At 46.8% G+C, this 71,307-nt stretch overlaps 2 protein-coding genes and 1 pseudogene across 6 annotated transcripts; 1 reads left to right on the forward strand and 2 right to left on the reverse strand.

Moving 5' to 3' along the window:
* Window positions 1-785: 785 nt before the first annotated feature.
* Window positions 786-13,369, reverse strand: MAVS (mitochondrial antiviral signaling protein). 3 transcript variants are annotated; one of them, XM_036885088.2, is made up of 8 exons: window positions 12,825-13,366; window positions 10,696-10,865; window positions 9,392-9,566; window positions 7,994-8,166; window positions 7,113-7,242; window positions 6,588-6,719; window positions 4,745-5,232; window positions 786-3,804 (listed from the first exon to the last, which is right to left on the reverse strand). In XM_036885088.2, the coding sequence occupies exons 1-8, from the start codon at window positions 12,925-12,927 to the stop codon at window positions 3,376-3,378; spliced, it is 1,800 nt and encodes a 599-aa protein (XP_036740983.2). In that variant the 5' UTR covers window positions 12,928-13,366; the 3' UTR covers window positions 786-3,375. The 3 variants fall into 3 exon arrangements, with proteins under 3 accessions (XP_036740983.2, XP_036740985.2, XP_036740984.2); XM_036885090.2 differs by lacking the exon at window positions 12,825-13,366 and adding an exon at window positions 12,606-12,818; XM_036885089.2 differs by lacking the exon at window positions 6,588-6,719 and having other exon boundaries at window positions 12,825-13,369.
* Window positions 13,370-14,466: 1,097 nt separating this feature from the next.
* Window positions 14,467-42,280, reverse strand: LOC118912251 (chitobiosyldiphosphodolichol beta-mannosyltransferase-like; annotated as a pseudogene).
* A 2,527-nt stretch (window positions 42,281-44,807) lies between these two features.
* LOC118912267 (UPF0764 protein C16orf89-like) lies at window positions 44,808-56,125 on the forward strand. Of its 3 annotated transcripts, none has more exons than XM_057502780.1 (4): window positions 44,808-45,143; window positions 51,374-51,508; window positions 52,145-52,249; window positions 55,785-56,125. In XM_057502780.1, exons 1-4 carry the CDS (start codon window positions 44,936-44,938, stop codon window positions 55,880-55,882), a joined length of 546 nt encoding a protein of 181 aa, XP_057358763.1. In that variant the 5' UTR covers window positions 44,808-44,935; the 3' UTR covers window positions 55,883-56,125. The 3 variants fall into 3 exon arrangements, with proteins under 3 accessions (XP_057358763.1, XP_057358764.1, XP_057358762.1); XM_057502781.1 differs by lacking the exon at window positions 55,785-56,125 and adding an exon at window positions 52,687-52,853; XM_057502779.1 differs by lacking the exon at window positions 55,785-56,125 and having other exon boundaries at window positions 51,374-52,488.
* The last annotated feature ends 15,182 nt before the right edge of the window (window positions 56,126-71,307 follow it).

Here is a 71,307-nt window from a genome sequence, read left to right on the forward strand (position 1 = left end):
ACAGCCTCTTCAACAGCTGGTGTTGGCAAAACTGGACAGCTACGTGCAAGAGAATGAAACTGGATTATTGTCTATCCCTATACACAAAAGTAAACTCGAAATGGATCAAAGACCTGAATGCAAGTCATGAAAACATAAAACTCTTAGAAGACAACATAGGCAAAAATCTCCTGAATATAAGCATGAGCAACTTCTTCCTGAACGCATCTCCTTGAGCAAGGGAAACACAAGCAAAAATTACCTCATGGGACTACATCAAACTAAAAAGTTTCTGTACAGTAAAGGACACCATCAACAGAACAAAAAGGTATCCTACAGTATGGGAGAATATATTTGTAAATGACATATCCGACAAGAGGTTAACATCCAAAATATATAAAGAACTCACATGCCTCAACACCCAAAAAGCAAATAACCTGATCAGAATATGGGCAGAGGATATGAAGAGACAGTTCTCCAAAGAAGAAATTCAGATGGCCAACAGACACATGACAAGATGCTCCACATCACTTATCATCAGGGAAATGCAAATTAAAACCACAGTGAGATATCACTTCACACCAGTAAGGATGGCCAGCATCGAAAAGACTAAGAACAACAAATGCTAGTGAGGATGTGGAGAAAGGGGAACCCTCCTACGCTGCTGGTGGGAATGTAAGGTAGTTCAGCCATTATGGAAAGCAATATGGAGGTTCCCCAAAAAACTAAAAATAGAAATACCATTTGACCTGGGAATCCCACTCCTTGGAATTTACCCAAAGAATACAACTTCTCAGACTCAAAAAGACATATGCACCCCTATGTTTATTGCAGCACTATGTACAATAGCCAAGATATGGAAGCAACCTAAGTGTCCATCAGTAGCTGAATGGATAAAGATGTGGTACATATACACAATGGAATACTATTCAGCCACCATTTGCAACACCATGGATGGAGCTGGAGGATATTATGCTCAGTGAAATAAGCCAGGTGGAGAAAGACAAGTGCCAAATGATTTCCCTCACTTGTGGAGTATAACAATGAACAAAACTGAAGGAACAAAATAGCAGCAGACTCAGAGACTCCAAGAAGGGACTAGTGGTTACCAAAGGGGAGGGGTGTGGGAGGGCAGGTGGAGGGAGGGAGGGAGAAGGGGATGGAGGGGTATTATGTTTAGTACACATGGTTGGGGGGGTCACGGGGAAAACAGTGTAGCACAGAGAAGGCAAATAGTGAATCTGTGGCGTCTTGCTGCACTGATGGACAGTGACTGCATTGGGGTATGGGTGGGAGGACTTGATAATATGGATAAATGTAGTAACCACAATGTTTTTTCATGTGAAACCTTTGTAAGAGTATATATCAATACCCTAATAAAAATTTTAAATAAAAAAAGAAGACTTCAGGCTAGCAAGAGCCAAAACAGGCATGCTGTTCAATACAGGCCAGGTCAGGCTTGTAGCCAGCATAAGTGCCAGATAGGTCCCTGAATGCTTCCTACATACCTTACCCAAAGGTGTGTCCCCATGGCTGGTCACTGTACTTGAAATTCTACCATTTAAGTAGCATTCTTTGGGGCTATACATTGCTTTCTTGACATACTTGTTTTCAAAGCTGCCCTGGTAAGGTGACACATTAAAACTAGTACCTGTGTACAAACTGTTCACTGACAAGGGTGACTGGGAAGGAGGGGGTAGCACAAAGCGCTGGTTAAGAGCAAGGATGACAAAAAGTGATACAGACAGCTTGGGTAGGGGCCACTCCTGACTTCAGGGTGCAGGTGGCTGGGTCCCAAGTGAAGGATCAAGAGAAGTTCAGATGTAAAGGTCATTAAAGGTAGAGGTCACAGAAGTCCCCCATGGTAGTGCAAAGAAAGGCTTTGGCAGCCAAAGCAGGTGCAGAACCATCTCCACCCTCCATGGTCCCCCCAGGGCTCTAATTCCTCTCCCTTGCAGAGCCCTGAGGCTCTGTGCCTGCCCCTTGTCTAGTGATGCGGCCTGAAAAGAACCCACAAGGATACGGGCAATGGATCTGGCTGCTGGGTAGCACCCCAGCCCCCATCCCACACAGCTGCCCCAGTAGACATGCCTCCCTCCCCACTGCCCAACAGTTCCCTGATGCACAAGATAAAGGGATAATCTAAAGGGGTGAGAGGAGTCCATAGGGTCTGAGTGTGCCTCTGAAGGGGCAGCCAAGTGCTCCAGCCTCTCCACATTAGAGTAGTAAATAACATGTATCCAACCTTTAGAAATGCCAAGAACCATTCTAAGATTTAGTCAGATAAACTCATTTAATCCTCACAACACTAGGGGACATAGATATAAAACTGTACTATTCTTCCCCACTTTAGAGCTGAGAAAACCAGCACAAAGAGGTTAATTGTGCAAAAGCGCAGAGCTTGTGAGAAGCAGAGCAGGGTGTAGGCCTGGGCTGCCCTACACTGCAGACCCACACCCTTACCCACTGGGCACTCAGCCCTCATGCCGTCATCTCTACCAGACCAGGCAGGGCAGAGGTGGGAGAAGCATTTAGTGGCCACCAGCTCTGGACCAGGCACTTGACAAACACTTGTGTTCTCAGAACCCAGTGAGGATGAACCATGAACACTCACTGTCCATGTGGGGAAGCAAGAGCAGAGGTCTGACCATCTGCCAAGGCCACACAGCCCAGGAAGGGGTGGAGCTGAAATCCAAATCTAGGTCTGAGCTCTGCCCCTGCAGGTGCCCCCACCAAAACCTGCCAGCCCCTGGAGGTGAGCAGATTGGAGACCAGGAGGAAGGGAAAGGAGAAGGGGGAGAGGAGGCTGGAGAGGAGCTCTTAAGGTGGTCCTCAGGCCTACCAGGCACTTGAGGTTTCCCAGGGGTCCAGGGGAACCTCTGGATATCCCACACTCCCTCCCTGGCAGGGAAGCGGGGGGACCCCAGGGGTGAGGGACTGGCCAGAGCCACCCTGACGCTTCTGGGGCAAGGGCAACCACTGGGCTCTAGGGGGCTGGACTGAGGTCCTGTGGGGTCCCCTATTACGCACAACTGCTGCCAGCTGCCATGCACCAAGATGTTGCCACTCCCTGCGCTCTCGAGCAGCACCTCTTGATCTGTGGACTTGGGCAAACCGGGATAGGGCTTGGACAGGGCGCCACCTCAAAAGGACATGGGCAACACCCACTGGCAGGTGGGTGAGGTCCGCGCAGACAGCCGAGACTGGTGCGGGAGCCCAGGAGCATGAGCGGGGATGGAATTACTGCCTCCCGTGCTCAGTTCCACGGCGGCGCGGCCTCCTCTCTCACCAGCCCCCATCAGCCCCAGGCGCAGGGACAGCATGGCTCTGAGACTGCGATGCCGGTCAGACGTTCCTCGGGGGAGGGAGGAGACGCGGCGGAGCGGCGCCGGTGCCTCACTGGAGCAGGCGTCGTCGGTACAGCACGGCCAGGAACGTGGCCAGGAGAGCCCCCGCCGCGGCCACCCCGAGCCACTGCGCCCAGGGGACAGTGCCCACGCCCAGCTGCTCCTCCGCTGCCGGGGCCTGTGCGGCGGCGCGCGGCCCAGGGCTGTCCTCCAGGGTCTGTGCGTTGGGACCCTCAGCCACATGGATGCTAAAGGTATGCATAGACTCGTACTCGTTCTCCTCCGGGGCGTTGTCAGACCCCGGGCCCAAAGAGTCGCGACTGATGGCGAGGTCCGCGGAGCAGCCCGAGAACGGCTGGCTGACCATGTGGGAAGCCAGCACGCCGGGCTTGCTCAGCTCAGGCTCTGAGCCCCAGTGATGTGGGCCGCCTCCAGCCGTGGTCCCAGAGGGCGAGGGGGAGGGGGACGCTGGAGTCTTCTGGGAAAGGAAGGAGGAAAACTTGGGATGGCAGAGGGACAAGCCAGATTGGATGGCCCCATTCCCAAGCCAGGGCATGAACTAGCACCCCACCCCCAATTCCCACCCATAGTGCTGGTGAGGCCACCCTTTCTTGGGGACTCAACGTACTGATGGGGCAGGAGGGCAGTGGGGGAGGAGGGGACCAAGGCCCTGCGGCAGCACCAGTGACCTCCTCCAGGGCAGCCCTCCGCCTCCTCACTGGCCTGCCTATGAGCTCTCCCCTACCCTCTCCACCCACTCAGAGCCTTTGGTGGTGTGTGGCTCCATCCGACTTCAACATTCTGCCTGGGCTCCAGGGCCATGGAGCAGCTAATAGGCCAGAGGCCTGGTCATGAGCCCACAGGGCCCCACCAACTTGGTCCCTCAAGGCAGATAGCAGCAGCGGGGTCAGACATGCAGGCATGGAAGGGGCAGCAGTCGGGGGCTGGCGGGAGGGGGTGGGGGCAGCAGGGTCAGAGTGGCTGCCCCCTGCTGGATAAGCTGGGACTGACTGAATACCTGGGTCATGGAGGGGCAGGCCAGCTATCCTGGTGGTGAAAAGCAAGGCACTGAGGCAGACAGGCCACTCTGCTCTATCCCTCACTGTTTCATCAGCAGCAAAATGGCACTGCTAAGCTTTACAGGGAATCTGAGCTCTGAATTGTGACTTAATGCATGTGACCAGTGGGGGTGGCCCACCATGCCCGACCCTCCTGGCATCCACACTAAGAGCTGTAATGATTATTATTACTCTAAAGGATATGGTGTGGGGTATGGATGAGGGTAGGTCTCAGCTGTCCCTACACCCTCAAAAATAAGGCCTGGACTAGTCCAGACCAGAGACAAAATGGAGGCTGGAAAGGATGCAAGGACAGAGCTGGGGGCAGGGGCCTGGACCACTGCAAGGAGCAGGGCTCACCTCCACAGGTCTGTCTGTGCTCCTCTTGGTGGGCACTGTGTTGGCAGGCACCTGGCTGGGCACCATGTTTGCAGGCATCCTGTGGTCAGTAGGCACTTTGGGTGGTGCTGTGCCAGCACGTGTTGAGTTGATGGGCAATTTGGATGGCATTGGGTTGGTGGGTACATTAGCAGGCATTATACCAGGATGCTTTGAGCTTGTGGGCAACTTGGAAGGCACCAAGCTGTTACCCACTTTGGAGGGTGATGTGCTGGCGGTTATAGAGTTAGTGGGCGCCCCTGCCCCACTGGAGCAGATGGCAGCCTCACCCTGCTCATGGGCACCCCCTGCAAAGACCACGCCAGTGGAAGAGGAGGACGTGCCAGTGGATGGAACTGACACTGAGGGTCCAGGCAAGCGGCTTGGCCTGGGGGTGGAACGGGCCCGGGGCTGGAAGGAGACAGTCGGAGACACAGGCCCACGGGGTGATGGGAGGCTGGAGACCATGCCTGCAGGTGGAAAAACAAAGAGGACTGTTACCCTAAAATCACAGTCACCCTGAGATCAGGAGGCTGAGGAAGGGTCCCTCTGCCCCAGCTCAAGCCCCTACTGCATCCAGGCCTCCCAACCTCCTCCCCAGTGGGGAATCTCCACAGTTCCTTTGGTCACTGCTCCCAGGCCCCAAGACCCAGCAGGTGCAGGCACATTCTGGGTCCTGTCTATCCTCAGACCTTGACCTGTGGCCCCAGTCTGCGCTCCCTCAGGGTGAAATAACTCCTCCCTCTCACGGCACCCAGAAGCTTGAAGATGGTCATTAATTATTCTCTGCTTTTTCTTCTCCTGCCTGGGACACCCCCTTTCCTCCTGTGCCTGCCTTTGTCATTTCCTTAACCTGGTGGAATCCTGAATACTCCTCCCACTGCCACCCCACATCCGCCACCAGCAAAGCAATCCTGGACCAGGACAAAGGGCAGCAGGGTTGCTCCAGCAGGAGAGCTCCCGCCAGTCAGATGACACCAGGATCCCAGCCAGGCCCCAGTGTATGCAGATCTAGGAGGCCTAAGGGCTGAGTAGGGAGAGGGTGTGAAGGGACAAAGCCACCCCCAGGGGAAAAAGGGCATACACCTGGGGAAGCAGAAGGGAGTAGGTGGCGACATACAGACAGTTATATCAGGATTCCCCCACGGAGCTTTGAGAAAGCATGTGCCAGCCCCTACAGGCTAACAAAGACCTGGGGCGATTTTGATGCCTCCCTGCCAAATCTGCCACCTCAGAATTCATGGGACCTCTGTCCAGGCATGTAGTGAAATCTAGGTGTCCTTTGCTTCCCTGGTTCACAGTGGCATTTCCTGAAAGATGCTCCCTGGCAAGCTGACATCGCAAAGTATAAATGAGTGCTTGGAGCAGAGTTTGGGGGTGATGGTAGTACAGGGCATTCAGATGGCTTTTAGTCTTTAACTGCTACGTGCCCTGTGGCTGTCCCAGGGGCACCGAGGGCTGGTAGGGCACCAGCATCATGTGGAACCCAGTTTGGGAAAGAGCAGTGCAGAGAGATGCCAGCCTGGGAGATCAGAGCGGCAGCTCTGAATTCCTGACAGGAAGCACTGAGGTCTGGTGTGGGGGTCTGGGCCCTTGACTGACGACGACCATACTTCCTCTGGGGGCTGAAGTTTTAGTGGTTCACTGGGAGCTAGAGACCCCTGTGGGGGTAGGGCTCCCTTGCCAACAGCTGGCCCAGCCCTTCTGCATGCCCCCCGGGGCCTGGCAAGCCCCTACAGAGTCCATCTGATAGAAAGCAGAAGTGGCCCTCATTCTCTTCCCTACCTGCATGCATACCCTCTGCAATGTAGCTCTGTCCTCTTACCTAGGGATGGAGTCTGTCCCTGTTCTTCATTCTGGGCTGACCTTATGACTTGCTCTGGCCCACAGAATGAGGCAGGAGGAACACTGCCATTTTGAGCTTCTGCCCCAGGAGCCTTCTCAGAATTCTGTTCAGCTGCCATGAAAGGGTTTGTCTGCTGTTGGATGAGGAACTCATGGAAGCGAACCAAGGTACCCCAGCCAACAGCCATAAGCCAGGCTTTTATGCACACTGGTGTGTACACAGGAGGGAATTCAGACAAGATCCAAAGAACTACCCAGCTGAGCCAGCCCAAATTGCTGACCCACACAATCATGAGCTAAAAAATAGTCATATTTTAAGCTACTAAATTTAGGGACTGTTCGTTACATAACAAATGCTAATATGCCTGCTAAGAACTGGGTTGCTCCCTGGGGTGAACTCCCTTTATTCCCACCCTTGCCTCCAGTCCAAGGAAGAGGGGCAACTCTGATCTTCACCCACACTGGGAGGTCAGAAAGGCCCTGTAACTCCAGATTCCACACATACCTGCCGCCTGGGTATTACCCAGTTCTGTGTCCTGCTCCTGATGCCCACTGGAGGTCAGAGGACTGACAGCTGCCATGTCAGAGGTGGGCTCTAGGGGGCCACCAGGTATCTGTGGGGCTTTTGTTGAACTCTGCAACATGAAAAATTTTAAATTAGGCAGTTGCTTCTCCCAGGAGCTGGCAAAGGGCGGCTTGCACTCATGGGGCAGCTCCTTCCAGCCGCAGCCCATGTCATGGAGCCCAGAAACCAAAGAAGTCCTTGCCTCAGCTTCAGTAAGTGCCAGACCCTGTCTCAGGTGACTTTGAACCCACCTCATAGAAAACACACATACCCATGGGGTGTCCCTATTCATCTGTCTGGCTCTGTAGAAAGGTTGCCTCTCTAAAGCCACTGCACAGATCTCTTTCTTGGGCTCTAAGTCCATGGTTTGGTGTCTCCTAGATACCCCACTGCCCATTCATCTATCCAAATAGAATCAGTCATCTTTCCCTCAAACTTGACTTTACTAGCAATAATCATAGCTCCACCATCCCCTCCCCACCCCACCCCCTCCTGTCCTGCTCCCTCACTCCCCTCACCTGGACATTCCCTGGTCCCTTGACCCAACCCAACAGCTCAAATGGACCACTGCCACTGCAAAGACCTCCAAGTGTGACCTCACAGCTGGCTGATGAGAGGGTTGGGTCTGCCACAGGATAAAGCCCTGGTCTGCCATCCAGGAGCTGGTCTAGGGCAGATCCCCCTAGGGAACCCTGGAATTCTGAGCAGAGATCAGGAATGATTTGGGGGAGTCAAGAAAAAGCTTCTGGAAGGCTGGGTGGGCAGAAGTGGGTAGAGAGAAATACAAAAGCAGGGATGCAGGGTAGGTCAAGACAACACACCTCTCCCAGGGCCTCTGGTGGCTGGGTGTCTTGAACAGCGACCGGGAAACTTGGCTCCACCTCTCTGTAGCCATTGTGGGGGATGCTGGGGACCACAGCAGGAGTGGAGGGCCCTGGAACCTGAGCAGGAACTGACGGCGGCTCCAGAGGGGCTGGGGGGCAGTTCGGGGTCTCTGGAGAACAAAGATACAGTGACAACAAGGAGGAATCAGGAGAATCTCTTGACAGCAGGGGTCTGGGTGCTGTTGGACCCTCAGGTCCACGGTTACCAGGCCCACATCTCCAAGACCTGTCCTGATGTGGGACGCACTCCTCAGAGGAGACTAGCTTCATGGAGGGGAATGCAGGAGTGGGAGGGAGAGAGGAGTCAGGGACGACAAGGAGAGGCAGGAGGAGAGAGCAGGACGAGAGAGCATGAGGGCACCTCGTGGGCCTCTCACCACCCAGACTGGATCAGCAGTCACTATTTCTCTGTGCCCAGGCATTCTGGGACCCAGTGGCTTTCTCTTCCTCCTGGTAGGTGGCTGTCACCACTAACAGACCCTGACCTGCTGCTGCCTCCCCGGCCCCCCACTCTCTGCCCCACCTCCTGCCCCTGGCCCCACCACAGTTGTTTGCATTCAGGAGATTGCTGTTCATCTCCACAAATGAAGAGACACCCTTGGAAGGAGGGAAGGGAGGGAAGAGGAGAGAAAAGAAAGCAGGCAAACAAGGGGATGTTCTAAGGCTGCAAATCTGAGCAGGGTCTCAGGAGTTGTCACTAGACTGAAATATAAATAGGGTTGGCTTGTGTTTCTTCCTGTCTCAGCCCCTCAGACCTGACCTCACCAAACCCCCCCTCTGGGCACTTGGCCTGGCAGGAGAGCTGAGAGGGAGCTGAAGAGTGATGGGGCAGCTGGGGCAGGGACCTAGAAGGCTCCAGGGGGAGGGAGGAGAAGAGGGAAGAGGAAGGAAGGAACGCATGAAGGAGAAAGAGGAGACAGCGGAGGGAGGGGAGAGCAAGGGGAGTGGAGAGGAGAGGAGACAGGAGGAAGTGAGAAAAGAGCAGGAGGCAAAGGTGGCAGCCACAGAATTAGAGGAGGCACTGTTGGCTGAGCCCATGGGAGGCGCCAGCCCCAGCTAAGCACTCATCATGCCATCGCTGGAGGGTGCCCACCACAAACCTACAAGGTAGATATTGCCGTTAGCCCATTTCACAGAGGAGAAGACTGAGGCTCAGGGAAATCAGGGGACATGGCCAAAGGCCATGGCCACCTGGGATGTACACACAAGTTTGTTCACTGCCCAGGAGTGGCAGGAGGGAGGTGACAGAGAAAGGCAAGAGGCACAGAAGTTGGGGGAGAAGGAGAGTGGAGGCCTGGGGGACAGACAGGAGGAGGGCCAGGGCAGGAGGCTCACGGGGCAGGTTGCTTTGGTAGACATGGGCCACTTCATCAGCGAGACCAGTCATCTCACAGGCCCTCAGTGCCTTAATGAAGGACTCCACCCAGCTGTTGCGCCGTCGAAGGCTGTTGAAGAGGTCCAAGAGGGTGTCCTGGTTCCCAAAGCGCTCATAGGAAGCCCGCAATCGGTCCTGAAAGACACAGCCCACCACCTGCTCATGCCAGGTGGCCCTGGTCCCTCCCCACTTGGAAGGGACGGCAGCAGAGAGGCTCCGGGCAGCCATCCAAAACTGGATCAGAGCACAGAACCAGGCCAGGGTCTGAGCCGTTGTTTAAAGGCAGCTACCAAGAAGTAGGTTCTTGGTGTGTCCCAGTCTCCCCATTCAGAGCTGTGCATGAATTATCTTAATGCTATTACCCCTACTCACTGATGAGCAACCTGAGGCTTAGCAGAAATAAGGTAACAAAGATCCTACACCAGCCCTGGGCATGAGTCCCGACCCAGGAGGTCAAAGCCTTGCATTTCTACAGACCTAAGGCAAAAAGAGAGCCTTTGGATTAGCAAAGGAGGAAAGGGTGTGTAGGAAAAATAAGACTAAAGAAACAGGGCAAAGGAGCAAGAAGGCCAACTAAGAAACAGGGAGCATGAGCCAGGGCAAGATTGAAAACCTGGTGCAAGTCCACCCAAATTCCCACAGACAGGCAACCAGACAGCAGAAATGAAAATCCACAAGAGCATTTACTACAGAGCTAGGGACAAACCACAAAATACAAGAAAGGCCCAAATCCCATCAGCCACAGACTTGTGTGCCCCCAGCATCTGTTAGGAGGAAGCAGCGGAGAGCCCAGGGGTACTGATCTGAGAACAGCTAACTTGGGAGGGATCTGGCCCATGACGCTAGGGGCCCACAGCAAATTCTGGGGGAGTTAAGGAGGTCTGGCTCCCGTGAACTCTCAAAACTGGGCCCCGGGCTCCCTGCCAGGACAGCATCCCACGACAGGGGGAATGGAATCAAAACCGAGCAGGAACAACAAGAGAGAGGAAGAAAAATAAACGGTTCCAGTAAAAGTCTGGGAGGGAAGCGGAACCCGGAAATCCCAGCCAGCCAGAGCCGTATTTTTTAGCACTACACAAAAATGACACAAGAGGGAGCCCAGTGAGGCTGGAACCGCTCCTCGTTTTGAAAGTTAGAAAAATGTCAAGGACAGAAAGGAAGATAGAGAGGACAGAAAAGGAAGGAGTTGGGCCTGGCTTGGGTGAAACTCTGAACTCCACAGCCCTCTCCCCGGCCAGTGGCTGGCTGCCATGCCCTGGCTCACCTGGTCACTTGTTGTAAGGCAGGACAGGTAAGGCAGAATCTCCAGCACATGAATATGGCAAAAATTGCTGTGATGGCTGCGGATATATGCAAAAGTCTTTTCCTCAGCAAACGTCATCGCTGTCCAGGTTCTGAAGTGACAGAGGCTCTGGCCCGTGAAGGGTGAATGGTCTGAGAGGAAAAAAGGAATAAAACATCCCACATGGCAAGACTTGGGAGTGGGGTTGGACAAAAGGCAATTCTTTCTCCACTCTTGGGGATTTTTTTCTTTTTCCTGTAATCGTTATTCTCATTAAACATCCTATGTGATTACTGCCTGAGTCCCATAGGCCGTGAATGAATTTGCTTAAAAATGAGCTGATGACCAGAAAAAATCCAATCCAAGAGATCTAGGGCCCTGGTGGGTGATGTCTGCCTGGTGGGTGTTGGGGAAGGCTCTAGTTCTCCACTATCATCTGGGTGTGTACATGCCCCCAGCCACTGGCAGCAGGAGGGCTCCACCTAGAAGTGCTGTTTCTTTGACGGTATACTAGAGAAAAGCAGCAGCAGCCCAACATGATAACAATAGGATTGCCCTACTTGAAAGGTGAAGAAAATGAAGTCCCAAGAAACCAAGGGGCTTGCTAGTGAGTGGACGAACAGAACAGGCTGCAGCCCAAGAACTGCTGAGGCCGAGGTCCCATGGCCACATCTACCGGCCTCACAGTCATAGTCCCTAGGTTGCATGACTTGTTTTGCTAAGCACTAAGGGGCTACATCCCTGGTGGGGCAAGTGCTAATGACAGAAGTCAAGAGGTTCAGGGAGGTGGTGATGGTTTGGGGGTGGGGGGTTCTCTGAGCCATCAAGAGATGAACAAAGAACAATTCTGTGGATGCAAATGGCCCCTTTCCTGCTCCCCTCCCAAGGCTCCAGGGAGGAACCAGCAGAAGTCAGGTATTACCCTCTTCTGCACCCCAGCCTCAGCCCTTAAGGCACAGAGTGTGGGGGTATGATGTGGTCCAATCAGAAAGAAAGGAAGCCCATATGTGTTCAAAGTCATGGAGTGTCCACTATAGGCAGGCACATGCTTAATTTCTTTCACTGAGCCCCTGCCACAATCCCCTGAGAGAAGTGGTGCCATTGCAGCCGACCAGTGGCCCTGACAGGATTTGAACCCAGGTCTTGTTGCCTCACTGCAGTTCACAATACACCTTGCAGGGCACAGAGGCCCCTGCAGCAAGGGTGACTCACAGAGCCCTCTGCCTTCAAGCCCTTGGGAGGGGCCAAGGCCACTGCCTGGGTGAGGGGGTCGCCGGTTGAGGGTATGCCTGGAAAGATGCAACATTTAGTCCCTTCTCTCGTGAGACGGAAGTCTTCAAGAAGGGGCTGAGGACATTCTAACCCTGCCCTCCAGGGTAGCCGTGGTTCTCGGGTTGCTGACTGTCCCTTCCAAAGGTTTTTGAGATTCTACAGCAGCCGACGTTATGGGAAACGTCGTTTTTGTTTTTGTTTTTATTTTTATTTTTCATGTTTTCCTGGCACCTCCCTCCGGTCTCAGAGAAAATGGGCAAAGGGGTGTCGCAGACTGACGTTTGCAAGAGACTCTCCCACCGACTGCCCCAGAGGCCTATCAGGGCACTCGCAATTCCGGCTCAGATTCCAGGATTCCTGGACCGGACCCAGGTCCGCGGAGGGGGTGGGGGCTGGTATTCGGAGCAGGTGTCACCGAGAACTGTCAAGACTCAGGGAAGGGCGGCAGCTCTTGACCCCCATGCGCGGCCGCGGCCGCCAGAGGTTGGCGCACTCGCGCCAGGCTGCGCCCGGGGGTCACCCTGGGTCTGCGGGCCGCAGGAGGAGCTCAGCAGCCGGCACCCGCTCCTTCCGGCCCAACTTCCCAGCAGCACTGGGAGCAGACGCCCCGCGCCACTCACCTCCCGACCCCTCTGCGCAGGACACGGTGCGTGGAGCCCTCGCTGGCCCGCACCGCAGGTGCCTTCGGACCCTCTCTTCTCGAGCCCCGCGTGCCCCAGCCCCCAGGCGCCCTGCGTACTCCGAGTCTCACGCGGCTCCTTCCGCCGCGGGCCACCACCCCGAAAGGCGTCCGTGCTCCCTGTGCCCAGAGGACCGAGAGCCCGGGACAGCGACCTTACCTCCGGCAGTCGCGACCCCGTAACCTGCAGACAAACACCAGCCCACTGCCGGGAATGCTTCACAGCAGGGCGGGGACGGGGCGAGGCGGGGCCGAGCGGCCATTGGCCAGACCACCGGGACGGCGGCTGGAGGCCCTTGGCCTTGGTTTGGGGGCCTGGACTCGCTGGATCCGCTGTTGGGACAGATCTCGGTTCTTGCTGGGGCCCAAAAGAACAGATTATTTTCTTTCCTTGTTTGTCTCGAACAAGGAAATCCAGGGTCTGGCTAGAAACCAAAGGCCGACTTGGAGTCTGGGTCCCCGCACTTTCTAAGCGAAGAAATCCTTCCTCCTAACGAGTAATTCCAGGAATGAGGGTCTCTTCGTCATTTGCTCATGGGCACCGAAGGCTTGGCACATAGTGTGGGTGACACGCAAAGTTCACAAGGGTGCAAGTGCCCAGCCAGGTGACACACGTGCCAGGCCTGAGGAAGCAGAATGGGTGGCGAGCAGGTGGGTGCAAAGCAGGGGCGCCAAGGTTGGCTGGGTGTGGGCTGAGTGCTGTGTGGCAAAGGCCGTTCTGCAAAGGTCTGGGGCGGGACTTCCCCCACAGTGTTTGCTAACCACCTCCCGTTTCCTCTGTTGGGGCAGAAGCAAGGAAAAATTGAGCACCTACTGTGTTCCAGGTACAGGTTTACAGTCTTATACCTTAGAGCCCATTCAATACTCTCACAATAACCAGGTGGAGATTTATTTTTTCTGCTTTAAAAAGAGATGAAAAGATTTTGGGAAATGTTTGGCAGCTCTTGCTAAAGTTAAACATATGCCAAGAGTATCACCCAGCAACCATTCCTGGGTATGTGTCCACCTGGAAACATGCAGCACAAATTAATGTTCATTGTGGCTTTATTCCCAACAGGCAAACTTCTGAAACAACCCAAATGTGCATCAGCAGGAAAATGGAGGTAAAACACATGTGTGCACATCATTGAATAGTATACAGCAGTGAAAGAGAACAAACTACTGATGTATATACATGGGTGAATCTCACCAGGATGAATAGGCACTGTGGCAAACCAAGCTAAGCACAAAGAGTACATGCTGTCTGTTCCGTCACAAAGTAAGGTCAGGTTCAAAAACAGGCAAAAACTCATCTACATAAATAGAAATCATATCATTGGTTACCCCTGGGAAGTGTTGAGGGATAGGGTACAAGGGAGTCTTCTGGAGGAATGGAAATGTTCTGTATCTTGATGTAAGTGGTGTGTCCATAGCTTGCACATACATAAAAATGCATCAGCTGTTCACTTAAGACTGTTACATGTTATGCTACAACTTAAAAAAGTAACCTTTACACTTACAAAATGTTAATATCACACTTCAACTTAACTAACTGTAAGAAAGCCAGCTCTGCCTTGTTTAGCCAAGACAGGGTAAATATTGACTGACTGAAGAATTACTCCTGCCTGCTACAAATCCAGTGACCTCCTATCTAATGCCTGCAGGAATAACATTGGGAGTCTTGGTTACTGGCTTCCAAATGCAGCTGTCATCTTGTCTTTGATGGACCTTTCAGGGCATTTAAAAAATACAGCTTCTCAAAAACATGGTGAGATACTGTGTGAATCCATTTGGGCTGCTGTAACAAAAATACCATGACAGAGTGGCTTACACAACAAACATTTATTTCTCAGTTCTGGTGGCTGAGAAGTCCCAAGATCAAAGTGCCAGATTTGATGCCTGGTGAAGGCCCACTTCCTGGTTCATAGGCAGTCTTCTTGCTGTGTCCTCACATGACAGAAGAAGCAAAGGAGCGCTCTGGGTTCTCTCAAGAAAGCACTAATTCCATTCATGAGGGCTTCACCCTTAGGACTTAATCACCTTCCAAGACCCCCACCTCCAAATACCATCATGTTGAGGATTAGTTTTCAATATATGAATGGGGGTGAGGGGCACAAACATTTTGTCTATAGCAGATATAAGACATTAGGATGGCTATAATAAAACAGAAAATGACAATTGTTGGTAAGGATGTGGAGAAACTGGAACCCTTGTACATTGCTGGTGGAAATGTGAAATGGCGCAGTTGCTATGGAAAAGTGTGGCAGTTCCTCAAAAAAAAAAAAAAAAAGCATTATTGTATGATCCAGCAATTCTGCTTCTGGATACATACCCAAAGAAATGAAAGCAGGGACTTGAACAGATAACTATATGCCCACATTCGTGGCACCATCAGTCACAATACCCAAAAGGTAGAAACAACCCAAATGCCCACCAATCAATGAGTGGATTAACAAACTGTGGTATATACATATGTGGAATATTATTTATCCTTAAAAATGAAGGAAAAAAAAAGGAAATTCTAACATACTGTAACATAGATGAACTTTGAATCAGTTATGTTAAGAGAAATAAGCCAGTCACAAAAGGGCAAGTATTGTATGATTCCACTTATGTGGGACATCTAGAGTAATCAAATTCACAGGAACAGAAAGTACAGTGGTAGTTCTCAGGGGTTGGGGGCAATGGAGAATGGAAAAGTAGTGTCTCAACGGTAGAGAGTTTCAGTTGGGGAAGTTCTGGAGATGAATGGTGGTAATGGATGCACAACAATATGAATTACTGAGTGCTACAGAATTGTTATATATGTATTTTACCACAATAAAAATCCTGGCTGAGGTGCTTTCCTGCCACCTTTGGCAGGGACCCAAAGGAAGACACAACTCACATCTATGGTATTTTTGCCAAAACTCGTATCTGGAGCAAACTATGAAGAAACATCAAACAAACTCAAAATGAGGGACATTCAACAGCTGACTTGTCCAGTACAGTAGCTACTTGCTACATGTAGCTATTTTATTTAAAATGAAATAAAATGTAAAATTCAGTTCCTCAGTCCCACCAGCCACATTTCAAATGCTATTTTCATAAAGCTAATGGCCATATCATATTGGATGGCACAGATATAGAACATTTCTATCATCAGAGTTAAGAAAAAGTTATATTGGACAGCACGGATCTACTGAGTAACTCTCCAAAAATGTCAAGAACATAAAAGACAAGGAGACACTGAGGAGCTGTTCCAGCTTACAGGAGAACAACTGAGAGCAATATGGAATCCTGGGTTGGACCCCAAAACAGAAAAAAGGATATCAATGGGACAAATGACAAATCTTACTAAGGCTTTTGGATTAATAATATTCTATTAGTGTTAGTTTTCTGGTTTTGATCATTGTACTGTGGTTATGTAAGATGTACATATTTGTATTATTTTTGCAACTGTTTTGTAAATCTGAAATTATTTCAAGATGAAGAAGTAAAAGGTAGAATAAAATTGTAATATCACCTTTGGACCCTATCTAGCTGTATTATTTTATCTTTACTGTGGTTGCATCCCACCCAATTTCATGAGTAGAATTCATTGATCATTGTTCATTTATTAGGAGAAGGGTGAGTCCAGAGAGTGGCCTATACACCAGGCTGCTCCCCATCCCCCAGTGAGGGCCTTGGAGCCCCCATCCACAGTAAACCTCACCCCCAGGCAGGTGGCCCAAGCCCCCAGGCCACTGCTCCAAGAAGGACAGTGGCTCACATATGATACCTCAGCAACCACCAGCTCACATCTTGCCCCAGAGAGCAGTCAGGCCCAAAGAGAATGCCAGAGGGCCCCAAAAAAGGGACATGTTCTCATGTCTGAGTCCTTTCAGGGAATTCTCCAAGGCTGAAAAACAAAACATAATCCCTTCTTTCAAATACATTTTTAAACTGTTATTGTCTTTAAACCATTTTGGTTTTTTTCACTGTTAATTTTATTACCAAAAAATTGAGATATGCTCAATTAAGCTGGAGGAAAATTATATGCTTACATAGTTAATATAGGGAAAAATAGAAATGTTTGATGAAGAAAAACAAAAGCTATGCTCATAATGCCACCACCCAGGAGAAACTGCTGGTGACATTCTAGTGTCTCTTCTAGAATTTTTCTCCAATACAGGGCCTCTGAGTACTCTGCTTCCAAGAGTTTTGACCAGCCATATAAGATGACTCAAGCTATGATCTGGGACATAATAGGTCCAGTATGAGTCCACTTTACCTCTAAGGGGTCTCAGGAGGGGGCTTAGTCTACATTGTCCAGTGGGTCAGTCCCTGCTGCAGCCAGCTCCTCCAGGGCTGTCTAGCCGCTGTGGTCAGCATGGTCTCCTGATCAGCCTGTGTTGCAGGTCATCCGCCACACAGCGGCTGCCATCCTGCCCTTCTTTCCTGAGAACTACTGAAATAAGTCACTAGGCAGCAGACATTTACTTGGGGTTTGGAGGAAAAAAGGTTAAGGAATGCATGGGCAGGGCATGCTGCAAAGTTAGATTCAGAGTTTCTAAAGTTCATGGATCTCTCCAACGCAGGAGACTTCTCCCTGGTCACATCCCTCCATGGCCCCAGCTTCCTGTCACACTGCTGGTGCCCTGCTTGCTTTCAGCCTCTCTTGCGGTCTCTTGTCATAAGGCCCCTCCCCCAGGATCTGGAACTCAGTGCAGAAAACAGAAACCACTGCAGGTATTTTGTGCATGGGTTTTGTTTCTTGAAACATAATTTACATTCAATGAAATATATCAGTCTTAAATTGCAACTTGATTTTTATCTGAGTAAATAGCTGTGTAACCAGCACCTATATCAAGATCTTTAATACTTCCATTTCCCCAGGAACTGCTCTTGTACTCCATCAATCTCCACCCCCAATCATTATTCTGATTCCATCATCATAGTTTAGTTTTGCCTGTTCTTCAGTTTAATGCAAATGGAATCATATAATAGATACTGTGTCTGGTATTTTTCACCCAACATGTTTTTGACATCCACCTATGTTGTTGCATGTATCAGGAATTTGTTCTTTCATTGCTAAGCAGTATTCCATTGTATAAATACAACACAATTTGTTTATTCATTCTATCTGTAAAGGGATGTTTGGACTTTTCTGGTTCTGGGCTATTAGGAATAAAGCTGCTACGAATATTCACACATGTCTTTTTGTAGAGCCATGTCCTCATTTAAAAATTGCTGGGTAGGGTATGTTTAGCTTTAGTAGAAGCTTCCAAAGAATTCCTCAAAGTGGTTTCTACCTTACACTTCCACCAGCAGCATATTCATGATTCCAGATGATCCAAACAAGTCCTCTTCTTCACTAATACTTGACATGGTCAGTTTTTTTCACAGGAAGGAATCTAATATATGGTTTTAATTGTTTAAAAAATGGTGAGGGGACAGCAGCCACACAGAGCCTCCCTGCAGTCACCCGGGCCAGAATCAGAGACCCCGTCAGTGCGCAAATCCCCAGCACAAGCCACTAAGGGTCGCCGTTCTCACAGGAGAGGAAAGCAACGAGCAAGCGTGAAGGGACTTGGTTCTCCCAGCTGACACACATGACAACTCCCCACGACTACCTCTATCACCATGAAAAGGCAGAAGCCTTTGATCCAGACCAGAATCACACAGACATCCCCTGAGAGGGAACCTGGGAAGATAGATTTAACGAATCTTCCTGAAAAGGAATTCAAAATAAAGGTCATAATCATGCTGATGGAGCTGCAGAGAAAAATACAAGAGCTAACGGAAAAGGTTGGGAGGGGGAATACAGAAATAAAACAATCTCTGGAAGGACATAAAAGCAGAATGGATGAGATGCCAGAGGCCACTAATGGAATAGAAATCAGAGAACAGGAACACAGAGAGGCTGACACAGAGAGAGATAAAAGGATCTCCAGGAATGAAAGAATATTAAGAGAATGGTGTGACCAATCCAAAAGGAACAATATCCGCATTATAGGAGTACCAGGAGAAGAAGAGAGAGAAAAAGGGATAGAAAGTGTCTTTGAAGAAATAATTGCTGAAAACTTCCCCAAACTGGGGGAGGAAATAGTCGCTCACACAATGGAAGCACACAGAACTCCCAACAGAAGGGACCCAAGGAGGACAACACCAAGACACATAATAATTAAAATGGCAAAGATCAAGGACAAGGACAGAATATTAAAGGCAGCCAGAGAGAGAAAAAAGGTCACCTACAAAGGAAAACCCATCAGGCTATCATCAGACTTCTCAACAGAAACCTTACAGGCCAGAAGAGAATGGCATGATATATTTAATGCAATGAACAAGAAGGGCCTTGAACCAAGAATACTGTATCTAGCACAATTATCATTTAAATATCAAGGAGGAACTAAACAACTCCCAGACAAGCAAAGGTTGAGGGAATTTGCCTCCCACAAACCACCTCTACAGCATATTTTGGAGGGGCTACTCTAGATGGAAGCACTCCTAAGGCTAAATAGATGTCACCAGAGAAAATCACAGCAAAGAAAACAGACCAACCAAATACTAAATAAAGGCAAAAAATAAAATCAACTACCCTCAAAAGCAGTCAATGGAAACACAAAAGAGCTCAAAATAAAACACCTAACATACAAAGAATGGAGGAGGAGGAATAAGAAGATAGAGAAATAAAGAATCATCAGACTGTGTTTATAATAGCTCAATAAGTGAGTTAACTTAGACAGTAAGATACTAAAGAATCTAACCTTGAACCTTTGGTAACCACGAATCTAAAGCCTGCAGTGGCAATAAGTACATATCTTTCAATAATCACCCTAAATGTAAATGGAGTGAATGCACCAATCAAAAGACACAGAGTAATAGAATGGATAAAAAAGCAAGACCCATCTATATGCTGCTTACAAGACACTCACCTCAAAACCAAAACACATGCACAGACTAAAAGTCAAGGGATGGAAAAAGATATTTCATGCAAACAACAAGGAGAAAAAAGCAGGTGTTGCAGTACTAGTATCAGACAAAATAGACTTCAAAACAAAGAAAGTAACAAGAGATAAAGAAGGACATTACATAATGATGAAGGGGTCAGTCCAACAAGAGGATATAACCATTATAAATATCTATGCACCCAATACAGGAGCACCAACATATGTGAAATAAATACTAACAGAATTAAACGAGGAAATAGAATGCAATGCATTCACTTTAAGAGACTTCAACACACCACTCACTCCAAAGGACAGATCCACCAGACAGAAAATAAGTAAGGACACAGAGGCACTGAACAACATGCTAGGACAGATGGACCTAATAGACATCTATAGAACTCTACATCCAAAAGCAACAGGATACACATTCTTCTCCAGTGCACATGGAACATTCTCCAGAATAGACCACATACTAGGCCACAAAAAGAACCTCAGTAAATTCCAAAAGATTGAAATCCTACCAGCCAACTTTTCAGAACACAAAGGTATAAAACTAGAAATAAATTGTACAAAGAAAGCAAAAAGGCTCACAAACACATGGAGGCTTAACAACATGCTCCTAAATAATCAATGGATCAATGACCAAATTAAAATGGAGATCCAGCAATATATGGAAACAAATGACAACAACAACACCAAGCCCCAACTTCTGTGAGACGCAGCAAAAGCAGTCTTAAGAGGAAAGTATATAGCAATCCAGGCATATTTAAAGAAGGAAGAACAATCCCAAATGAATAATCTAATGTCACAATTATCAAAATTGGAAAAAGAAGAACAAATGAGGCCTAAGGTCAGTAGACAGAGGGACATAATAAAGATCAGAGAAGAAATAAATAAAATTGAGAAGAATAAAACAATAGAAAAAAATCGATGAAACCAAGGGCTGGTTCTTTGAGAAAATAAACAAAGTAGATAAGCCTCTAGCCAGACTTCCTAAGAGAAAAAGAGAATCAACACACATCAACAGAATCAGAAACAAGAAAGGAAAAATCACGATGGACCCCATAGAAATACAAAGAATTATTAGAGAATACTATGAAAACCTATATGCTAACAAGCTGGAAAAACTAGAGGAAATGAACAACCTCTTAGAAAACTACAACCGTCCAAGACTGAACAAGGAAGAAACACAAAATCTAAACAAACCAATTACCAGCAAATTGAAGTGGAAATCAAAAAACTACCCAGGAACAAAACCCCCAGGCCAGATGGATTTACCTTGGAATTTTCTCAGACATACAGAGAAGACATAATACCCATTCTCTTTAAAGTTTTCCAAAAAATAGAAGAGGAGGGAATACTCCCAAACTCATTCTATGAAGCCAACATCACCCTAATACCAAAACCAGGCAAAGACCCCACCAAAAAAGAAAATTAAAGACCAATATCCCTGATGAACGTGGATGCAAAAATGCTCAAAAAAATATTAGCAAAACGAATTCAAAAATACATCAAAAGGATCATACACCATGACTAAGTGGGATTCATCCCAGAGATGTGAGGATGGTACAACATTAAAAAATCCATCAACATCATTCACCACATAAACAAAAAGAAGGACAAAAACCACATGATCATCTCCATAGATGCTGAAAAAGCATTCGACAAAATTCAACATCCATTCATGATAAAAACTCTCAGCAAAATGGGAATAGAGGGCAAGTACCTCAACATAATAAAGGCCATATATGATAAGCCCACAGCCAATATCATACTGAACACCGAGAGGCTGAAAGCTTTTCCTCTGAGATCAGGAACAAGACAGGGATGCCCACTCTCCCCACTGTTATTCAACATAGTACTGGAGGTCCTAGCCACTGCAATTAGACAAAACAAAGAAATACAAGGAATCCAGATTGGTAAAGAAGAAGTTTAACTGTCACTATTTGCAGATGATATGATATTGTACATAAAAAACCCTAAAGACTCCACTCCAAAACTACTAGAACTGATATCGGAATACAGCAAAGTTGCAGGATACAAAATTAACACACAGAAATCTGTGGCTTTCCTATACACTAACAATGAACTAATAGAAAGAAATCAGGAAAACAATTCCATTCACAATTGCATCAAAAAGAATAAAATACCTAGGAATAAACCTAACCAAGGAAGTGAAAGACCTATACCCTGAAAACTATAAGACACTCTTAAGAGAAATTAAAGAGGACACTAACAAATGGAAAACTCATCCCATGCTCTTGGCTAGGAAGAATTAATATCATCAAAATGGCTATCCTGCCCAAAGCAATATACAGATTTGATGCAATCCCTATCAAACTACCAACAACATTCTTCAACAAACTGGAACAAATAGTTCAAAAATTCATATGGAAACACCAAAGACCCCAAATTAGCCAAAGCAATCCTGAGAAGGAAGAATAAAGTGGGGGGGGATCTCACTCCCCAACTTCAAGCTCTACTATACAGCCACAGTAATCAAGACAATTTGGTACTGGCACAAGAACAGAGCCACAGACCAGTGGAACAGAATAGAGACTCCAGACATTAACCCAAACATATATGGTCAATTAATATTCGATAAAGGAGCCATGGACATACAATGGGGAAATGACAGTCTCTTCAACAGATGGTGCTGGCAAAACTGGACAGCTACATGCAAGAGAATGAAACTGGATCACTGTCTAACCCCATACACAAAAGTAAATTCGAAATGGATCAGAGACCCAAATGTAAGTCATGAAACCATAAAACTCTTAGAAAAAAACAGGCAAAAATCTCTTAGACATAAACATGAGCGACTTCTTCATGAACATATCTCCTTGGGCAAGGGAAACAAAAGTGAAAATGAACAAGTGGGACTATATCAAGCTGAAAAGCTTCTGTACAGCAAAGGACACCATCAATGGAACAGAAAAGTACCCTACAGTATGGGAGAATATATTCATAAATGACACATCTGATAAAGGATTGACATCCAAAATATATAAAGAGCTCACGCACCTCAACAAACAAAAAGCAAACAATCCAATTAAAAAATGGGCAGAGGAACTGAACAGACAGTTCTCCAAAGAAGAAATTCAGATGGCCAACAGACACATGAAAAGATGCTCCACATCGCTAGTCATCAGAGAAATGCAAATTAAAACCACAATGAGATATCACCTCACACCAGTAAGGATCACCACCATCCAAAAGACAAACAACAACAAATGTTGGCGAGGTTGTGGAGAAGGGGAACCCTCCTATACTGCTGGTGGAAATGTAAATTAGTTCAACCATTGTGGAAAGCAGTACAGAGGTTCCTCAAAAAGCTCTAAATAGACATACCATTTGACCCAGGAATTCCACTTCTAGGAATTTACCCTAAGAATGCAGCAGCCCAGTTTGAAAAAGACAGATGCACCCCTATGTTTATTGCAGCAGTATTTACAATAGCTAAGAAATGGAAGCAACCTAAGTGTCCATCAGTAGATGAATGGATAAAGAAGAGGTGGTACATATACACAATGGAATATTATTCAGCCATAAGAAGAAAACAGATCCCACCATTCGCAACAATATGGATGGAGCTAGAGGGTATTATGCTCAGTGAAATAAGCCTGGTGGAGAAAGACAAGTACCAAATGATTTCACTCATATGTGGAGTATAAGAACAAAGGAAAACTGAAGGAACAAAACAGCAGTAGAATCACAGAACCCAAGAATGGACTAACAGTTACCAAAGGGAAAGGGACTGAGGAGGATGGGTGGGAAGGGAGGGATAAGGACAGGGAAAAAGAAAGGGGGCATTACGATTAGCATGTATAATGTAGCGGGGGGAATGGGGAGGGCTGTGGAACACAGTGAAGACAAGTAGTAATTTTACAGCATCTTACTGCGCTGATGGACAGTGACTGTAACGGGGTGTGGGGGGGACTTGGTGAAGGGGGGAGCCTAGTAAACATAATGTTCTTCATATAATTGTAAATTAATGATAACAAAATAAAAATAAATAAATAAGTATCCTTTAAAGACTCCCACTCATCTCACAAGGCTGGTCCAGGAAGCTCTTCACTTCTCACTCTCCATTCCTGGATCCAATCATTCCCCAAATAGCACACAGGATCCGCCTGGCTCTGGTGCCATCTGTGTGGTATCAGCCCATAAACCTAGAGGGCAGGTGGGGCGAGCCCTAATTCTCCCAAATCCATGGAGGCCCAGCCTCTGACCACTGCACCCTCCCTCAGCTTTTCACCCAGGCCCGCAGAGATCTGCCCCCCTGCAGGAGCAGACATCAGGGAGCGTGGCATGGTGCCAGGCCCCAAACCCTCGGAGCCCTAGCCTGGACATGACTACCTGCAGCTGAGCCACCAGTTCCTCCGAGTCCTCAAAGACCAGGCCGTTTTCCTCATGTTTCACGAGTTCATGTAAGCTGTGGAGAAAGAACAGAGGGAGGCCTAAGAGCTGCCTGGAGAAGAAAACAGAAGTCCGTGTGCCCACCGAGATCTGCACTCCACCCCCCGACCCACAGGCTAAGTGAGGGCCAGGAACAGTCAGTCCTGTTTCAGTCAATCTGTTCTTAGATTCGGAGTGTGAATAAAAAATAAAAACTGGATAGATACACACTAAAAATCCAAACCTATTCTGGAAAGGAGAGGCAGTAAAAGGATTTGGACCTTTTCTGCTACACGCTCTTGTAAGAATATACTCAGTGAGTTCTACATTTCTGTCTGAATTCCACAGCAGAGAAATGAAGTAAAAGACAACCGCCCTGGAGGGAGGCTCAGCACACAAGGCTGGATAACCAGTGGAGATTGATCCCTATGTGTCCAGAGCTCAGGTCTGATATCCTGTGTGTCCCATTCAAAGGCCGGCTCTGAGCACCTGGTGGGGCCACTGTTTCTAGGGCCTCTTCTAACACTACCCTCTCCAATGCCCAGCTTTTCCAGGAAGAGTGGAGACAGGGAATTATGCTCATTTAACTAATTCAAATTGACTGTATAAGATTGACAACAGGGATAGAGGAAAATAAAAACCATGTAAATTGTGCAGGCAGGGCCAGGCACCAGTCTATCCTGTGAACACGAGCCCCCCTTGAGCAGAGTACTAAGACACTACTTTCTGTTCAGTATGAGCTCTGTGGAAGCCAGCTCCTCAGTGGGGCACAGCCCACCCTCAAGAACCACAAAAGCTCCAAATGTCGAGGGCCACCTAGCCGTATGGCATGGATGGGGAGGCAGCGACATTCCTGGAGCAATTCTGACTGCATTGGTCCCTCCCTCCACCGCCCACCCCCAGGTGCTGAATGAGAACCTAACTCCCGGAAGATTCGGTTCTGCTCCTACCACTGAAAGTCCAGGGCACACACAGGCAGGCAGCACCTGAACATGTCCACCACCTTCATGGCAGGTCCAGGCCGCTGGAGGATTTGTGCAGGCACACACCCAGGTCCACCGACCCTGCGGGGTGAGAGCAAGGGGCCATCAGAGCGCTGGCTGTGCTCCCTGTGCACACAAATTCCCAAATAACTGGATCAACACCTTTGGTGGGAAGTACAAAATGGATAATTGCGCCCCTAGCCCCACAAGTGACTGGAATTGGCCAAGCAACCTGGCACAGGGTGAATGTAACTAATGGCACGGAGGCGCTTCCCAACTGTCATTCCTGGCCATTCAGCCCTATCTGAAAACTACCCACCTGACACTAGTATTTTTACTTAAACTAATTGCTCTTTTCTACTTAACCACAATGTATTTTAAAAGAATCCATAGCATTTACTGCTTAATGGGTTCAAAGTTTCTGCATGGCGTGATGAAAATGTTTTGGAAATAGTGGTAATGATTGCACAACACTGTGAATGCAACTAATGCCACTGAGCTGGATACACACTTAAAAATGGAAAAACGGTTAAAACAGCTCATTTTGTTAGAAAAAGAACACACAGCAGACCCAAGAGAGAGAACCAGCTGTCACTGTAAAAGTAAAGCCAAATAGACAACCTCACATCACAACACTGGCAGGAAAGTCCTGCCTACCAAGGGCTCCGGCCGCTGGAAGGTGAGGCCCTAGAAGTCACAGGGCAGCCAGCCGGCACTCCCCTCCCCAGAGTAATGAAGGCGAGAGGATGAGGGCAGAGGCTTCTTGCTGGGATGGTCAGCACTGTCTGTGCATCATCCCTGCACCTCCCTGACACTGTCCTCCCAGACTCAGGGAACGGGCCACAACCCAACACCCAGTCCTTCTGCCCAGATGGGTGGAAGAGCAAGACTAAATGGAGCACATGAGGCCAAACAAATGTAACCCTCTCAGAATCCCTGGGTGAACAGCTCCTGGGCCCACCAGGAATCAGCCCCATGGCCTGCAGTTCATCCAAGAGCTCCTCCAACAGGTTTCTGGAAGATGCATCTCCCTGCCCCAGATGGCCCCTAGAGCAGGGCCCAAGGTAGGGCTGAGGCCTGTATATGCATGGCCCTTGAGCTGAGAATGGCTTTTAATTTTTAAAGGGCTGTGAAAACAGACTATGAGACAGGTTGGTAAAATATTTACTACCTGGCCTCTTTCAGAAAAACTGTCCCCCTGCCCCAGAATTCCTTTTCAAATCTCAGCCCTCTCGCTGCAGGCCTCCTGCTGGATGCTGTTACCTGGAAGCAGGGGGTAGTCCTCAGCCTCCAGCCATGGTGTACAGACCTGGATGTGCTGGAAATGATTTTGGTCGATAAGACGGCTGTAATACTCCTTCAGAGGACCTTTGCCTTGCACAGAAAATACAAGTCACTGCACTGGGCCCATCTCTGGCCCCATCCCAACCCCAGGCCTGACAAGCCCCTGCGAGGGCATGAGCAGAAGTCCCACACCCAGGGGTGTGAGCCCTGACTACTGAGTCCACAGCCCTGCCCCCCAGGAACCTGTACCCAGCGGGCCTTGTGCTGGGGAGGTGGTCAGGATAAACCGGCCAGGCACCAGAATGCCGACTGATACAGCTGCTCACATGGGCCGTCCTGTGCCCCAGCATGTGCAGCGGGCCCCCAGCTGCCCCCAGGAGCCACAAGGCCCAATGTGCAGGGTGGGGCAGCTGACCCAGGACCCTCCTCCTCCAGCCATACTCTGCTTCTCTCCACTGGCCTACTCTGGAAGCAGTTTTACATGGGACAATATAATTCTTTCTTTAAAAAAAAAAAAAAGAGAGAGAGAAAGATGCCTGGGAATCACTGCAGAAGTGGAAAGCCCCAGGATCACTGAGATCATGCTCTAAGAGATTCAACTAGACTCTATGCCCTGTATGAGGCCCCTCTGAGCCTCAGTTTCTCCCTCTGTCAAGCTGGTGTAGAAAACCCTACATCAGAGAGTGGTAGTGAGGAATAACGAGACAAGAAACATCATGTGCCTGACGTGGGGAAGGCAGTCCTCACAATAAAGGCAGGTGCCTTCTACCCACTCCACTAACCCCATTTAATACGGAACATGGATGGTCCCAGGCGGTACCTGTTATCACACAGACCAGAGAAGGAAGGCTTTCCCCATCCAGGACCAGCTGTTCAAACTCTGTGTTTAAAACAATAAAGGAGGAGGGGGTGGAAGATGGCGGCGTGAGTAGAGCAGCGGAAATCTCCTCCCAAAACAACATATATCTATGAAAATATAACAAAGACAACCCTTCCTAGAATAAAGACCAGAGGACACAGGACAATATCCAGACCACATCCGCACCTGAGAGAACCCAGCGTCTCGCGAAGGGGGTAAGATACAAGCCCCGGCCCCGCGGGAGCCGAGCGCCCCTCCCCCCAGCTCCCGGCGGGAGAAGAATAGGCAGAGCGGGAGGGAGATGGAGCCCAGGACTGCCGAGCACCCAGCCCCAGCCATCCGGGCCAGAGTGCAGGGCGCTCGATACTAGGAAAACAGGGCAGCAAGAACAGTGAGCAGGCACTGGAGGCTGGGCCACAGAGGACATAAGAAAAGCGCGCGACCATTTTTTTTGCTTTTTTGCTGTTTTGTTTTGGCGAGCGCTTTTTGGAAGTCTTAAAGGGATAGGGACCCCAATACTAGGGAAACAGGGCAGAAAGACCGACCGGTGAGCAGAGGCCTGAGGCTGGCACCGGAGAATAAAGAAAAACGAACGACCACCTTTTTTTTTAATTAAAAACTTTTTTTTTTTTTTTAATTAAAAAAATTTTTTTTTTCTTTTTTTTTGGTGGGCGTTGTTTTGTTTTGGCGGGTGCTTTTTGGAAGTCTTAAAGGGGCAGGGCGGGTCACTTAATCCAGAGGTAGGGAATCCGGGATCTCTGGGCACCCTAACACCTGGGCTGCAGGGACCAGGGAGGCCCCTTACGGAGATAAATAGCCTCCCAGCAGCTCCTGCTCCAACGCAACTCCACCATTTTGGAGTAGCTGCCCGAGCCAGGCCACGCAAACAGCAACAGCGGAGATTAACTCCATAGCAGCCGGGCAGGAAGCAGAAACCCTGTCTGCGCGCAGCTGCGCAGCACAAGCCACTAGAGGCCGCTGTTCTCCCAGGAGAGGAGGGCCACAAACCAACAAGAAAGGAAGTCCTTCCAGCCGTCACTCGTCCCAGTTCTGCAGACTATTCCTATCACCATGAAAAGGCAAAGCTACAGGCAGACAAAGATCACAGAGACAACACCAGAGAAGGAGACAGACCTAACCAGTCTTCCTGAAAAAGAATTCAAAATAAGAATCATAAACATGCTGACAGAGATGCAGAGAAATACGCAAGAGAAATGGGATGAAGTCCGGAGGGAGATCACAGATGCCAGAAAGGAGATCGCAGAAATGAAACAAACTCTGGAAGGGTTTATAAGCAGAATGGATAGAATGCAAGAGGCCATTGATGGAATTGAAATCAGAGAACAGGAACGCATAGAAGCTGACATAGAGAGAGACAAAAGGATCTCCAGGAATCAAACAATATTAAGAGAACTGTGTGACCAATCCAAAAGGAACAATATCCGTATTATAGGGGTCCCAGAAGAAGAAGAGAGAGGAAAAGAGATGGAAAGTATCTTAGAAGAAATAATTGCTGAAAACTTCCCCACACTGGGGGAGGAAGTAATCGAACAGACCACGGAAATACACAGAACCCCCAACAGAAAGGATCCAAGAAGGGCAACACCAAGACACATAATAATTAAAATGGCAAAGATCAAGGACAAGGAAAGAGTGTTAAAGGCAGCTAGAGAGAAAAAGGTCACCTATAAAGGGAAACCCATCAGGCTAACGTCAGATTTCTCAACAGAAACCCTACAGGCCAGAAGAGAATGGCATGATATATTTAATACAATGAAACAGAAGGGCCTTGAACCAAGGATACTGTATCCAGCACGACTATCATTCAAATATGACGGTGGGATTAAACAATTCCCAGACAAACAAAAGCTGAGGGAATTTGCTTTCCACAAACCACCTCTACAGAACATCTTACAGGGACTGCTCTAGATGGGAGCACTCCTAGAAAGAGCACAGCACAAAACACCCAACATATGAAGAATCGAAGAGGAGGAACAAGAAGGGAGAGAAGAAAAGAATCTCCAGATAGTGTATATAACAGCTCAATAAGCGAGCTAAGTTAGGCAGTAAGATACTAAAGAGGCTAACCTTGAACCTTTGGTAACCACGAATTTAAAGCCTGCAATGGCAATAAGTACATATCTTTCAATAGTCACCCTAAATGTTAATGGATTGAATGCACCAATCAAAAGACACAGAGTAACAGAATGGATAAAAAAGCAAGACCCATCTATATGCTGCTTACAAGAAACTCACCTCAAACCCAAAGACATGTACAGACTAAAAGTCAAGGGATGGAAAAACATATTTCAAGCAAACAACAGTGAGAAGAAAGCAGGGGTTGCAGTACTAATATCAGACAAAATAGACTTCAAAACAAAGAAAGTAACAAGAGATAAAGAAGGACACTACATAATGATAAAGGGCTCAGTCAAACAAGAGGATATAACCATTCTAAATATATATGCACCCAACACAGGAGCACCAGCATATGTGAAACAAATACTAACAGAACTAAAGGGGGATATAGACTGCAATGCATTCATTCTAGGAGACTTCAACACACCACTCACCCCAAAGGATAGATCCACTGGGCAGAAAATAAGTAAGGACACGGAGGCACTGAACAACACAGTAGAGCAGATGGACCTAATAGACATCTATAGAACTCTACATCCAAAAGCAGCGGGATATACATTCTTCTCAAGTGCACATGGAACATTCTCCAGAATAGACCACATACTAGGCCACAAAAAGAACCTCAGTAAATTCGAAAAGATTGAAATCCTACCAACCAACTTTTCAGACTACAAAGGCATAAAACTAGAAATAAACTGTACAAAGAAAGCAAAGAGGCTCACAAACACATGGAGGCTTAACAACACGCTCCTAAATAATCAATGGATCAATGACCAAATCAAAATGGAGATCCAGCAATATATGGAAACAAATGACAACAACAACACTAAGCCCCAACTTCTGTGGGACACAGCAAAAGCAGTCTTAAGAGGAAAGTATATAGCAATCCAAGCGTATTTAAAAAAGGAAGAGCAATCCCAAATGAATGGTCTAATGTCACAATTATCGAAATTGGAAAAAGAAGAACAGATGAGGCCTAAGGTCAGCAGAAGGAGGGACATAATAAAGATCAGAGAAGAAATAAATAAAATTGAGAAGAATAAAACAATAGCAAAAATCAATGAAACCAAGAGCTGGTTCTTCGAGAAAATAAACAAAATAGATAAGCCTCTAGCCAGACTTATTAAGAAGAAAAGAGAGTCAACACAAATCAACAGTATCAGAAATGAGAAAGGAAAAATCACGACGGACCCCACGGAAATGCAAAGAATTATTGGAGAATACTATGAAAACCTATATGCTAACAAGCTGGGAAACCTAGGAGAAATGGATAACTTCCTAGAAAAATATAACCTTCCAAGATTGACCCAGGAAGAAACAGAAAATCTAAACAGACCAATTACCAGCAACGAAATTGAAGCGGTAATCCAAAAACTACCAAAGAACAAAACCTCTGGGCTAGATGGATTTACCTCGGAATTTTATCAGACACACAGGGAAGACATAATACCCATTCTCCTTAAAGTTTTCCAAAAAATAGAGGAGGAGGGGATACTCCCAAACTCATTCTATGAAGCTAACATCACCCTAATACCAAAACCAGGCAAAGACCCCACCAAAAAAGAAAACTACAGACCAATATCCCTGATGAACGTAGATGCAAAAATACTCAATAAAATATTAGCAAACCGAATTCAAAAATACATCAAAAGGATCATACACCATGACCAAGTGGGATTCATCCCAGGGATGCAAGGATGGTACAACATTCGAAAGTCCATCAACATCATCCACCACATCAACAAAAAGAAAGACAAAAACCACATGATCATCTCCATAGATGCTGAAAAAGCATTTGACAAAGTTCAACATCCATTCATGTTAAAAACTCTCAGCAAAATGGGAATAGAGGGCAAGTACCTCAACATAATAAAGGCCATCTATGATAAACCCACAGCCAACATTATATTGAACAGCGAGAAGCTGAAAGCATTTCCGCTGAGATCGGGAACTAGACAGGGATGCCCACTCTCTCCACTGTTATTTAACATAGTACTGGAGGTCCTAGCCACGGCAATCAGACAAAATAAAGAAATACAAGGAATCCAGATTGGTAAAGAAGAAGTTAAACTGTCACTATTTGCAGATGACATGATACTGTACATAAAAAACCCTAAAGACTCCACCCCAAAACTACTAGAACTGATATCGGAATACAGCAAAGTTGCAGGATACAAAATCAACACACAGAAATCTGTGGCTTTCCTATATACTAACAATGAACCAACAGAAAGAGAAATCAGGAAAACAACTCCATTCACAATTGCATCAAAAAAAATTAAATACCTAGGAATAAACCTAACCAAAGAAGTGAAAGACTTATACTCTGAAAACTACAAGTCACTCTTAAGAGAAATTAAAGGGGACACTAACAGATGGAAACTCATCCCATGCTCGTGGCTAGGAAGAATTAATATCGTCAAAATGGCCATCCTGCCCAAAGCACTATACAGATTTGATGCAATCCCTATGAAACTACCAGCAACATTCTTCAATGAACTGGAACAAATAATTCAAAAATTCATATGGAAACACCAAAGACCCCGAATAGCCAAAGCAATCCTGAGAAAGAAGAATAAAGTAGGGGGGATCTCACTCCCCAACTTCAAGCTCTACTATAAAGCCATAGTAATCAAGACAATTTGGTACTGGCACAAGAACAGAGCCACAGACCAATGGAACAGACTAGAGAATCCAGACATTAACCCAGACATATATGGTCAATTAATATTTGATAAAGGAGCCATGGACATACAATGGCGAAATGACAGTCTCTTCAACAGGTGGTGCTGGCAAAACTGGACAGCTACATGTAGGAGAATGAAACTGGACCATTGTCTAACCCCATATACAAAAGTAAACTCAAAATGGATCAAAGACCTGAATGTAAGCCATGAAACCATTAAACTCTTGGAAGAAAACATAGGCGAAAACCTCTTAGACATAAACATGAGTGACCTCTTCTTGAACATATCTCCCCGGGCAAGGAAAACAACAGCAAAAATGAGTAAGTGGGACTATATTAAGCTGAAAAGCTTCTGTACAGCAAAAGACACCATCAATAGAACAAGAAGGATCCCTACAGTATGGGAGAATATATTTGAAAATGACACATCCGATAAAGGCTTGACGTCCAGAATATATAAGGAGCTCTCACGCCTCAACAAACAAAAAACAAATAACCCAATTAAAAAATGGGCAGAGGAACTGAACAGACAGTTCTCCAAAAAAGAAATACAGATGGCCAACAGACACATGAAAAGATGCTCCACATCGCTAATTATCAGAGAAATGCAAATTAAAACTACAATGAGGTATCACCTCACACCAGTAAGGATGGCTGCCATCCAAAAGACAAACAACAACAAATGTTGGCGAGGCTGTGGAGAAAGGGGAACCCTCCTACACTGCTGGTGGGAATGTAAGTTAGTTCAACCATTGTGGAAAGCAGTATGGAGGTATATCAAAATGCTCAAAACAGACTTACCATTTGACCCAGGAATTCCACTCCTAGGAATTTACCCTAAGAACGCAGCAATCAAGTTTGAGAAAGACAGATGCACCCCTATGTTTATTGCAGCACTATTTACAATAGCCAAGAATTGGAAGCAACCTAAATGTCCATCAATAGATGAATGGATAAAGAAGATGTGGTACATATACACAATGGAATACTACTCAGCCATAAGAAAAGGGCAAATCCAATCATTTGCAGCAACATGGATGGAGCTGAAGGGTATTATGCTCAGTGAAACAAGCCAAGCGGAGAAAGAGAAATACCAAATGATTTCACTTATCTGTGGAATATAAGAACAAAGGAAAAACTGAAGGAACAAAACAGCACCAGAATCACAGAACTCAACAATGGACTAACAGGTACCAAAGGGAAAGGGACTGGGGAGGATGGGTGGGTAGGGAGGGATAAGGGGGGGAGAAGTAGGGGGGTATTAAGATTAACATACATGGGGGGGTAGGAGAAAAGGGAGGGCTGTACAACACAGAGAAGGCAAGTAGTGATTCTACAACATTTTGCTATGCTGATGGACAGTGACTGTAAAGGGGTTTATAGGGGGGACCTGGTATAGGGGAGAGCCTAGTAAACATAATATTCGTCATGTAAGTGTAGATTAGTGATACCAAAAACAAAGCAAAAAAAAAAAAAAAGGGCAGTTCCTGTGTGGTAACCTCCAACGAGTTCTACACAAGGGTATAAAGGGCATATAAAAGTGTAGGCAAAGGGTCTGTTTGTGTTTATACAGAGGATCAAAGCCTAATTGGGCTACCCCGAAAATGAACTAAGATACGATATGAAAAAGAACTTCCAACATCTGCACTCTCTGGAAGACTCATGCCAGAAGATGATCATCAAAAAACCCCAACAAAGATCCACGCACTGCTACAGCTGTAGATGCACTCATCCCACCAGTTCCTGGACTTGCCATGGGAATGAGGAAGGAGATATCTAAGCTGGCCTGTGCATACAGTAAAACAACAAATTTGACTGGATCTATACTGTTGGAACTCAACCAAGAATTTGGAGAAGTGCAAATTGTAGCGCTCCAAACTCTTACAACTACAGACTATTTACTGTTAAAAGAACATATGGCATGTGAACAGTCCCCAGGAATGGGTTGTTTTAATTTGTCTGATTTCTCTCAGACTGTTCAAGTTCAGTTGGACAATATCCACCATATCATAGATAAGTTTTCACAAATGCCTAAGGTGCCTTAATGGTTTTCTTGGTTTCACTGGAGATGGCTGGTAATTACAGATATGCTTTGGTTATGTAACTATACTCCTATTATGTTAATGTGTGTGCGCAATTTAAGTAGTAGCTTAAAACCTATATATGCTGAAGTTACTCTACAAGAAGATTTGTCAAAGAAATAATCAATCTTCCCATGTTTTCTTCCGCCTGCTACTTCTATAGCTTTTCTTCTTCCTTCCTAATTACAACCCTTAAATAGAATTCGTGCCTCATATCAAATTTACCGAGTATCATAACTCCTCCAAGTGGTAAAGATACCTCAAGACAAATGCTGGGCATAGAAGCCACAGGGCATAAATATGCAAAGAAGTAAAAAGCTAACCTTTTCAAACAATAAGGCTTCCCTCTCACTTACCAACTTCACATTTCCCTGTATGGCCCCGGAAGATGACTGGTTAGCCAGAGACGGGTAAGATTCCTCAAGGGAGGGACAACCTAAGACAGGCACAGTCGCAGGGGGGCCATCAGGTGAGAAATTGGGGATCAACAGAGGTGAGGCTTAGAACCTCACCCCCCCTGTTCTGAGAGAAATCTTCTGCATCCGTGGATGTTTTATTGCCCTGGTCTAGCTTGGATTAACACATAGTCTACAGGCACACACCTGATCATCTACATTTGCTCTCCTACAACACTAAACTATGTTTTCTACCTTTATCTTGTATCTACCTACCACTTCAGCATTTTATTAAAAATAATAAAGAGAGAAATGTGGTATCCACATATAAATCAAGTATAAAAACCAAATGAGTATTCATATTTGAACTGACTGTTTAGAGTTCATAATGCATGAGCAAAACCGAAAGTTTCTGTGATGACTGCCCTTGTACTACTGTTCACTATGTAACTTATTCATTATGTAAGAATTTGTTCTACATGTAAGAACTTGTTTGTTATGCCTCAGAAGATTGGAGACTGACGAAAATTAGGCTTGGGGTGGATTAATGATTGTGCATTGAGCACTGACTCCCATATACAGAATTTTATTGTCGTTAACAACCATTTGATCAATAAATATGAGAGATGCCCTCACAAAAAAAAAAAAAAAAAAAAAAAAAAAAAGGACAGACTTCCAATGGTAAAATAAATAAGTAACCGGGATGTAATGTATAGCATAAGGAATATAGTCAAGATATTGTAACAGCTTGGTAGGGTGATAGCTGGAACCTAGAATTATGTATATAAATGTTCTACCACTGTGTTGTACACTTGAAACTAATGTAATGTAATACTGTGCGTCAACTACCCTTCAGTTAAAAAAAAAAACAATAAAGGATAACCAGAATCATCTATTCAGACCCTGGGAGGGGGCAGCAGAGCCGAGGAGGGACACCACTCCTAATCACAGGTTCACTCTCCCGGAGGCAGTCCTTCAGATCTACGGCTGGCCACCCAGTGACCCAAATGGGAATGTAGCTGCCACCTCCACCTCCCATGTCCTCAGGCTGGCCCACCCAGTGTTCTGGGGGCAGGAACATGCTGCAGAGGACGCCATGCAAGGCTGCGCAAGCACCTCACAGCTCAATAGCCCCTGACTAGCCCAGCTCTTGATCACGGCCACACACCTACTTTCTAACGCAGCCAGCAAGATGGAGAAGTCTTCATCTTCTATAAGAAAAGACAGCTGAGTGTCACAGGCCAGTTTTCAGGTGGCTCTCCGAGCTCAGCCCTCCCCTTTCTCATTATATGGGGCACAAACTGCCAGGGCAAGGAGAACCTAGGCTCAGCCAGCCACGCAAATGAGCCCCAAGTGCACAGGAGGGTCCTGAGACCTGTCCAGCTCGTGCTGCTGACTAACAGGGCTGGCCGCCCTCCAAGACGTGTCACCATCCCGCTCTGAGCAAACTGCTCCATGAAGGCTGACCTCTCCAAGGCCGGGTCCGAGGGTTCTGAGCTGATGGAGCAGACAAAGGCTGTGAGATGCCACAGAGCTGGCCCAAGGGCCCCAGGACTGCTATCTCCCACCAGAGTAAGGCCCACAGGCTCCGAAGGTTGGTAGTGCGGCCACATCACAGCCACCAGGCCAACCCTACGCCCCGAGGCCTTGCTTCCTTTCTCTAAATATATGTCTCTGTTGCCAGGTGCTGAGGTCACAACAGCAAACAAGACTCCTGTATTCTCAGGGCTTAGCCCCTACCTTCATGGGGCTTACTATTCTTATCATTTCCTCACTTAGGATGAAGACACGATACCCAACTGGTCACTGAAAGCAGCAAACGACCAGCTGTGTGAAGAGCTGCACCAAGGGCCTCCTCTTAGCCAGTGAGACACCCCAGAGAACACACAGGTCCACAGACCTCGCCAGAGCCAGGAACCTACAAGCAGGAGGTAAGGATGCCCCCGGCTTAGCACAGGGCAAACGTTTCCTTAAAGGGCCAGAGACTAAATGCTTTAGGTTTGGGGGACATCCAGTCTCTGTTCCAAAACTCAGGTCTCCTGTTGTAGTACAAAAATAGCCATGGACACACATAAAATAAATGTGCTGCATTCCAGTAATACTTTATTTATGAAGATAGGGGGCAGGCCTGCAGCCACTGTTTGCCAACCCCTGGATTAGTGAATTCCCATGTCTGCAGCAAGGAGACGGGGAGGTCAGACAGCAACAGAGGAGACAGGGAAGAAACGCGACAGCAGTAAGCACAAGAGAAGGCAGCTAATGCCTGAAGACACAGACCTACCAGGCCCTGAATACAGAGTAGGTTCAGCCCAGCTTCATGAAGAGCTGGTGTTGCAGGTCCAAGGGCATCTCTTTAAAGAAAGATGCTGACTTGTCGTAGACGGTCACAGCTCTGCAAGGAGATCATTTGAGAGACTCTAGGGAGGGGTGGAAAAGACCTTCAGAACAAACAGCCCAGGAGGATCCAGAAAATAAGGGTGCTTAGGGGATCCAAGATGACAGTAAGGAGGTTTAGAATTACTTGGGGACACACAGAGAGCTGTCCTAAGACTAAAACTGTGGGGACTGTCTGGCTGGCTGGGAAAGAAGCTCCAGCCTCCATCCTCAGCTTCCCAAAACCAGTAATCATCTGCCAGGCCTCTGGGTATTTCTAGATGCCTTGCCAACATGACAAGCAGGCACTGCAGCTGGGATGAACCATGCACGGACCCCTCGCTTCCCCAGGCCCCTACCTGATAGGCCAGCTCTCTGCCAGATCTTCCCGCATCGCGTTGGTTACAGACAAGTTCAGGTGGGACAGGGGTCCACAGATCTTCTTGTACCTGCAAAGATGTTATCAGTGGTCAGCTGGGAATCCCGGCCTATGACCAGCATCTCTGCTACCACCCCGCAGTGTGACTCAGCACCTGCGGAGCTGGGGTCTAAATCGGGTGCTGGTGAGGCACCTTCCCAGAGTCTGCATTCTCTGAGTTCCACCTGTACTATTTTTTCCTTTACATCTTTCTTTATGTCCTATCATCTTTCAGCTTCAACAGTTACTTTAAAAGGAAACCAAGTATCACTACAGAAGAGAAAATCCAGTCTCTCTTGCCACAAAAAGAAAAAATACAATAAAGACCTTATTAAATCTTAAACACACTGCACTGCTGACTGCAAAGGCCATGGGGCTCCATGCATTATAAGGGGAATTTAGCAAATGTTAGTTAACAACAGATTAGCTCCCAACTGAGACTCAAGCCCCCTCATGGGCAGAACTGAAAAAGAACTGGGGAAGGAGCAACTCAAGGTTAGGTAAAGCTTCTGGTGCATCTCAGCCTGTTCCTCCCTGAGGCAGAGAAGGCTCTGGAACTGGAGTGCCAAGGACTAAATTTTGGTCCTCACACTTAATAGCTGCATAATGGCTCTCAGCCTTGGTCAGCCTCGGTTTTCTAAGTTGTGAAGTATTTAGTAACAGGACATCCTTGAAGGGGGCAGTGTGGACTGAATGGGATAATGGGCCTGGCATGCAGCAAGTGCTCAACAACTGTTTGTTGCTGCCATTACCACTGCCAGGGAAACGACCATCTGGGAAGGTGGCAGCTGGCCAATGGCCTGAGGTCCACCGAGGGAGATGTAACACACTCGGGCTCAGAACACGAACGACTCTTCCCGCTCCGTGTCCAACCTGCTCCCACAGGCCCTTCTCTCTCCCTGTCTCAGCTGCAGTAGACTGTGGCCTGCATCCCCATCGTCCAGCAGCAGCTCCCAGATTTTATTTGGGGATCTGGTCTGGGTGTACCCAGCTCTTGCAGTTGAGCCCTTCCTCCAAGCCTGAGACAACGGGGTACTACAACAGCCCCCAACTCCGCCCTAGCCTCAGTGGGGTCAGAGGACAGCAGGTGGGCATGAGCCAGTAAGAGAGGCATACTATCTGCAGGGGGGTGAGAGCTAGGGGAGCTCCCCACCCCTGAGAAGCACCTCCAGGAGGCAGTGTGGAAAGAGATGACAGGGGTCCCAAATGACACCCTTTTGAGCTCAAAATCAGCCATTTCTCTGGACTTGCAATTTCATGCAAATTTATGTTTGCAAAAGTAAGAAAACAAACGCCCTTCTATACTTAGGCCTGTTTCTGTCACTTGTAATGAGCAGCAGCCTAACTGCTCAGCCTTGTACTTACCAAGGAGCACATGGAGAACCAGCTTCACTGAGACTCCGTGCTGACCCTTCGTCCTAGGGCAGTTTGGGGAAGGTGTATGCACACTCCTCCTAGACACTCACCACTTGGCCAGCAGCACAAGGCAGTGGCGGGGGCCGTGCCCCAGACCCATAATGGAGTAGCCATAGCTGTGCCAGTCAGTGACAAGCTTGCTCCCGCAGAGGCAGCCCACAAACCAGCATATGGCAATGGCAGGCAAGCCCAGTGGGTTCTGAGAAAGAGAGGCTTGAATGAAAGGGAGGAAACCTGGGTCACTGTCAACAATAAACTGAGTGAAAACAGTTGCAACAAACTTGGCAAAGCGTTAATTATCTTTACAAAGCTCTGGATAATTGATTAGCAGAAGAAAGACCCTTCTTCCTCACCAAAAAATAAATAAAAATCGGCCAACCTGAGAAGTCCAAGATCATCAATAATCAAGGAGATGAATAATGGAACAGAGGTGCATGTTTTGTCTATTAGAATGCAAACTCTAAAACACCTAACCATAGCTGATGGTAGTAAGGACACAGGGGAAGAGGCATCCCCATTGCATGGGGGAAAAATTGACCCAAACTTACTCTAGGATTATCCAGCAATACACCAGAGCATTTTAAAAGTGCATGAACTCTGGCCAAGCACTTCAACCCACAGGAATTTACCCAAAGGAAGAAACTGCAAAAAAAGTATGTTCACTGATGCTCTTCACTGTACAATTTGTAAAAGTAAAAAAACAATCAGGACACATCTGAGTGTCCACTACGATGACACTAAATACACTAGGGTACATCACATAGTGGAATACAATGCAGCCAATGAAAAGAAGATGCTTCTATATGTTAACTAGCAGTTACGATAAGAGTTTCGGAGTATTACTTCAGAATCCGACTGACTACCTGCTTCAAATCCTGACTCCAGCACTTCCAAGCTGTGTGACAACGGGCTGCTTACAGAACTTCTCTGGGTCTAGTTTCCTCATCGCTAAAATGCAGGCAATACAAGAACCTGCTTCTTCAGATTACTATTAGGAATTAAATAAGTTAACATATATGAAACACTTTGATTTGTAATAAATACAATGTAAGACTCTATAATACACAGAAAAATAGAACAGATGGGTCATCTAAAAAAAAAATGGACACATGACCATTAGCTTCTACTCATGTTTTCAGAAGTCTATATACACATGCAAATATGCAATCTATTTACCAATGAGTACATTTTTTAAAGGCTGGAAAGTAGAGAAAACTTAACAGTGGTTCTCACAGAGGGAGGTGACGCTGACATACCTGGAGAAAGATGTAGGCTGCCGGCTCCCAGCACATCAACTTCCACAGAAAGTGCACCACCTGAAATACAACTTTGACTCCATATTGGAGAATGTGGGGCCCAACTGCAAGTCAAAAAACAGCTGTCACTACCAAATTTGGCAATTTGCAGATTCCACACACACATGCACTGATTCAAGGCCATCTGCAGTTGACCGCATCCTACCTGCAAGTCTCTGAAGTTTTGGCAAACTCACAATCTGAATTCTGTCACTCTGCAATAGCTCATCGTGGTGTTTGGAGTCTGGAAAAGATGTCCCCTTTAATGTATTGGACAGGGTAATCCTGTCCAAAGTCTGATGACCCCCAACAGGCTGAATCATAGCGTTTTGAAAAATAAGACTTTTCCAAACCTCTCTCTGTTCCTCAGCAACCAGAACACAGAACAACACCAGTTCCTATCTGGATTCCACTAGAATACTCCAGACGGGAGGGCCAAATCTTAACATCTTTATTTACTTAACACAATACCTGGCACTGCAAACTGATCTAGATTCCCTGCTTAGTGGATTTATCTCACCACAGGGAGAACCCTGGTAAGTCCCACTCCATTCCCTCACCCTGGGATAGGAGACTCTCAACAGGGACCAAGGGCAACCAGTGCTTCTGTCTGACAGAGAGGGTTGAGCTACCCTCTAAAGATGTCAACATGGAGGAAGATGGAGGAGCAGACACCCCTGCTGCTACACAGTGAGGGGAAAACCTGGACATGCGGTGCAAATAAAACATCTCCTGTCTGTAGAATTCTGCACTGAACTTGAGGAATGCTCAGGAGACAAGTTATCCGCTCAGACCCAGCCTGACAACAGGAGCCCCAACGAGACGTGGCCACTAGCACTGGCTCTACCGTCACACGTGCCTGATGCCAGTCTATCTGTCCACACACTAGGAGCATCGGTACTATGCAACGAGCTCACTTAGCTTAGCCAGTCCCGACACAGGGCAGGCGCTCGATTAACGCTCGCTGTTCCCGGAGACCCACCCGGTAGAGGCTGGGCAGGAACCCGGCTCGCCCAATCTCGGAGAGCTGCCCAGAGGCGGGGAGAAAAGAGGGGCGTCCCGCCCCGGCCCTCTTGCGGCGGTCAAAGCCATAGGGTCAGAGTCTGAGAGAGCAACCTCCCTCCCAGATCTCCGGGCACTCACTGCAGAACCCCAGCCAGGGTCACGGAAAAGCCGCACTTGGCCAACGACAGCGCGTGGTGATGCATGCATGGGCTGCGGCCCACGTCGCCCAGGACCACGACCATCACGTGCCGGGCCGCGCGTCCGCGCTGCCGTTACGCAACCAGGAGCAGCAGCGGCAGAGAGACACGGACGTCAGCAGCAGAGCCGCGCAGGAGGCCGCCATGTAGGGGGCCGGTCGCCGTCACGTAACCCTCCCCGCGCAGGGCGCTCTGCGCAGCCGCAGACCGAGCCTCCGAGGGGGCGAAGGAAGCGGCGCTGGAGCTCGGTTCCCGCTGTGGGGGCCCGCGGAACCCCCGAGGAGGCTGGGGGCGGAGAACCGCGAGTGCTTTAGGTAGTGAAATAAAGTGTTTACGATGTGGGGATCTAGGGACTTTTTTTTTTCAAGTTTCGAAGATAACTCTCAAATACAGTGAAACAATTCAGATGAATCCGATAACCTAATGTTGAAAAAAGAGGACAAACGCAGGGTGCATAGTGGCTGGTTCCGTTTGGTATATAAAATCAAAACTAGTCTTTGCTGTTAGAAGTCAGGAGCGCGACCGGCCTTGGACGGTCGGGGAGTGAGTGGGGGAGGGGGGGCAGTGGGGAGCTGCCAGGGACTAGGGCTGGTCGTGAACCGTCTTGTTCCGGGGGCTGGTAACGTGGGAAAATAGCAGCAGCAGAAAACGTGTTCATTTTCCAGGATGCATGTTGTACTTGAATAAAACAAGAGAAAGGAAAAAATGACAAGGTAGTAGAAACCACGGTTGGAAGTGTTCATAGTAGTAAGAAGGGAGAATTTCCCACGGACTTGCCCGTTTCGCCCCCCAAAGCAGCCACACTGAAGAGTTTCGTGTGTGTCCAGGAGAGCCTTCGGACCTTGGAGAGGGTCCGCCCGCCAAAGGAGAGCGAGAGCGTGTTGGTGGAGCCCCCTCCGCCCCCGCGCCCTGGGAGCCCCGCCAGAGCCTGCGTCCGCCAGGCTCAGCCACCGCCTGCCGCCGGCTGCGCCCTTCGCTCACGCACGGGACGAAGAAACAAAAAGGGCACCTCCTGCCTTGGTGAGAGCCTGGGCAAGGCTGCACAGCTCCGGCGTGGTTCCCAGCGCCCCTGGAACCCAGCTCAGGACTTAGCACGTGTCTCATGCGCTTCTCACAATAGCCCTGTGGCTCCCGTTTTACAGATAAGGACCCTGAATGTCACACCATTAGTGAGGCAGCAGTTAAAGCTGAGCTGAAGAAGGGAAGGACAGTTGAGCAGATATGTACCCATGGGAGTAATGGGCAGACAGACACCGTGGGGTGCCTCATTATCCCCAGTTCCCAGCAAGACCTCTGCCTTTTGTTGTGTGGGTGTTGGGGCAGCGGGGTTGTGGAGGCTGGAAAACATGCCCTGCCCACTCAGTCCGCCCGCTGGAGGGAAGGGGCTGGGGTCTGAGACGTCGGCCTCCGGGCTCCATGATCTTGGGCAAGTCAGTCTTGATCAATTGGATTTACTGCCTGTAAGTTAAAGGAGACATCACGCTTCAGAAAGCCCCTCCTGCTCTGATTATCTAAGAGGCAGAGGACCAGGTGCCAGGAGTAAATGCCTGCCTTCGAAAGATGAAGTGCTGACCAGAAAAGAAGTTGGGGTCGTTTCTCCAGGGAGAAAGGAGCAAAATCCACCACCAGCCATGGCTGCTTCCCAGCTGGGCCCGGCCTGTTTGTCCCGCCTGCCCACTTGGCATACATGACATATGAAATCCTCTTCCAAAAGTGGGAGGCTGACTGCTGACAGAGTCAACGATGGTCAGAATGAGACTCAGGGATTGGAATTCCTGTGACTCCTTATACAAGCTATGAGACAATAGGTCACAGTAAGTCACTTAACTCCCCACCTTACGAGCTTCAGATTTTTTTTAAGGTATAAGAAGAGATAAGACTGGTACCCCCACTTCAGGGTTGTTGTAAGGGTTAACAAAGTGATGATAGTGACAAGCTTCACCTGGAACATTTGTTCTTAATGGTACACCCAAAAGGGCCAAATGTGGTTGTTGGAAAGGGGAAAAAAATTATTCTTTTGATGTATAAAGCACAGATATAGATACAGTATGCTGTACATCTGCAGTATTAAAATTTCATGGGGTTTCTGCACAAACACTTATGCATGAGGAACCCTCATACATTGCTCATAGGAAAGTAATATGGTGCAGCCACTGTGGAAAATAGTTTGGCAGCTCCTCAAAAAGTTAAAAATAGAGTTACCATATGATCCAGCAATTGCATCCTGGGTATGTGCCCAAGAGGACTGAAGACAAGTTTGGAAACAAAAACTTGTAAATGAATGTTTATAGCAACATCATTCACAATAGCAGAAAGGTGGAAACAACTCAATGTCCATCAGTCAATGAATGGTTATAATGTGGTCCAGCCATACAAAGGAATGAAGTACTGGTCCATGCTATAATGTGGATAAAACTTGAAAACATTATGCTAAATGAAGGAAGTCAGACACAAAGGTCACATAGTGTATGAGTCCATTTCTGTGAAATGTCCAGAACAGGCAAATCCATAGAAATGGGAAGTAGATCAGTGGTTGCCAAGGGCTGGGTGAAGGGAAGAGGGGAATAGGGAGTGACTCCATAATGAGTAGGGGTTTTGTTTTGGTGTGATAAAAATGCTCCAGATTGAGACAGTGGTGGTGCTTGTGCAAGTTTGTGACTATACTCTAAAAAGACACTTTCAAATGATACACTTTTAAAGGGAATTCCATGGCATGTGAATTATATCTCAATAAAACTGCTATTTTTAACTGATCAGGGAAAAGAAAGTCTAAAAAGGCAGGGAGTGGGGGGCAAGAATGAAGTTAAAATTTGAGAAGTGCTGACCCTAGAGGCTGGCCACAAGACATGTCACATGCACATACTGGTAGTATTTATATATTTTTACAGATCTATAATCTGTTACCTAAAGCCTTTGGGCCAGGCATGTTTCTGAATTCAGAATGTTTTGGATTTTTAAAAGGAAATATGGTGCACAGGTAACCATCCTGGAAAAGTTCAGGACAGCAGCCAGTAAACCAACATTAACATTTCTGCAAGGAAACAGATGTGCTTTCACACTGAGCGAGCTAAATGAGGGCACTCAGTCTTCCCTGTCCAATACAGGAACCACATGTAGTTAGTCTGAGTAGAATTGTGGCTCACGTGTAAAATCCTCACTGAATTTCAGAGACTTAGTATGAGAAAACTGATATTTAAAAAAAAGAATGTAAAAAATTAGTCATTTTTAGATTGATTACAAATCGTAATAGCAATATTTTGGATCTATTGGATCGAATAGAACAGATCCTTAAAATGCATTCTTTGCTTCTCTTTGCTTTTTTAATGTGGCCACTAGAAAATTTTGAAGTGCCCACACAGCTCATCTTTGCAGCTCACACTCTGTTTCTCCTGGAGAGATGCCATTCTAAGGAATCTTCCATCAGGTCATGCAGCTGTGCCCTCAAATGAGCTTATTCCAAACTTACTTAAAAAATAAAACGAAACAAAAAAGTTTGCGCTTTAGTGCTTTTGGATTTCTGGATTGTAACTGCAACTGCTAGATCAAAGATGTAGCCTGTGGGCCTGGAGAATCAGGGTTGAGAAGGAAAGTGGGCCCCCACATCCCTGGCCTGTGGCCAGCTGGCTCCACATCCAAGGCTGGCCAGACCACTGGGTCCCTCAAAGCCAGTCACCCGCAGCAGCCCTTCCCAGAGCCCTCTGCCCAGGCCACCCCAGGCTGCTGGGTCAGCTCTGCCCAGGCCACTGCCTGCAGCTCAGCAGGGCAGTGGGGAGGAGCAGCTCAGGCGGAGGGCATGTTGGGGCGGGCTGACGGGGCTCAAGCACTGGACCAGTGGCAAGCAGACAAGCAGCCATGCCCAGTCTGGGGCTCTTGCTCGTGTTCCTGCTGGTGACAGTGCCCCCACTGCAGCCCTTCTCGTTGCCACCACCGGACACCCCAGAGGGCAAGGCCGCCATTGCAAACCTCGTCCTCTCAGCACTGGAGAGAGCCACCTCCTTCCTAAAGAAGAGGCTGTCAGAAATCAACCTGGATGGTGTGGTAGGGCTCCGAGTGCTGGAAGGTGGGTGCACCCTCTTTTCCCTGGACTGGCCACCGGGAAAACCAGTTCTCAGCCTGTCACCTATCTGGTCTTCACCCCTGGGACCTGGCCACTTCCACTTCTTGGCCCCCAAAGAGCCAGCTTTGTCTGTAAGAAAAGAGGGGCAAGGGGCAGCTTGCTCCTTTTTGGGGGTCTGGGGCCTCACTGTAATCAATTTTTTTTAGAAGCAGGAAGGATTCAAAGGCCACATGAGAAAAGATTTGAATATTATGATTTTCCCTAAAGGAAATGATCTGTTTGATAGTCCCTCCTCCTGACATGCCATGAACGAGGTGCATAGACAGAGTGTGTCCTTTGAAGGAGTATTTATGGGAAGGCTACAGACAAACGGGGGAACCTCCAGATCAGGTTCCAGCCCCACTCCCCCCACTTGCAGCCAAAGCCGCCTGAAAGCTCAGAGAAAAAAGCTAAGTGTTTGTTCAGCTTTAGGGATATAATATCTCCACTGAGGGGGCTGGAGTCAGGCCAAGGCAAACAGAGAGGCACCCTACACAACACACTTCCAGTTAACGAACCCCTCCCCAAAGGCCACTCTGGCCTAAGTGACAAAGAGTCGACTTGGTATCAGCCTAAGGCTCTGTCTGCCCTGCTCCCCACTCCCCGCATTACGTCCTCTGCATGGCCAGTTGCAGCTTTCTGCCCCCTGCCCACCTGCACTCCAGTCCCAGCAGGAGGAGGGAGCCTGGGACACATCTGCTTCTGTCCCTGGCCTCACTGCCTGGTGGCCTCCTGGTGTTTCCCCACCCACGATCCTAGTCCCCTCCCCTCCAGGCCAGGACCAGCGTTTGGCAACACACACGCCACTGTCTCCTTCATTCAGGCCCAGCCCTGCTTCATGACTCCTCTGGAAGTTAATAATAATACAAAACATGCAGGGCCGGCCTCCCCATCCAGCACAGGATATTTCTGGGGGCCCACAAAAAGGTTTTAATTTCTCTTAAGAAGAAATAAATGAGCTTTTAAGTCAAAGGAAATGCTTTAAATGACACGCATATCCATCTTTATACCAAGACATTCATCAACACAATCTTCAATGTGTATTTTTTTAGCGGAGGAAGGACCCACAGAGGGTTGCAGTCAAGATGGTGGCCGTGCTGTGACCATCTGGAGGCCTGACCAGGGCAGCCCGACCTGCTGTTCTCCCTCACAGGCCTGGCTGGTGGTGGGAGGCCTCAGCTCCTCACCACGAGGGCCTCTCCATAAGGCTGCTTGAGTGTCCACACAACCTGTGGCTGGCTTCCCCTGGAGCAAGTGACCCAAGAGAGGAAGGTGGAAGCCTCACTGTCTTTTACAGTGAAGCCTAGGAAATCCACACCATCATTGCCCCAGTTTCTTATTGGTTTCACAGGTCCACCGCACTCGAAGTGGGAGGGGCTTGAAAACCAGCTGGCTGTCACAGCACTCACTGAGAGTCCCACCTCCATCCCCAGCCTCCCCCAGAGAGAGCGATGGGGTTCCTCTTCTGAGGGGGTCCATTTGTCTCCTGGGTCCTCTCTGCTTGGATTAGCCGGGTGGACACTGACCCTAAGAGATCAAAAGTTCCCACCAGAAGCTTCCACCAGCTGGGAGAGAGTTCCAGAAGGTGGCCAGAGCCGCCACACAGGCAGGGAGCAACCGGAACAAGGCTCAGGACTCATGAGACCACAGGGGTCTCCCTGGTGACTGGGGCAGCCCTCTGGATGCCACCATGTTAGCGCTCCATCTGCTGGAAAAGCCAGGTGGTCCAGAACAAGGCTTCAGAACCAGACTGCTGGGGTGCAAGCTCAGGGATGGAGCCAAGCCACAGAGGGTGTTAGGGAGCCCATCACCCCAGAAGGCTTGCTCCTCTGACAAAATTCTCTACCTGAAGGCCGATGCCCGGCCTCATCTCTCACCGTCTCAGCCCTGATGCTCTCCCTCCCATCCCCTCTCTTTCTGGCCACCTCTTGACCTCCTCTCCCAACCACGACCATTCTCTCCCACCCCTGCAGGGCCACTGCCAGCCTACAGGGCACCTTTAAGAACATTAGAAAAAAAGCTTCCTTTCCTCAAGTCACTTGACTGCCATCTGCTGGAAAATTGTCTTACTATACCAACACATGGCAAATTGTGCAACGTCCAACCTGCCCCACAGTACAGAGGCTTCCCACCCTGAAATTTGAATACCTTCCTTTTTTTTCCTCCTGTACAGTGAACCCTAAGTCTCCCTAATTAGTACTAATAGCTAAGCTTTATTAAATGCTTACTTTGCACTGCAGAGAATGCTAGGTCCCCTCTACACATTAGGTCATTCATCCTTACAACACCGCCCCCTCCAAGAAGTACCTCTATTTTACAAATGAAGAAAGTGAAATGGAGAGAAATTAAAGGAGACTTTCTCTAGTCATCCAACAAAAAGTAATAGAGCCGGGATTTGAACCTAGGCCCACCTCCAGAAATCAAGCTCTTAACGCCACCTTCTGTCTCTCTGGCCCCATCCCCATCCCCCAGCTAAGCCCTACAGAGGCCTAATATCCAGTAAGCTCAGCACATTCTTTTCCCTAGGAAGCTGGAGGAGGCAGAGAGGCTCAATAAGCATTATAACTTAGGATAATTTTTCCTGTCTAAATGGTTTGTCAAACGGAACAGATGAACCCTGTTCCCTCCCAGTGCAGCTAAAAGGCATTCAGGAGTTGCGGGCCTGGGACCCCCAGCTACAGCCGCTGAGCCTGTACATGGGGAAGCTGCTGGAAAAGCTGGAGCCACTCCTCCACAGATCCATTTTCTACCTCAGGCTGAGTGACCCCACGTACCTAAGAGGTGACAGCAACGGGAGAAGTCCCACTTCTTCAGGAGCACAGCATCTGGGGATGTTTACTAAAATGACCCAGTGCAGCTCCTCCCAGTGCAAGGGCGGGCCTGGGACCATCTGTGACCGTAACCCAGAGCCAAGCACCAAGCAGGCCTCAGGCCAACCCTGGGGGGTGTTCCGTCATCCTTGCCTTCATGCTGAGATGGTTTCTCCTGCCCACATGAGACACGGGAAGGAGGGAACATGTCTCCTCTCGTTTGTTCAGCTGATGCCCAGGCGTAGGGACCTCCAGCCTAGAATAGAAGGGAGGGTCTGGTCTGTCTCAAAGTGGGGATCTCTAGCCAGTAAGTCATCCCTTTGCACAGCAAACATTAGCGTGACTCCCTTTCTGCAGTGGTGGTCCCCAGCCTCTCCCGGGCCTGCCCCCTAAGACCATCTCAGCCCATGTCATGCTGAAGATGCCCTTGACTGGGCATCTATTTTGTAAGAGCTCTACTTTCTAACCAACCCAAAGGAGGCAACTAACCATTTTTAGGGCTTAGGCTTCCATGGGATGCAGTGGATTTGGTCAAAGCCTGTCCCAATACAGCTCCTATTGATTTAAAACAAATGTTTTCATAAAAAGAGCTTCCTATCAAATGCAGTGCCCATCAGGGCAAGATTTAGAGCCCTGAGCAGACACCCAGTGCAGTCAGAGCTGCCCAGGAGGGACACCCGGTGACTGGCTCAGAACCAGGGAGCCAGGGGTGGTTACGCATGGAGTGGCCCACTGCTCCTGGGTCTCTTTCCCTGACCCATCCTCTGCCAGAGTTCGAGCTGACCATCCAGCCCGGGTTTTGGAAGCTCCCATGCACCTGCACCCTCACCAACACCTCCTTGGTCTATTCCACCTTCGAGACTCAGGACTCCTTCTCAAAGGAAAGCATTGACTTGTGCCTGGTGCAGCTACTGGGAACCAGGTGGGTCCCCTGCACTTGCCCAACTTCCCCCAAATCCAAAAAGTTTGCTTTTTGCCAGCCTTCCTGTCCCACTTGCTTTCCAAGTCCCCAAGGTCTGTGCAAAAGCAGGCCCAGCTGCCCCGACAACACTCTCTCCCACCCTACTCCCTACCCAAGGCCATCAGCCTGGTGCAAAGACCTCCCAACCCCTGCTTCACCCTCATGTTCCCCCACTCCTGACTTGTCTTCCCACACAGAGGGATCTTTTCAAAACCCACATCTGAACATCCTACCCCCATATGTATGTACCACCCCATTTCTCAGGACAAAAACCCCAACTCCTCCTGCTCTCCCAGCTCCCTAGGCTCCACCAGTCCAGCCCCTGGGGCTTCTTGTCAGACTCTCAAAGGCAGGCTCCCCAACTTCTAAGCCCTCGCCTTTGCCCCCACAGGTGTGTCTGCAGGACCTCTCCCCATGCCCTTCCCCCCACTCCGCCACTCCTATGCCTACATACCTCTCTCACACTTCAAGGCCAGCTCCAGCCCCCTTCCTCCAGAGCTTTCCCTGAGCCCGCTGCCCAAAGCTGGCCACCTGTAGTGGGCTGACTCTCCTAGCACCACTTTATGGCTCTGTCCCCTCACCAGGTTTGGAGAGCAGGACTAAGCCTAGTTCAACTCACCATTTTATCCTGCTGGGCAGTGGGCTTGAAGCAACTCCCCAACTCACCCAAGGTGCAGGGAAGCATGGGCTGAAGGAGAACCAGGTGCCTGGACCTCATCCTCTCAGCATCCTTCAGAAAACTGGGCCACAAAGCAGCTGGGCTCAAAGAGGGGCTTTTCTCCCTGTCCTTTTTATGGGACAGTCCTGGCACTGGGGAATGGGCATGCTGGGTGAAGGCCCCTAGCTGTCTGGGTTCATGGATCTGCTGTTTAGGGCAGTGCTGGAGAAGACAGTACTTGGGGGTCCCATGGAGCAATAGGAATTCAAAGCCCCTGTGGTTTCCCCAACCCATTAGAGCTCCAGCAACACCTCCCCAATTTAGCAAATCAAGTCACAGGACACCTGTGGCTTATCTGGCATCCTCTTGTGCACATGTGGAACCTAAGAGGTTCTACTAACTGGTGGGACCAGGGAAGACTCTGCCCCCGGGCTTTGTTTAGAACACCCTTAAAAGCCTGGAACCACTCTCCCCCAGGACGGATAGCAGCCAGCCCTGCAGGCTCTCAGACTTCTGCAGGACACTCATGACCAAGCCCAGCTGCTCAGGCTACTGCCTGTCTCACCAGCTGCTCTTCTTCCTCTCAGCCAGAATGGTAAGTGTCTGGCATAGTCAGCCCATGCCCCTGGAGAAGGAAAGATAAAAGGAGCTCATGGCAGTGTGGTTTTGCATACTACACATCAGGAAATAAACAGGTTTTAGACTCATGCTTTGGACATCAGGAGGGAGAAGTGAGAGCAGCCTGCCTTCATTCCCCATAAAATTGAACCAAACAGGGGCAGGGATTTGGAATTCTGTTGGACAGATAGCTCTGCATGCTGTACTGGATCATAGGGCATCAGAAACACAAGAGAGAAAGTAAAAGAAAAAAAAAGCAGAAAGAACTCAATAAACCACCACAAATGGAAAAGGACTGAGAAGTCTGTAGATAGCCACTTGCAGAAAAACCAAAGCAAGATCAAACTGGCCCCACCCACATCTTTCTAGTGACCTATGCTCTTCCAAGCCCAAGAGCTCGAGCTTTGCTCAATAATAATAATTTTTAAACATATATGTTTCTTTATATAGAAAGGCAAGTTTCATTACCTCTATTCAAAAATATTTGATGTCCAGAAATTCTTAGCTGAGAAGGGACTTGCTGTTGCTCTTTAATAGATTTTTAAAAATCATTATGTATTTACAAGCCATCACAATCCAGTATTTTTGTAGATACAATAAAAACCAAATTACCAGGTAATTTATTTTGATTATTAGATTCGACAGGTAGAAAGTTACGCTGACATGCTGCTACAGAAGTTTCTAAAGGCTGTTTTCATCTCCTGTCCTTTCTGGGCTCAGAAGCTGCCAGGGGTTTAGGCTGGAGTCACAATGTAATGACAGCTAATGGCTTAGAGCGCCCTCTAGTGTCGGGCATCAAGTAGGGCACTTCCTAGGAAACGTGCTCACCTCCGGGGCAGCTCACAGAGCATGGTCCTTTTCCTGAGAAGACCCTTGAGGCTCAGAAAGCTTAACTTAGCTGGCTAAGGTCACACGGCTTCTGAGTGTAGAGCTGGGACTCCAATCCAGCTCTCTCTGAGCCCCAGTGACAGAGCCCTCAGAGGACGGGAGTGTGGATGGGGACGAAATTCTGGGAAAGGGGGATAGACCTGCCCCAAACGCAGCCACTTGCAAGACCATCTCAGAACTGCGGGTCTTTTCCTGTCACAGAGCAGGTATCTGCTATCTGTACCACCAACTTCTTGTCTCCTGTTGTTTGTGTCCCCAGAAGGGATGCACGAATGGGCTGTTCCCCCAGAGCCAGCTCTACATGAATCTCTTCTGCACCAACATGTGGCCCTGAACCGGAGAGCTGAGGCCATCGGATATGCCTACCCCACCCGAGACATCTTCATGGAAAACAGTGGGCCTCAGCGTTCCGCTCTAAGGACAAAGCAGCAGGGTGTCCCTGGTTCAGGCATGTACACACACACACACACACACACACACACACACACGCACACGCACGCAGTAGGGCCGCCAGATTTAGCAGATAAAAATAGGGGTTGCCCAGCTAAATCTGAACTTAAGATAAACAATGAATACACTTTTAATATAAGTATATCCCAAACACTGCATGGGATATGCCTTTTAAATTTGTATTTGCTTATCAGAAATGCAAATTTAACTGGGCATCCTGTACTGCATTTGCTACTGTGTGACTGCTTTCTGCCCCCAAAGGCTGACCAAGTGACAGACCTCTGGACTAACTGCCTAGCTGACCAGCAAAGAGACCTCAAAGCCCTCGAGATGAGGCATAAAAGGGTGTCCAGATCCCTGTGCTGACCCCAGCTCTCAACCAAGGCCCTAAGTCTAGGAGCCCCTGCTCACTAAGGCAGAGCCTTGGGGCTGCCCCCTTCCAGCCATTGCATGAGTGCCCACCTCCTGGTGCTGCCTTACCCTGATGGCAGGAGGCACCGTGGTGACCTTGAGGGGTGAGAGCAGGTGAGGCTTGGTGGTGGTGGGGAGGCTGCAGAAGGTTCTCTGTCTTTGCTTCCAGTCATGTTCTGTGGAATCGGCGGCTTCTCTGACTTCTACAAGCTCCGGTGGCTGGCGGCCATTCTCAGTTGGCAGAAGCCACAGGGAGGATGCTTCAGGAAGCCTGGTGAGCAGCACTGGGAGAGGGAGGGTGGTGGAGGCTGGGTTTCTAGACCAGGTAAGGAAAGGATACAGTGGTGTTAGGGACACGGTGAGGGATTTGCAACACTTATGTGCATGCATACACATGCAAATACACACACGCATGTAAATGGGGTCAGAACTTTGGAATCCAAAACTTCACAGGACAGGAGACAGCCCTGTGGGAAGAGGTCAGCCTCCTACACCTGCATTAACAAATTCCTTCCCTCAGTGAGAGTATTCCCTGGGTATCTATATGTGTCAGACATTTCTCTAGGCTCCAGAGAAACAAAGGCCCTGAGGAAAAGAGGCAGAAATCACTTAAATAAACCAGTTAGCAACATTATTACATGTTCTGATAAGGGCTCTGAAGGAGGTAATAGACTGAGAAAAAAAGAATATCATGGAAGATTCTTTAGGCAGAGTGGTCATGAGGAGATGTCTGAGAGGAGGTGACGTAGAAGCAGAAGTGGGTGCATAGAGAATGCAGCCCCTTTCCAGCCATGTGACCCTGGGCAGCTGGTCCTTGTTAGAATAAGTCAGTTCACCTCTCTGAGCCTCAATTTCCCCATCTGTAAATAATTGAGCAAAACAAATTCCCTTCCTGAACTATGAGGAGTAAACATAACACGTGTGAAACCAACTGGCCTGTGTGGGGTACACAGGAGGCTCCCCATAAATGCTGAAGCCTGGGATGTTCAAAGAAGCAGAGCTCTTGCAATAAGATGGTCTGTTTTTAAACAGAGGGGTTTATAAAATGAAGATTCTCAGGCCCCCAGACCTACAGATCCAGCAGGGAGGGTAGGTCTGAGGAACCTGCATTTGTGACAGGCTCCTCTGGCTATTTCTGATGTGAGTGGTTGGGGGATCACAATTTGAGAAATCATACGAACATTAAGGCTGTGTGAACATCTGTAGACAAGTGCTGAAAGAACCTTCTGGAAGAGCCTCCAGTTTCAAGAGAAGACCTGAGTTGCTTGAGGTGTTGTGAGGGGCAGAGGTTTAGGAAGTAATGTTTAAAGATCTTGAGAAGTCAGTTCACCTTTCACTCTTGTCTCAGCTGCTGAAGATGAAGAATTATCGAAAACCATTCAACACCAACAGTATTTTTTGAGAAGAGTGAAGAAATGAGAAAAACAATTTATTGGTAATGAACATACCCCAGGGACATTCTTGGCATGAGACTAAGACACACTAGGAAGGCTACACACAGGTCTGCTTTAATGGAAAGCAGGCCCCAGCCTCACTGAAGGGGCTGGTGGATGGCCCTCTGTGCTTGGGAGGTGGAAGGAAGGGTAGGAGTCCCTGACACCCTCCTCTTAGGAAGAGGGAGCCCAGGGACATTATCTCCAGTGGAAGGGCCAGGATAGAGAAGTTTGAGTGCATTACTGAAAATCGGAGGGATCATGCCCCTCAGTCATGGTCTAGTCAGGGAAACAGAACCCACACCAGGAAGTCCAGCAGAGGGAATTTAATATAGGGGACTCATGTCCAAAGTGTTTTGAGAGCTGAAAACAGAGAAAGTGGGAAAACTCAGAGACTGACCACTGCAGGGAGTCACTGCGCACCCAGGGGGCAGAGCTGGAGGGACTGTGGGAGGAGTGGGGTTACCACAGCCTTTGGGAGCTGGACACAGAGGAGACAGAGGCACAGGGGAGAAATACCCAGCTTCTCCCCTCCTTCCTGTTCCTGCTGTTGGTCAACCCTGACTGGAAGCTGGTGTGCAAGGCATCCTGGGGACTGTATTTGGAGGGGTCAGTACACTATGGTTCAGAGCAAAGAAGGGCAGGGAGGGGATCTTTGAACCAGCACAATCTCAGTGGTCACATGTGCTGATGTCTCCAACTTATACCTGTTGTCCTAGAGCCACTATGAATAGTGGCTCCTTTCCTCCTAAAAGGGTCCTGGTTGAGAAGATAAATTATGTGGTCAGCCCAACAAGGTAGAGAAGCTGTGACTAGGATATAATCATATTGGGAAGGGAAGGAAGGCAAGACGTAATGGAAGGGAAGATGGAGAGGGATGCAGAGAGGAAGAGAGATGGAAGATATTTGCTTTCCTAATTTTTATCAAAAAAATTAATAACTTCAAGGCAAACACAGAAAGGGAGGAGGAACAGCCAGCTCACAGAGTAGATGTCCAGCATATGGTGGTGAATGATTCCAGCCAACCAATCCTCCATCAATGCCTCCCTGGCCTCACCACCTACCTACAGGTAGACAAGGGAGAGGCGTGGAAGCACAGATCCAGCAGGTTCGTTCTGTAGCTGCTACCAAAGGTAGGGCAGAGGAAGAAAGAGAAGCTCTCAAGAAATTAGGCCTGCCTGACACAGGGAGCTGGGGCTACTACCTATGGCTGGGTGGTAGGGGGCCTGCTGTCAACTCAGTGGAAAGATTTACAGGTGGAAGCTAGGACCTTCCTGAGAGCTGGAAAGAGAAATGCTGAAATTCCAAAGCCCAAGGTCCTTCCTGGGGCCCCTGTAGATTGACCAGCAACTTAAAAAACTGTCCAGGAGGAAGGAGCATGCTCTTCCCTTCACTTGCGATGCACACCCGTGGAGCAGGGTAGTCGGGTGAGATTAAGAGATGGATTCGAAGACATGCCCCTTCAAATCTGCTTCTGCTCCTTCCTCACTGTGGGGGCCACTCAGCCTCTCTGAGCCTCAGTTTCCTCATCTGTAAAATGGGGCCTAAACAGTACCTCCTTCACAGGGCTCTTGGGGTTAGTATCAGATCATTGTGCAAGGCACTCCCCATGGCATTTGGCATATGGCAGGCCACTGATCAGCATAGACTACAGGGTTAATAATTAGGCTCTTTGGAACCTGCCTTCTCCCTCCCCCCAAGGGGCCTGACCAAGGTCCTTCCTTCACCAAGCCTGTGAGGGCGGAGGAAAGTCTGGGTCCCTCCACTAGCCAGACAATAAAAGTGGGTGGCCCTGTTTGAGTTCAGAAAACTAAATAACATCTAAGGGGTTCTTGTCTCAGGCTGGTGCTCAGGGTCACATGGGCAGGCCCAAGGCAGCAATGAGGGGGCCATCGGGGTCGAGAATTAGGATGTGGGGTCACCAGGCCGGGAGCTCAGGTCCGCTGCCTGAGCTCAGTTTCCCCATCTGTCAAATGGGGCAATAAGGTGCTCTTCTAGAAGGTCTCATGCAGGGCCTGGGAGCAGGGAAGACAGGAGCTGGACACATGTGTGGCCTCAGAGACCACAGGAGCAGGGCACTGGAGCATGGACCACCCCACAGAGACACCCCCTGGGAGGGGGTGGCCCGGCTTTGTGTCCCTGTGTTAGTTAAGTCACTAGGTGGAGGTGTCACAGGTGGGGAGGCTCCAACTGGCTGAAGATATTTCTCCAAAGATGGGAGCTGTTAGCTGCCCCCACTTACAACAGCTGGCAGATGGGTTCCCAGCCCAGCAGAGGGGATTTGCTGGTACCAGGCTGGCAGGGGTGTAGCTGAAAAGCACTCATGGTGGAACTACGGGCACCACCCAGAAATGACAGAGGACTCTCTCTTCCCAGATGGCTGCTCCTCCCACAACACAGCCATGGCCCTGGGGGCCCTGGGGGGCTTCCTTTACGCCCTGGCAGAATACCTCCCAGCACAGGGAGAGCTGTGACAGTCCACACCGGCACCTCCTGCCAGTGGCTACAGACTCGGGCTACTCCACACCGGCCGCTGAAAGATGAAACAGACACCCCGCTTCCTTCCTTAAGTCCCAGGCACCTGGGCTACACCCTGAGAAGGAGGCAGCTGTAGAAACAGATGACAAAGCAGCCCAGCTTAGTCCCTGGGGAGCAGGGCCAGGGAAGGGGGGCCAGATGGACCCAGGAATGGAAGCAGGTGAATAAATTTACAGTGCATTTAATGGGGACTTGAGTCTTGTTTCCCAGCCCTTTGGATGACCTCTAGGGCTGTTTCACGCCTTCTACCCACACAGCATTAATTCTAAACAGACCCATAAACGAGTCTTCAAGGTGATTTGCTCAGATGTCAACTGTTGCCTCCTTCCCAGTGGGATTCTGGGAATAGGGTCTCTGAAAGTAGCAGTTCAAGTCATGACCTAGAACTCAAAATATGTCCACAAAAGTCAGTGCATAAAATCTTTATATCCATTGTAGAGTTCTACAGGATCACTTGTCGCATAGCGTCATGGTCACGCCATTTTACAAAAGACAGTGTAGCCTAATGGTTAATGGTGGGTTTCTGCACCCAGGCTGCCAGAGTCCAAATCCCAGCTGTCCCAACTAATTAGTTCTGCGTGCTTTGGCAAAGTAATTTGTCATCTCTATGACTCCATCTCCTCATAAACACCACTGGAATAGTTGTAGCACCTACCTCAGTATTGTCTCTGCCGCTGTGGGTACTAATAACAGTCCCTGTAAAGTCTTAAGTGCCAGGGAAGCGTTGCCTGTGGGCACTTGTCCCGCAGCTGTGGGAAGGGGCTGCCAACGCATCCCAGCTTGTGGTTCTTCCCTCCTGTCCTGCCTCAGTGTGAGTTTATCTAAAAGTGCCAGCTGGAGCTCTGACACTAATCTAATGTTTGAGAAAAGACCTTCTGGAACCTTACGGTGGGTCTATGTCCTCGCTTAGTACTGATTTCAGGCTACACGCAGACAGGTGTCAAAATTAAACTCCAGGGTAGAAAAACCAGCTAAAAATCTGGTCCTTGGGCTGGGACACTCTTTAAATCCATCAATCTTACTTTGCCTTAAAGTGGAAAATAGCTGCTGATCATCCTTATGTGACAATCTGGTCATATTTGAGAAACCGAATTAAAATACCCTTTGCTCCTTTGGCACCTGACTGAATGGCCTGGTGGTGGGAGTGGTTCTTCTAAAGCTTTCTGCTGGCAGTTAGTCTCCATCTGATCCTCTTGGCAGCTGATCCTGGATGCTTCCCGAAAGTGCTCTTAGGTTGTCAGGCTCACGGGAACACTCTGGGTTGTGTTGGTGGGCTTGGTTGCTTTGGAGGTGGTGGTTTTCTTGGGGAACCAGGGGCCACAACTTAATACCCACTGGGCACTCCATATGCTTCAGGATTTCTGCCACATTGTCTCACAAACACACGCTCACCAAGACAGGCACAGCACCCAACCGGATTAGGGGGCTTCTGCCCCCCTCCCATGCTTCCTGGACCTGGGACGGATTTGTCATGGAAGCTGACAAGACACCCATACATTTTTAGAAGTCTTTAGTTACCAAAATAGAGCAAAAAGGCTCTTGGACCTGAGTTTACAAGTGTTAAGTAATAGAATGCAGTCAAGTAAATCAGAAGATCTAATTGGTTTTATCAAGCGATTCATGAATCAGGCAGCATTCCACCTCTCCCATCAGAGAGATACTCTGAGGAAGTGTAACAAAATGGAAGGTGTTTATAGACAGGAGGGTGGAGCTAACAGTTATTAGCCCACTGTGTGGGCTGTGCCCGCCTGCATCAGAACCGTGTAGGGAATCTTGTTAAACACGCAAATTCCCTGGCCCTGCCTTCAGAGACTCTCATTCAGCTGCCAGGAGGGGGCCTGGGAATGTGCATGTTTAGCAGACTCCTAAGGGATGCAGATGTTGCCAAGGCTGAAACCTGCCCTGTCCCTAGACCTGTGTGACATCAGGTGGTGTATAAAGAGAACAGCTACACTTAACCCTGGAGGCATGGCTTTACTCATGTAAGTCCAGAGGTATAAGTAATGCCCCTTCTGTCATATGCTCCTCATGCTCTCCAAAGAGCACCTGTTTTGCTTTGAATTGTGTCCCCCCAAAAAATTCATAACCCCTAGTATCTCAGAAGGTGGCCTTCTTTGGAAATAGTCTTCATCAAGTTAAAATAAGGTCATTGGCACGGGCCCTAATCCACTATGACTGGTGTTCTTAGAAAAGGGGAAATTTGGACACAGACATGCATGCAGGGAGGAAAGGAAGGCAGGGAATCACCAGATGCTGGAAGAGAGCATGGGACGGCCTCTCCCCCACCACCTGGGAAGGAGCACCCCTGCAGACACCTTGATCTTTGGATGTCCAGCCCCCAGAACTGGGACACAATAAATGTCTGTTGTTGAAGGTCCCGGTCTGCGGTGCTTATTCACAGCGGCCCAGGGACCACTGCCAGAGCACCCCTGCCTCAAGGAGCCAACTCTCTTCTCAGAGTCTCAGCAGCCCAGCCAGGCTTGGGGGAAAGCAGGTTACCCAGATACTAGACCAAAAATTAAAAGAGGAACTTTCTCAGTGGCGAGGCCCAGCAGACTATCCCAACACTCCCAGGAATTCACCCATTCATTCAACAATTATGTCAAGCTGCTCCAAGTTCAGGCCCTCTGCAGTCTCTCCCTCGGTCTTCACATGGCCATCCTCCTTCGCATGTCTCTCTCTGCATGTCTCTTCTCTTCCTATAAGGACACCAGTCAGAGTGGATTTAAGGCCCACCTAATTCCATTATGACCTCATCCTAACTGCATCTGCAAAGATCCTCTTTCCAAAGGTCACATTCTGAAATTCTGGGAAAGACATTAATGTGGGGGCACATCACTCAATCCAGTGTGAAATGTGACAAACGAAAACAAAAATGGAGTCAGCATGGCTAAGAGAAACAACTAAAATGGAGCTGGGAGGCCATTAAAGTACAAACTTCTCTGCTGGACTCCAGTCACAAAATATTCCAAACAACTTATATAAATGAATAAAATTTGTTTGAAAGGGTATCTCACTGTGACCCTCCTTGCCCAGAATGACTCAGGAGACACGGTCACATGTAAGAGATTTTATTATCTGAAAGAGAAAGTGGCTGCCCCCAGAGAGAGAAGCAGCGAGGTGCAGAGAGTTGTGCCTTTTATTGTGGTGGATCCGCTTGGCCTGTTGCCTTGGGGGAGGGTGGGGATGTTTAGAGATAAGGTGGGGCAAGCCCAGGCATAATTCTCACTGGCTTATGTGCTTGAGACCATAGGGTAAATGGAGGATAAATTACTATTTCTTATATTCCTCCCTTTTCTGTTTTATAAGTGGTAGAGGATTTGGGAAGGGGTGAAGGTCAGTCTTCAGTAACTGTTTCCTGCTGATTAGGGGCGATGGCGTGTTCCAGGTTTAATAAGGATCATTGTCTTTGGAGAGGGGTTGGTAATCCTGTAATACAAGCTGGTTAAAGGTTTGGTTAGAAATTTTTTGCATTTTGGATAATTGCTATGTTTACATAGGGTGGCTGAATTATAGCACTCTTTGGGGACATATGTGTAGGCAGAAAAGCAACCTGTAGGGCAAAGGGAATCCTTGATGGTGCAATTTCTTGGACAGTCTGAAAGAGAAGAAAGGGCTGGTGTTGGGAAGATAGGTCTGGTGAGAGAATAAGTGTTGAGACCAGGGTTAATAATCCTGAAGCATGATGCATGGCGGTTGTAAGGGAGGTCTTAGGACTCTGTGCTGGCAGAAACTTCTTCAGTGATGAGTGGAAGTGGAGTTGAGCGTCATAAAATGTGGAGTAAGAGGTCCTGTCAGGGTGGAGGAGTAGGAACTGTGGGAGATTTGGTGAGAGGGGAATAAGGTGAGACAAACGGCTTAATGTGGGAGTTGTGTATCCAATGTTTACGATAAATTCTAGACAACAGAAGCAGGCAAAGAGAGGCAACAAAGGGCCAGGTAGTTTATTTGAGTGCAACTCCCAGGTGATGTTCCGCAGTCTGGGTATTACAGGCCAGGGAAGTCACACCTGGTCAGGGAGGTGGGGGCCTTATAGGGGGTTAGGAGGGGAGGAGTGGGCAAGCTATCCTAGGGGGCATGGAGAGGTGTGAATGGCTAAAGGTGACATAATAGACAACTAGAAACTTTCTTTCCTTCCAAGAGGGAGGAGGCTGACATCCAGGTCTTAGTTGGCACATCAGAAGGATGGAGTTCAGGAAGAGCTGTCCCCTTTCCATATAAGGCATGGACCTTGGGGTCTGGTCTGTTCTCCCCCTATGGCATCTCTCTGTTCTGTTTGCATGTCCTTGTTTTTACTTCCTCCAGCCTAACATTCCAGCCTTTTGGTCATAATGGGCGATGACTCGATCTGGCTACTTCCAGCTGACAAGCGGTGTCATGGGGGTTTGAGGCTGGTATTAGGCCGAAGGAGGGGGTTCAGTGGGAAGAGGTGTGTAACGGTGAAGTAATATCTGGTTGGTGGCGATCCGGGTCATCTGGGTTAGCTGCTGTTGGAGGAACCTGAGGACACAAGCGGCAACTAAAAGTAAACCAGAAACTGTTATTAAGGGGCCCAGTAGGGGCATTAGTCAGGCCATTATGGGGGACTGGAATTCTGGATAGTGTTTATATCTCAATGACTAGTATTGGGATTTAGTATAGATAAGACTGCATTATTGAAACAATACTTTTCTCTAAAATCACCCTCATTTTTATTAGAAGTAGCCAGATTAAGAAAATAATTAACAGTTGGCTTGATTATTTGCATAAGTGCAGCAAGAAGAGCAATTGATTACATAGGCTCTTTTAAATATGCTTTGCTGGAACTTCTTATAAGAAATTTCAGATTGGACTTTTAAAGGCTTCTTGAGGCCAGAAAGCCAAACCAGACTTAACATCAGGTTGTGCCTGCAGTACCTGTACATTTGGGTGAATTCTTCTCTTCTCTGAGGTTTCCAAGACATTCTTGAGATTCCTGCACCTGCCAGGCAGTGACCTTCTTTACTCACCTGGTAAGGCTGCTTGGAACTCTGTAAGCAAGGTACCAGGCCAGTTCTTTTAAGGGGCTTTGTTGGCTTTATAAAGTCAATCTTAGTTCCTTAAAGCTGTCTGTTCATATCTGAGTTTACACACGTGTCTCTCAGGTATGACGTTCCAGTCAAAGCCTTGGTAATATGACCAGTGTTTTTAATTGGTCCTCTTACAAGGAAAGCATATTCTTATTGAACTTGTGCAGATAAACATACTGCCATTAAATATAAAAATAGTCACTGAGAATTTTTAAATTCTGGAGGGATCAGGTAGAGAGAAAGATAAAGTTTCAATTCTGCTTATAAAGACAGTCATTTACTAAACTGTTGTCAGCTTAAGAGAAAAAGCTTAAAACACTTTATCAGCAACATTTGAAAAAAAAAGACACAAAATCATCTTCTTTAGTTTATGTAATCTTATGTAACTAATACCTGTTCTGCTGAAATCTAGTTCTTTACTAATTTAGGAATAATAAAACAGTGACTATAAATGACAAAAGATTTAAAAATTACAATGGTTAAAGACTTGACGAGAACTTACTATAAGACAGTTGATATAAGAAAATTTGGATATTTCTGTAACACAAAACATTCAGTAACAGAGTTTAGCATCATTCCCTTTGACAGTGCTTTCCTGGTAAATATATATCAGATAAATAAGCCAAATTAGCCAAATACTTTCTCTAATGAGAAAAAATTCCTCTGACATGTTCCAGGGGCCCTCTGGAAAATATCAAGAGTTAACTAGAGGTAAAAGCACCTTTTTGCATTTGATTTTTTTTTTTTGGCACTTGCTTAAATAGGATTATAGGTTGCTATGAAGCAATACTTATCTATTTAACCAGAATGACAACAAAATATTTCAAAGGCAAATAAAGGTTACACAGTTGTTAACAAACTTTAGCTTTTAATCTTTTTAATATTAAGATCTCATTTAAAAAAAAATACTCCGACAATTCACTGAGACTTTAAGCATGAGAAACTGCTTTGATAAAACAATTAGAGAACGCTTTGCAATCTTTCAATAATAAGAGCAGACTAACAGTTAAGGAGACTGTCTTTTTAACTGAAAAAAATTTTTAATTTTGCTGTGTACTTGATACCAAGACTTATTTGCTTTAATTTTATATAGCATGACTATATTAAATTCTTCCACAAACTTTCTACAACCTTTTTACATTTAGATTTCTCTTTCTAAATTAACAGCTGTACTTTAGAATAAAGTTACTTTCTTTTATCAAAAGACACATTCTTTAGCATGCAGAAATGTTTTCCTTATTACTTTAAGTAGTTTTAATTAGAACTTAAAACCATTAGGTACCTTAATTTTTAGTGAACACTGATAAGTAGGCTATTATAAACTGTTACACTAGCATTCTTTGGATTGACAAATTTATGAACATTTTATAATTTCTGTTAACTATGAGCTTTACAACACAATCTCTCACTAAGCATAAAGTATATATTTTTAACTTAGCAAAACTTTAAGGTTTTAGGTTACCACAAAGATTTCTAGGCTGTAGATAGGTATACACACTGTAATACACAATTAAAAGGTGTTCACTTGCCACACTTATTTAGTTCACTCATTTGTAACAACTATGCTAGATCACTTACAAGACCTTTACTGAATATTAGACAAAGCCAAGCCTTTAAGCATTTTATTCTTAAAAGATTTAGCAGATAACATTGACTTAAATGACCTTAGGTAAACTTAGGCAGCTGATAACCACAAGGACATGCCCACCTCAGCTAAAACCAAATTAGCATTAATGTTTAACATTTTTAATCAGATTTTCTGGAAGTTTTAGAATGCCTAATTTTCACAAGTGCTTGTTTTTTAAATCAATTTTTATTAATGCCATCCGGAGGTAGGAAAATATTTTTCATCTACACACCTAGACACACAAACATATAAACTGAGACACAACAACTACAGTCAGCAACACTTTTTACACAAAACCATATACACAGACAGACAAACCGATAAAAAGACTTAAATCACTGATATCTAACTGCTTTCCCTCTCCTCAGCTTTCTGTCCGTGGCTTCTGGAACCAGAGGGAGGGAGGAGCATGTTCTGGTGGGGGAAGAGGGCTGTGAAGGTGGAAGGAGAGGGGGAGGGGCTGGTGCAGCCACCGGAAGAGGAGATCAGGACAGCGGCATGGTTGAGAATGTAGGACTTTAAGATGGTGGCAACACATGTGAAGGCAAAGGACTTAAAGATGGTGGTGGAGAGAGGGGGAGGGGATTGCGAGCTGAGGGAGGTGGGAGATCAAGGTCCTCTGGCAGATCTGAAAAGGAAGAAGGACTGAGCAGAGTAAGAGGCTGACAATCTTTAACTGGAGATCGGGCTAGGGGAACCTGAGTCATTGAACACTTAACATAAAGGTCTGGATGGGAGTGCAAAGTCCAAAAAGCCTGCACATATGGGATTTCACTCTACTCTCTGATCCGGTGGCAATAATTAGTTAAGTTGGTGAGGAGGCTAAAATCGAAAGTTCCCTCAGGGGGCCAGCGAGACTGATTGTCCAAGGGATACTGAGGCCTGGCCTCAGAGCAAGGAAAGACTAGCTTCTATTTGCGAACTTCCTGGGACAAATATAGAGTAGCCAAATTAGAAATGAGACACTGCAACGGGGTCTGAGCCTCTGCTTTCGAGGGCTGGTTCCCCATATCTGTGCTACTTCCCAACTAATGCCCAGTGTCCCAAGCACGCCAAGTCAGGGGAGACGTCCTGGGAGCCTGGGTGAGGGATGTCTCCCCCACCACAGGGCCAGGGGCGGGCCAGATGCCCACAGACATCCTGGGGCCTGGGGTAGGGACGTCTCCCACACCGCAGGGCCAGGGGCAGGCCGGATGCTTGCAGAGGGTGGGCTGAATGCCCCACCTGGATGTATGTACAATTTCTAACGGACCAGGTGAAATGGAGTTAGGCAGGGAAATGGGCTGGGGGAAACTGAGGGGCTCACCAGAAAATAGTCCATGCAGCGGAGAGCAGGCTGAGGTTCTGGGTCAGGGAAGAAGGGGGCTGGGTCACTGGTGGCCAGACGGGGCTCCGCGTTCACGCTCCTTCCCGGGTTTTAGCACCAAATGTAAGATAAATTCTAGTCAAAATAAGCAGGCAAAGAGAGGCAACAAAGGGCCAGGTAGTTTATTTGAGTGCAACTCCTGGGTGATGTTCTGTGGTCTGGGTACTACAGGCCAGGGAATTCACACCCGGTCAGGGAGCTGGGGGCTTATGAGGGATTAGGAGGGGGAGGAGTGGGCAAGCTATCCTAGGGGGTGTGGAGAGGTATGATTGGCTAAAGGTGACATAATAGATAACTAGAAACTTTTTTCCTTCCAGGAGGGTGGAGGCTGACATCTGGGTCTTAGTTGGCACATCAGAAGGATGGAATTCAGGAAGAGCTGTCCCCTTTCCATATAAGGCACAGACCTTGGGGTCTGGTCTGTTCTCCCCCTATGGCATCTCTCTGTTCTGTTTGCATGTCCTTGTTTTTCCTTCCTCCAGCCTAACACAATGGGGAAAACTGTGGAGTTTAATTGCGGTTGGCATGGAAAGGATTACTGTGTGTGATCCTTGCCATTTGGGAGTTAGGGATGGTGTCTTTGTTGTTTGGAACGGGCATGGTTTGGAGAAGTTTTTTCCTGTCTATGGTAATGGCCTTGTAGCCCAAGGAGAACTGAACTCCCAGGTATGTGACTTGAAAGGCAGACAGCTGAACTTTGGAGGGTGAGACCCAATAGCCATATTCTGAGAGAAAGTTTAAAAGGAGAATAGTATCTTGTTGAGAGGTTTGTAGGGAGGGACTGCACAGGAGGAGATTATCTACATATTGAAGAAGGGTGGAGCTCAAGAGAGTAAGGGATTTGAGGTCTTGTGCTAGAACCTGTCCAAAAGGGTGGGGACTATCTCTAAAGCCTTGGGGAAGGACTTGTTAAGTGGTCTCTGAATATTAACTTAACATAAGGAATTTCCTGCCTTGATTTCTCTCTGGGATACTATTGTCTTGGTCTGGGAGCATATCAAAGGGCTGCCTGCTCAGCTCCCAAGGTGGGCTGATGTATTGTCTATTTGCTAAAGAATCCTGCCTCTTAAACTTCCTGGGTGTTAAAATGCAATATTTTAAGATGGAATTCTTCCTGCCTTTTACCATGTCATCTACAGCTGGGTCTGCATGCTAAGTTAGTTGCTCAGTTTGCAAAATTACCTCATCAGATCTGGAGGAAAGACAGCACATAGGCCTGGGCCTTTTAGTATGCTAAAGTGAATCTTACACATGGTCACAAATGATTAGCATAATAAAACATGTGCTACTCTTCTTTATCTGGGAAACATTAACTGATCTCACTGAAGAGTGATTCTAGAGCTTAATGTTCAACATAGTTTTAGTAGAGGGTTCCGTTTCCTAGCATGTAGTTACATTGCTCTGACTGCAGATATCTTGCCTTGCTTTTTCTAGAGGCTCTCACCTTATTCTGTCTTAGCCTATGGTCCCTGTCTCATTCCCCCCTCTACAGATAGAGACCCTAGCTGCTGCTAGGAAAAAGGGGCGACGACCGCTCTGGCTGCTTCATGCTGAGAGGGGGTGCAGTTAGGTCTCCATCACTGGTCAGCTGGGAGGGCCTCGGAAGATTGGTGCTTCTATTCTGGGTTCCATTTCTATTACTATTACTATTTGCAGTTTTATGGCTTCTAAGCAAGATAGAACAAATTGTGTTATATTAGGTTAAGTAGCAGAACTTTGGAGGGTTCTGCTCCAAACCCTCCAAAAATCCAATGGATTTTCCATCCTGGAAGGACAAATTTGATGAGATTAAGAATGCATGGCTGAATATGAGAACTAGAAATAGTAAAACTTTAACTGAAATGATAGGAGAAAACTAAAACATCTGGAATATCATAGTCAGATATTTTGAAGAAGCTAGAATTCTGGATTTAGTTTATGTCCCAATGACTAGTATTAGGATTTCGTATGGATAAGGCTGCATTATTGAAACAATACTTTTCTCTAAAATCACCCTCATTTTTATTAGAAGTAACCAGGTTAAGAAAATAACACTTGACTTTATTATTTGCATAAGTGCAGCAAGAAGAGCAATTGATTACATAGGCTCTTTTAAATATGCTTTGTGGAACTTATATATAAGGAATTTAGGGTTCAACTTTTAATGGCTTCTTGAGGCCAGAAAGCCAAGCCAGACTTGCCATCAGGTTGTGCCTGCAGTACCTGTACATTTGGGTGAATTCCTCTCTTCTTGAGGTTCCCAAGACATTCCTTAGGTTCCTGCACCTGTCAGGAAGTGACCTTCCTTACTCACCTGGTAAGGTTGCTGGAAACCCTGTAAGCAAGGTCCCAGGTCAGTTCTTCCAGAGGGCTTTGTTGGCTTTATAAAATCAACCTTAGTTCCTTAAAGCTGTTCATATCTGAGTTTACACATGTATCTCTCAGGTATAACATTCCAGTCAAAGCCTTGGTAATATAATCAGTGTTTTTAATTGGTCTTGTTACAAGGAAGTCAGATTCTTATTGAGCTTATGCAAATAAACATACTGCCATGAAATACAAAAAATACTCACTGAAACCTTTTAAATTCTGGAGGGGTCAGGTAGAGAGATAAATGTTTCAATTCTGCTTATAAAGGTATTATTATTTATTAAACTGTTCTCAGCTTAAGAGAAAAAGCTTAAAACACTTTATCAACAACATTTGAAACAAAAAGCCACAAAATCATTTTCTTTAGTTTACTTAGTCTTATGTAACTAATACCTGCTCTGCTGAAATCTAGTTTTTACTAGTTTAGGATATTTGTTCTGCTGGAATTTAGTTTTTTTTTACTAGTTTAAGAGTAATAAAACATTGACTATAAGTGACAAAAGACTTACAAATGACAACAGTTAAAGATCTGATGAGAGCTTACTGTAAGACAGTTAACATAAGGAAATTCAGGTATTTCTGTAACATAAAACATTCAGTAACAAAAAGCATCATTCCTTTTGACAGTGCTTTCCAAGTAAATATGTATCAGATAAATAAGCCAAATTAGACATATATTTTTCCCAATGAGGAAAAATAATTCCTCTGACATGTTCCAGGGGCCCTCTGGAAAATATCAGAGTGAACTAGAGGTAAAAAGCACCTTTTTGAATTTGATTTTGGAAAGCTGTTAAAATTTTTAAGGCACTTGCTTAAATAGCCTAAATAGAATCATAAGTCACTATGAAACAATACTTATCTATTTTAACCAGAATGACAATAAAGGACTTTAAAGGCAGATACAGAAGGTTACAGTTGTTAGCAAAGCCTAGATTTTAGTCTTTTTAATATTAAGATCTCATTTTCTTAAATACTCAGATAACTCACTGAGACTTTAAGCATGAGAAACTGTTTTGATAAAACAATTAGAAAACCCTTTGTAATTTTTCAACATTAACGGTTGACTAATAAATCTTTGTTCTTTTAACAAAGAATTCTAGTTTTGCTGTGTACTTGATATTGAGACTTATCTGTTTTAATTTCACACAGCATAACTATATCAATTTTTCACAAGCTTTCTACAACTTTCTTTTTACATTCAGTGTTCTCCCTCTAAACAGCTGTACTTTAGAACAAAGTTACTTTCTTTTATCAAAAGACACATTCTTTAGCATGCAGAAATGTTTTCCTTATTACTTTAAGTAGTTTTAATTAGAATTTAAATCTATTAGGTACCTTAATTTTTCGTGAACACTGAGAAGTAGGCTATTGTAAACTGTTACACTAGCATTCTTTAGATTGACAAAGTTATGAACACATTTTATAATTTCTGGAACCAAGTGCTTTGCAGCCCAATCTCTAAGCACAAAATATGTTTAAACTTAGCAAAACTTTAAGATTTTAGGTTACTACAAAAATTCTCAGGCTGTTTGTAGGTATACACAATGAAACACACTATTATTATTATGATGTTCACTTGCTACACTTAGTTTATTCATTCCCCAAAACTATGATATGTTACTCATATTAAACAAAGCTACACTTCACTTTAAGCATTTATGTTTGAAAGATTTAACAGACAACATTAACTAAAATGACTTTAGGTAAACTTAGGCAGCTGATAACTATAAGGTCATGTCTATTTCAGTTCAACTTAAATTAGCATTAATGCTTAATATCTTCTGTTAGAATTTTCTGGAAGTTTTAGAATGCCCAATTTTCACAAGCACTTGTCTCTAAATCAGTTTTTATTAATACCATATGGAGATAGAAAAATATTTTTCATTTACACACTTAAGACACACAAACATACAGATTGAGATGTAATGATACAGTGAGAGGACAGACAGAGCTCCTGGCGTGAGCCAGGAGGGGACAAGAGAGCCCATGGTGGTGCATTGTCTAGGGGTTTTTTTTTTGAGAGGGCATCTCTCATATTTATTGATCAAATGGTTGTTAACAACAATAAAATTCTGTATAGGGGACTCAATGCTTAATGCACAATCATTAATCCACCCCAAGCCTAATTCTCAACAGTCCCCAATCTTCTGAAGCATAACGAACAAGTTCTTACATGGTGAACAAATTCTTACATAGTGAATAAGTTCTTACATGGTGAACAGTACAAGGGCAGTCATCACAGAAACTTTCGGTTTTGATCATGCATTATCAACTATAAACAATCAGGTCAAATATGAATATTCATTTGATTTTTATACTTGATTTATATGTGAAACCCACATTTCTCCCTTATTATTATTATTATTATTTTAATAAAATGCTGAAGTGGTAGGTAGATGCAAGATAAAGGTAGAAAACATAGTTTAGTGCTGTAAGAGGGCAAATGTAGATGATCAGGTGTGTGCCTGTAGACTAAGTGTTAATCCAAGCTAGACAAGGGCAATAAAACATCCACAGATGCAGAAGATTTCTCTCAAAATGGGGTGTGAGGTTCTAAGCCTCACCTCTGTTGATCCCCAATTTCTCACCTGATGGCCCCCCTGCAACTGTGCCTGTCTTAGGTTGTTCCTCCCTTGAGGAATCTTACCCATCTCTGGCTAACCAGTCATCTTCCGGGGTCATACAGGGAAATGTAAAGTTGGTAAGTGAGAGAGCGGCAAAATTGTTTGAAAAGGTTAGCTTTTTACTTCTTTGCAGATTTATGCCCTGTGGCTTTTATGCCCAGTATTTGTCTTGAGGTATCTTTATCACTTGGAAGAATTATGATACTCGGTAAATTCGATTTGAGGCACGAATTCTATTTAAGGGTTGTAATTGGGAAGGAAGAAGAAAAGCTATAGGAGTAGTAGATGGAAGAAAACATGGGAAGATTGATTATTTCTTTGACATATCTTCTTGTAGAGTAACTTAAGCATGTATAGGTTTTAAACTACTAATTAAATTGCGTACACACATTAACATGATAGGAATACAGTTACATAACCAAAGCAGACCTATAATTACCAGCCATCTCCAGTGAAACCAAGAAACCCAGTTAGGCACCCTAGGCATTTGTGAAAACTTATCTATGATATGGTGGATATTGTCCAACTGAACTTGAACAGTCTGAGAGCAATCAGACAAATTAAAACAACCCATTCCTGGAGACTGTTCACATCCCATATGTTCTTTTAACAGTAGATAGTCTGTAGTTGTAAGATTTTGGAGTGCTACAACTTGCACTTCTCCTAATTCTTGGTTGAGTTCCAACAGTATAGATCCAGTCAAATTCGTTGTTTTACTGTATGCACAGGCCAGCTTAGATATCTCCTTCTTCATTCCAATGGCAAGTCCAGGAACCAGTGGGATGAATGCAGCTACAACTGCAGCATCGGCTGGATCTTTGTTGAGGTTTTTTATGATCAACTTTTGGTATGACTCTTCCAGAGAGTGCTGATGTTGGAAGTTCTTCTTCATATCGTATCTTAGTTCATTTTCTGGGTAGCCAAATTAGGCTTTGATCCTCTGTATAAACACAAACAGACCCTTTGTCCACACTTTGATATGCCCTTTATACCATTGTGTAGAACTCATTGGAGGTCACCACACAGGAACTGCTTTTTTTTTTTTTAAGAGAAAGGAATATTACCAGAAAAATGTACCTCCATAGCCGATCATCTGACACCCTTTAAGTGATTAAAATTAAGGATATTTAAAGCATGCATTAATCGTTGATTTACAGTTAGTTTTATCCTATCAGGGAGTAATCCCCCTTTTCTTTCTTTCTTTTTTTTTGTTATCTTTAATATACACTTACATTAAGAATATTATGTTTACTAGGCTCTCCCCTATACCAGGTCCCCCCTATAAACCCCTTTACAGTCACTGTCCATCAGCACAGCAAAATGTTGTAGAATCACTACTTGCCTTCTCTGTGTTGTACAGCCCTCCCCTTTCTCCCACCCCCCCTATGCATGCTAATCCTAATACCCCCCTTCTTGTTCCCCCGTTATCCCTCCCTTCCCACCCATCCTCCCCAGTCCCTTTCCCTTTGGTAACTGTTAGTCCATTCGTGGGTTCTATGATTCCACTGCTGTTTTGTTCCTTCAGTTTTTCCTTTGTTCTTATATTCCACAGATGAGTGAAATCATTTGGTATTTCTCTTTCTCTGCTTGGCTTATTTCACTGAGCATAATACCCTCCAGCTCCATCCATGTTGCTGCAAATGGTAGGATTTGCCCTCTTCTTATGGCTGAGTAGTATTCCATTGTGTATATGTACCACATCTTCTTTATCCATTCATCTACCGATGGACATTTAGATTGCTTCCAATTCTTGGCTATTGTAAATAGTGCTGCAATAAACATAGGGGTGCATCTTTCTTTCTCAAACTTGATTGCTGCATTCTTAGGGTAAATTCCTAGGAGTGCAATTCCTGGGTCAAATGGTAAGTCTGTTTTGAGCATTTTGATGAACCTCCATACTGCTTTCCACAATGGTTGAACTAATTTACATTCCCACCAGCAGTGTAGGAGGGTTCCCCTTTCTCCACAGCCTCGCCAACATTTGTTGTTTGTCTTTTGGATGGCAGCCATCCTTACTGGTGTGAGGTGATACCTCATTGTAGTTTTAATTTGCATTTCTCTGATAATTAGTGATGTGGAGCATCTTTTCATGTGTCTGTTGGCTATCTGTATTTCTTTTTTGGACAACTGTCTGTTCAGTTCCTCTGCCCATTTTTTAATTGGATTATTTTTTGTTTGTTTGTTGAGGCGTGTGAGCTCTTTATATATTTTGGATGTCAAGCCTTTATCGGATCTGTCATTTACAAATATATTCTCCCATACTGTAGGGTTCCTTTTTGTTCTATTGATGGTGTCTTTTGCTGTACAGAAGCTTTTCAGCTTAATATAGTCCCACTTGTTCATTTTT

This window comes from Manis pentadactyla, chromosome 5, assembly GCF_030020395.1.
Source record: "Manis pentadactyla isolate mManPen7 chromosome 5, mManPen7.hap1, whole genome shotgun sequence".
Lineage (NCBI taxonomy): Eukaryota > Metazoa > Chordata > Mammalia > Pholidota > Manidae > Manis > Manis pentadactyla.

Coding starts and splice junctions, on each gene's coding strand:
- LOC118912267 (XM_057502779.1), top strand. CDS start 44,936: ATGCCCAGTCTGGGGCTCTTGCTCGTGTTCCTGCTGGTGACAGTGCCC. Junction 45,144..51,373: donor AGGGCTCCGAGTGCTGGAAG/GTGGGTGCACCC, acceptor TTGTGTCCCCAG/AAGGGATGCACGAATGGGCT.
- MAVS (XM_036885088.2), bottom strand. CDS start 12,927: ATGGCCGCTCGGCCCCGCCTCGCCCCGTCCCCGCCCTGCTGTGAAGCA. Junction 9,567..10,695: donor GCCTTACAACAAGTGACCAG/GTGAGCCAGGGC, acceptor TGTGTCTTTCAG/GACCGATTGCGGGCTTCCTA. Junction 6,720..7,112: donor GGGTAATACCCAGGCGGCAG/GTATGTGTGGAA, acceptor CTTTCATGGCAG/CTGAACAGAATTCTGAGAAG.